Source organism: Cryptomeria japonica, chromosome 4 (assembly GCF_030272615.1).
Source record: "Cryptomeria japonica chromosome 4, Sugi_1.0, whole genome shotgun sequence".
In the NCBI taxonomy this organism is placed as follows: Eukaryota; Viridiplantae; Streptophyta; class Pinopsida; order Cupressales; family Cupressaceae; genus Cryptomeria; species Cryptomeria japonica.
In genome coordinates, this window is record NC_081408.1 from 315,594,953 (window position 1) to 315,667,041 (window position 72,089).

The window sequence follows — 72,089 nt, forward strand, 5'->3', positions numbered from 1 at the left end:
CCACCCAACCACATGGCCAAAAAAGGACCACCCCTCCGTGCTAGGAGACAATAATAAGGCCCTCAAGGAAACTGTAATAAAGCATCACATGGTCTAACATGTACACCGGGTAATCACACAAGGCATAAGCATACAAATATGACTCCCACAAGAGTGCTCCAAGTAAAACCAACTCAAGACTACACACTAGTGAACATAAGGGAAGAGTGTCATTGCATAGCTAGTATAGATTATCCTGGTAGGCCTCCATAGGCCCCGACCCCCATCCTGGGTTATCTCGGTAGCCTTTGCTGAACCCCCAACCCCCATCCATGACTCATGCGGACCCAAAAAACTTTTCATGAAGAAAAGGTAGTTGGTTTTCCATTCCAGGCCTTCCCACTTTGAGTCTATACTAGCACTCAACCATGAGCAGGGCACAATTAATCTTGATTAATGTTTTAAAACCCAACCCTAGTTTATTAATTAGTTTATCACTTATTACTCAAACTTCCAAGGGGTTATCCTTGCAGCCACTTTGAGCCCCAACCCCCACTTAGAAGCCACTCTTCCTTATGATGCTACACAATCTCCAAAGAACTGCAAGGCAAAACACAAAAGCCAATCGACACAGGATTTCAAAACAAAACTTAAGAGACAACTTGGTTATATACAAACCTTCTACCAAAGTTAAACCAACTGGAGGTATGAAACAAACAACTGGTCTATTCAAAAGTCAAGACCACAACCATAATAAACACTTAACCAATTATCTTGTACGACAAAATCTCATTCAACAACATACCAACATGAATCACGAAAATGACTCTTTCCAGATCAAACACCAAAATCATCCAATCAGAGTAAATACCTAAAAGGGTTCACTATCACACTATACATATCCACATTAAGGAATGATTAAGACAATTCAAAAATATATTTTAAAGCTATTGTTATCTAATTGTATCTTTTTCAATAAATTGATTCATTCATGATAAGAAAATATACAATAGAGAAATACACATAAAAAGGGTCTAAGCCAACATACACCCAAAATGACTTCCATAATGCCTTGAATTAAATATAAATTTTATTTTCCCAAAGTAAATTAGAGTTATATCCAATCAATATTTAACATTTAATTCATATTGTTAATTCCAAAATACATATTATATATATACACATATATTCATATATATATATATATAAATACATATATATATATATTTATTTATTTTGTTCCAAATCTGATAATCATTGTCAAATACAAAATTTCACTGATTAATCATTTTTAAAAAAATCAAAATTCCACTAATTGACTTATATATATATAATTAAAATATACCAAAATCCTTGTTGGCTACCTGGGAACATTAATTTTTTTAACAAGATATGAAAAAGGATTGCCACTAATATGTCGTGTGGTATAATTCCTCATAGCGTGGAGGAGAGGGGGCTTCCATGACTATGAAAAGACCCCCCCATGGAGTGGGGTGACAAGCCTCCATAGCTGTGGAAATCTCCCCCCCCCCCATAGTTGTTGGAAGGAGGCCCACAATAGTGGTAGCCTCTCCCCACAAATGTGGATAGAGAGACGCCCACGACTGTGGGTGGTCTTTCCCCACAACATGGGGTTTGGCTCTATGCGCCCCCCCCTACAAACAATTTTTTTTATTAATTAAAAAAAAATTTAAAACAAAATTTCAACAATGAAATTTCCCAGCAACAACCAAAATCAGTCCTTTGCCCAAAAGCATGGTATGAATATTTGGAAAATAAATTGAATGATGAAACATTCAAAATATTCATTTAACAATCTTAATCAAAGATTCAGATACAAAATTTTAAAGATATTTCCAATTCATCCATATTTCATAGTCAAATTCTTTCTTCCCATGAAAAATTGAAAAATCTGAAAACCCCGTTAGCCAATTTCACCCAAAAGGGGAAGGAATGAACTAATTCTAATTTCACTAAATTTAGATTGAAAATCCAATTAAAAGAGAATTCTCAACAGCAAATTCTTTCAACCAGACAAAGGAAGAAACAAAATAGTTACACAATCTCAGAAAATTTAAAAAGAAGAACAAAGCAAAAGAATCAAGCATCCAACCTGCAAATGCTTTCTTGTAAGAAATTTGAGGAAGAACCAACCAATTCCTTCCAAAAGTCAGAATTTTTCAAATAGAGTTAGTTTTTCCCCAAAAATGAAAAGACTCTCCTCTCTAGCAAAATTCCCGGAATCTTTACCCAAAATATCTATTAGGTCAAATTCTTTACCTTAAAAATTTCACTTTTCCAAAATACAAAATTCAAAAATACTTTTCTACAAAGTTGAATACTTTTAAATTTTAAATAAATCTAATTTCCTCACATACAAAAATTTAATAGAAGATATTTTATTTTCACAAATTTAATTACCTTTTTGTAAAAACCACATAACACCAAATTAAATCACCATATATATATATATATATATATATATATATATATATATATATATATATATATATATATATATATATATATATATATATATATATTGATAGTTAATTTAATTGGGTAACTTGGTGAAATTGATTTATTTGTTTCAATTTTATAGGGGTCCTTTTTCAATTTATCCCTAATTTAATTTATTCATGATAATACACTTTAACCCAAAATTAACCTATGGTAAAACAATTATTTTCTCATATAACACACTAGAAGGATATAAAAAATCATAAAATGAAAAAACACACAAACTCCACTAAACAAAATAAAGACATGACCCACATGCCAATGTCGCAAAGGTGACCTACTTGGTGCTATGACAAGGTTGACAAATGACTGACAACGCTCACAATCGAGCAAGGCTAGGGATGACATTAGGGCCTTAAAACCATCTCCTCCACTTCCATCGGGTTAACTAGGCATGCTCAGACCTGTGGAGGCAGGTGGAGTCAGTACCTTGTACCTGCAATTCTTGTATCACCGAACCACACATACATATATATACAAACATGGTAAACACACTGGTGAAGGAGAATCGTGACTTTTCGTGTCTCACCAAAGTGAGTGACGGGAAATCATCTCCCCGCACCCCATACACTTTCCACACCTACATGATGACATATACATAGTGCAACTCGCACATGAAGTAAATCTGTTAGTCCATCGTTAGTAACACATAAATAAATTTAACATTTCATCATTTATTAAATACAATGCATAAGCAAAGTTAACATCTACTTATTCAAAGAAATAGTGCCTAATCAACATATACTCCTCAATAAGCATTAATGCATAATCATATTCACCAAATCACACTCCAAAGCATAATACTTGGATAAAAACATCACAATCATAATGTGTCAACCATCCACATAAGCCTTTGAAAAGTCAATCATGGTCAATGAGGTCAAAAAGAGTCTGATTAGGGTAGGGGGTATTACATCCTCCCCCCTAGAATTTGACTTACTCCTCGAATTCACAAGGCTAGGATGGGACAACAAGGATACCTAAGTCATCACACTCACATAACATAACCCAAAATCTTAACTTGTCTTAAGGAGAATGAAATCCACAAAATCAATATACCAATGTATAGAAATCAACATCCAAGTCAACTATCTTAACATAAACCTTTTTTTTTGTTTAAATCAAATAATTTAACATTGAACAATCTTTCTTTTACGTTCCTCAATTATGAAAATGAATGCGCTAAAAGAGTTACAACAAGATGCATCATCTTTTATTACCTAGGTTAGCCACTACATACTTTCAGATCTAACTCTAAAATTCAGTCGTAACTAATTTTTCATACTACCTCTAAGGTACATAATGCATACACATTGAATGAATAAAGGTTCATGGTGCAAAATCACGTCAACAACAATACCAAAACATCACTCCTAAGGAAAAATACAGCCTCACTTGAATGAAGAAATGAATATAATTACCTACATCCAATCATCTAATGTCCATTTAATTTAATTAGAACTCATGTAGGATTTTCAAACACTTGATGAAACAATAAGTCTACATATCATCAATATTTATCTAAAGCTTATCACACAATTAAATAGATCTAGTTCACACTTCTTCCTACTACATCTTATGATTCAGATGATTACAAACCAATTTCATCAAAGAAAATACACCTATTTCCTTAACTGATCCCATTCCTATTCAAGGTTACCTCATTATGCCTAGAACCACTCTATGCGGTGTTCTCCCTTAACACACTATCAGAGGTTCAAGTGAACATGATAGATGTTGTTGGCACTTGGCTCATCCAGTCAAATTGATTTTGGACAAAGAAATATTGAGTAACTGAGCAATTTTGAATTAATGTATCTTGCAGCTCAGAAGTTAAGGAAGGAACAAAAGACAAGCAAGTCACTGAGCAATCCATTCTGGTTCTACAAAAGCTAGTTCCAGGATACATCAGCCTGGTAGGTAGGTCCTCTAGTAAGCTTAAGATTTTGACTGAACACATTGCAAAAGAGTTTCAAACTCTTCAACATATATCAAAATGATAGTCAATAGAGAGGTACAATGCAACTAGGAAGGTCACCTGTGACAATATGATCACATTAGACAAGGTCAAAATGATAGAGCAACTAACAAAGATTGATGAGGCTCTTAATTAGTGCAGTTGTATATATAGGTCTTGTACTAACACCGGAAAACTTATGGCTAACCTAGAGGTAAAAATAAAAGTAGCAAAGGCCTAGTTGGAACATCTAGATAACAATTGTTATGGTACTTAGTCATTGACCAATGCTATTGATGGTCAAATTTTGGTTACAAAATCTGAGATATCAACCTTAAAGAAAGATATGGACAGTTTAGTCTGACATGCAAGGGAATTGAGAGGATTGGGTAGTCCCCGGTTGAACACTTTGTTACTTCATAAGTGGGAAAGTATAAAATTGATGAATAAACCCACACTGGGAAACCTAACTGAAGAAGAACTTCATGCATACATTCTTAATGGGTTTGTGTCTATTTTGGGGACATTGAAAACCAGTTGGGATACTTAGGATTTTTGAAGGGTGCTTACCCAGATATATTCGAGCATATCTAGATCCCGTGAACACATTTTGATTTTATTCTTTCATTCATTTTCCCTAGCCTTTGTTATTTATGTCAAATGGGGAGTGGTTGTTGTGAAAAATTTTAACGGACATGAGAAGTAATGTATATCTTAGGGGGAGTAGGATCAGTTTTGGGAGGAACCGAGATAGCAATTCAAGAATCCAACTTTTCACATGAGTGTTCCCATCAATTCCAAAGGGGGAGATTTTTGGCAATTGACACTCATCCAACAGAGTAGATGCATTCTTTGAGATCATAATTTTGTTTGTAAACCAATATTTGGTGTTTGTATTCAATGAGGCTCCTTTGGTGATGAACAGTGCACTCTAGGGGTTGGCCTTCTTGCATGTGCAGGCCCCTATTGTAATATTTATTCATTTGGCCAGTGGATAGATATTGTGGGTCACTAATCCCATTGTGGTTTTTCCTCTTTGAGGTTTTCCATGTATAAATCTCTATGTTATGGTGTATGTTCTTGTGGTTGCATCATTTCTACTTACTGTTATATTCTTTTATGGCTACTGATTACTGAAATACTTTCTTAATATGGTTAAAATTGATCTCACCGATAGAACACTGATTCACCCCCCCCCCTCCTCTCATTGTTATTGGATTCCAATAGATGTAACACTTAATACATAGCTAGGACTAGCTAATACAAACAATCAAAATGACCACTAGAAATCTCAAAAGAAAGTCATCCAAAATGATGATCGCCAAAGATGATGATAATTAAATAAAGATGCCGACAATTTAGAAAAACAACAAAATTAAAAACATGACAAGTGCCAAATTTAAATAAAAGAAACAAGAATTTAGTTGTTATTTCACCATAAGAAATCTCAAAAGAAAATTCTAGCCCCATAGCCACAAACCACTAGTAAAAAGACAGTCAAAACACTCTCTCAATAAAAAATCAAAACAGAGTGACCATTTTCAGCCATACCATAGGGAGTAACCACTACACAAGACCCAAGATCACATGTCCTGAGTGCATTAGAGAATGCATAATAGACACTAAGGCTATTAGACTAACTAGTTTACTTTAATGCCATGCAATTTTTTTTTTATACACGTGAACATTCATATAATTATTCTTATGTAAGAAGTCATATACAAGTAGGGTACAAATACAACATTTCACACATAAAGGATATACACTCCAAGCATAACTCTCATTCTACACAATATCTCTACTACAAGTATCACCTTCCAACCATTATCATTTATCCATATTACTAGAATTCTCAAATTGAATAATTTAAGGAAGTAACACCATTTCCAAATTTTTAGTGACCAAACACAACATTCTTATAGTTCCTAACAATTACACAAAAGTTTTTTGAAAAACTCGATGTTTCAACAACTCCTACTTTGTGATGGTGCTTAGGGTAGGGTTTCAAGCGGTTCAGGGGAGGGTTTCAAGTGATGATTCTGTGATCCCTGGTAGACACCTTCTTGGTTGAAAGGGAGCTCACTCAAGATTCCTAAGATATGCTGGCTCTAAAGACAACTAGGGTGATGCAGATTCTAAAGACGGTGGGGACCCAAAAATGGGTTTTTAGGTGGACCCAGGGGATAGGTCATGGGCTTCTTGGGGTCCTGTCATAGGGGCAATGGAGCGGGATTTTTTTACCAGAGCCATGACTAATCATTGGGCTGCATTATTTCGGGTTAATTTGACTAGAAAGTCCCTTTTCCACCTATTTCAAATACTTGTGATAAGGCTAGTTGAAAGGTTGCTTTGTCTATCCCAAACTAGGTGATTGATCACAATGGTGTTGTTATGACACTCACCCTTGTTGGAAAGTTCACTGGACCTAGACCCTACATAGACTCGGTTAGGGTCTTTGTTAGTCGAAGGTGGAATATTAAAGGGTAAGTTGAGGTTTTGGCTCTCCCTCAAAGTTTTTTCTCCTTTGCATTCTCATGTGTTGAGGATATCATGACTATTCTTTGTGGTGGTCCATGGATTATGGGGAGGTCCTCCTTAACCCTTAAGAAGTGGAGTTTGAATATGGATATGTCTGATACCTTTTTTGAAACCATTCTTGTATGGGTTGAGCAGCCAAGGATTCCACTAGAATACTGGCATGAAGATATTGTTAAGGGTATTGCTAGAGTGTTTGGTGAACTTCTATCCATTGACCCTATGACGGTGACTAGGAAAAGAATGGTCTATGCTAAGATTTGTGTGGGGGTGTCAAGATCTAAGGATCTTCCTTCGTCGGTTGATCTGGTGTCAAAGCTAGGAGCACTAGTTCAAACTATTGAGTTTGAATCATTACCTTTTGTTTGCTTCTTGTGTAAAAAGGTGGGGCATTGGGTAAAGAAATGTCCTTAGAACCCTAAGATAGATCCTAATAAAGGAACTAATGTCTGGGAACCCAAAACTGTAGAAGAAGATACCTAGATTAAGATGGGTGCTTTTGTGCACTAGAAAGGGCTTGATGGAAGCCATGAAACCAATAAGAAAAATATTGTTCAACATGGCCAGAATGATGAGGTGAAAGTAATAGGCCAAGATGAATATAACAGAGAAAGTATTCATGGTGATCAAAACAATGAGGCCACTGACATAGATCTGATGATCACATCTGAGGAGGGTCCTGATTAGGTTGAAGAGGAGAGAGCTAAGGAGAATGTGATTGTTGAAAAGGTAGAATAATAGGTTCTGGTGGAAGATTTGGAGGGAGAACTTTATTTGAACCCCAACAGATCCAAGGATATGGAAGAATTCTCCTTCAAAGATCGACAATCTTCTTTGGTTATTCGATCATCATTTGGAACTCTTGAGTTCAATGAGCTAAAGAAGACTCTGGAGGATGACTCTTTATCACAACACTCTACTTGTAACCTCCCTAACTTTGATCTAAATATTTTTATTTTGGATAATCCGTAGTCCCTAAAGATTGGCAGTTCTACGGGCTTAGAAGGAATTGACTCTGATGAAGAAAAGAGCTATAGTTAGGTGGTGTCAAAAAAGAAAAAAGTCTCAGAAGAAGCTTGGAATTACAACTCATAATAGAGTGAAGGCAGATTGTTCCATGAAGGTAGACTATGGTGGGCCACCTCTAAGTGCAGGGAGAAAATCTAACAGATGGGAATGAGAGTAGGAGAGCATACAAAACTTAGCGGACGGATCACAGAAAATGATCCATGATAGTCTATTCAATTCCTTTGGTAAGAAATGAAGATCTTATCTTGGAATATTAGAGGTCTTAATAGTAGTCATGAAAAGGAAATTGTTCGTAATATTATTAGGGATCATAGACAAGATATTTTACTTATTCAATAAACTAAAATGACTAAAGATAAGGGGGAGAAAATTAAGCTCTCTAAATTTTGTGATTCTTATGGGAGAAACTTTGATGGGGCTTCTCGAGGGGTTTAAACCCTTTGGAATACCAAGTAAATTCATGGTACTCCTATCTACCATGATAGTAACCATGTTGCTACTTTGTTTAAACATTCAAGGGATGGTTTTTTTTGGGTTCCATCCAATATGTATGCTCCTAGTAATAAAGTTCGCAGGAGGAAATTCTTGTTAAAGCTCTCTTATTTTCATAGTTGTTATCCCAACACTCCCTAGATTATTATGGGGGATTTTAATACCCCTCTTACGGATGCTAAGAAATTTGGGGGATCCTAGATACAGTTTGACAATAAATTGGACTTAGCTGACTTCATCAATGGTTAAGGTCTGGTTGATTTAGATTTATCTAGAGCTTCCTTTGGTCCAATCATCAAATTGGTACTCGCCTGATTCAAGTTAGGCTTGATAGGGCCTTTCTTTCTATTGATTGGATCCAACATTATATCTTCTCTTTGAATTCTATGCTTAGAATTGGATCTGACCATCTTCCTATATGTCTGATGGTTGAACCTAAAAATGGTTTGAGAAGGAGGTTTTCATTCAAATTTGAGAAAATGCAGTTGTCCCACCCAAACCTCTCCAGCAGTGTGAAGGATTGGTGAAATGTACATGTGGATGGCTCTACTATGTTCCAGGTGGCTAGAAAGTTGAGGCATGTCAAGGATAGGGTTAAAAAGTGGAATAGAGAAGCCTTTGGGGACATCTTTATTCAGAAATCTACTATTTAGGAGGAGTTGGCCCTGGTCTAGGGTAAAGTTCACGATGAGGGATATGTGAATGATAATTTTGCTAAGGAGAGTGTGTTAGTATTTAACCAGTAACTAAGAGGGGGGGTGAATCAGTTAAAGCAATTTATTCATAATTCAACCAATCAAAATAACCGATCTGCAACTATCCTTTGCATTGTGTTAAACATTATGTAAATCATGAAAGCAAATAAAATCATAGAAAAGAGATTTGCATGCACACATAAATATCGCATAGCACAGGTAATTATACATTGAAACCCTCAGTTAGAGGGAGAAAACCACGGTGGGGATAACCCACATTCTCTCTTACTGCAATGAAATAGAGTGCCCTATTAAGAGCATACAATACGTTCTTTCTAAGAACATCGCCCCATTAGGAGTGACTAGTATCTGGTTAAGAATACCTTAGAAGCTATTAAAGTTCACCTTGCTAGAGGATTTTACAACTTCATATTTGAAGTGACTCTATTAAGAGATTTTACATGAAGAACCGGTTAAGGTTCACCCTGTTAAGGGATTTACAATGTTGCAATTCTTAGAAGGTAACAAAGATGAAAGATCTCTCTAATGACACCACCTCTATCTCATAGATCCACTTTGCATGCTCTATTCAACTGATCGGTGTCGGCTTCACCAATTCATACATGTATTTGCTATACTCTGTTCTGCTCCCCCTGTGTTCACTTTCACTGATCTCTTTTCACGTGAACAACAACCTTCTTAAAATGAATTGTATGATTATATTAACCTTTGGTTCTGATGCCAACTTTCCCTCAAAACATCAGATTCAAAATTTTGCTACTGCACCATAAATCACTCTCCAAAAATCATTCCAGGAATATCGATCAAGATAGTCGTTCATGCCGATAAGTCTTTCGATTGACTGGAGAAGATTCTCAATTTAACTAGATGTCAACTAGACATTTCCTGGTCTATTGGTTGAGACTCATATTACACTAGAGTATTGATAAAATTATGCGTAATTGGTTACCTCCTATATACGAGTCTATTATCTACTTAGTCGATTATCCTCTTGTGTACTGATTTGTTCACTACTTAGCCGATTTACCTTCTGTGTGTCGGTCTACTCACTTCTTAGTCGGTCTACACTCTTCTTACCCTATCTACACATTGCTTAGCCGGTCTATATGCTACTAAGTGAGTTAACCTCTATAATCTGGTCTACTCACTGTCGATAGAAATAAGAACACTTGTTCTTTACCGGTTACACTTTAATTCTTTTTCGATGGACTATGAAGACTTAGAAGATGATGTTTCCAACAATGACAACCATTTCATTCACTAGTCATAAAAAATGCACCAAAATGCCAACATACTTCCCCTTTGGGATTGGTGGCAAACAATACAAAAATGTGTCGGTTTTGGCCCTTATTTTTGACCCCTGTTACTCATAATGTACAAATCTCTAAAACTCCCCCTTTTGGCATCAATGAAAAAGACTATACAAAATAATGTATCATAGTAAAGCAAAAATTTCTTTGAAGTTTTCTTGAGCTGCTGTAAAAGAGGATTCCCGTGAAGGCTTTACCTGTTTCATGGTGGTGAAGTGTCCATGCAAAACTGCAACAAAATTCTCCATATCATTAATTATTTTGTAGTCAAGTTCATTTATGAGACCTTCTACTTCTTTAACATTCCTTTGCATGAAATCAATAATTGGTTCCAGATAGCACTGTAGCTCTAACAAACTAAAACCTTGTTTGTCCTCTTCTTCTTTTAACCTTTTGATTTCATGATTGAGTTGTTTTACATTGCCACTAAAAATTGTTGTTGAGTTGTTAAGAGGATCAAAAGAACCTATCAGATCTTGAATTTCTCTCTGAGTATGAGTTCTTTTATCTTTTATATCTCTGAATAAATCAATAAAACTTGAAGATTTGGCCAATAATTGGCAAACTTCCTCTAATATATCTTTCACCTCTTTTGTGCAGTTGGAGAGGGCAACTTTTCCAACTGATATTTATTCCATTAGTTTTTCTCCTCTCTTTGATTCATATTGTCTTATTGCAACCTTTTCTAGATCGGTTGCCTCTGAACCAATTGTTGTTACAAGAGTTCCCAACTGATCAATGAAGGGTGCATTGTCATCAACAATAATGTCAGGAATTAAGTTAGGTATAATTGTCTTGGTAGAATTGAGAATTCTTGCCTTCTTTTTCTTTGCTCTCAATTTAGCCTTTTCAACTTGAATTTTTCAGTTTTTTTGAGACTTTCATCAATTGCTTGGGAGTCATTTTGTTTATATCAATGACCGATTCTTCCTCTTCTTCCTCCTCTATTTCATCTTTCTTTTCTACAATCTCAACCTCAGAACTGGCTATAGTGGTGAGCTTTACTTTCTTCTTTTCACTTTCCTTTTCTAATTCTAACTTCCTCTTTGTCGGAGGAGTATCCATCACTGCTTTCGTATCTTCCACTTTCTTCTCTTCCTCTTTGCATTTTTCTGACATAATAGGATTTGGTGTCACTAAAGTATGTGGGGTTTATCTTCAAAAGGAATGTCTTCAATTGTCACTTCATCTTTACCAGGATGCTCAGTTTGATCAGCTTCCTTCACCAGCGTAGTATGAACCGGTTTCTCGACATCCTTTGTCAGATTGGGAATGTCTAATACAAAATTTCCTATGATGTCCTCAACTAAGAAAACATCAAAACCTTCAATAGAGTCTTTTTCCTTACCTTTCCCTTTGTCAAGGGCAGCTACACCTTAGTCCTATTTTTTTCCCTTTGCTATTTCTTCTTGAACTTCCTTTTGTTGATTCATGATTATTTTCCACAAGGCAACACTTTCTTCATGTACTGCTTCAAATTCATCTATAACCACTCTCCTTCTTCTATTTCTAATCTTAAAATGTTGAATGCATGCTTCAGCTACTAGTGAAGCTTGATCAAGATCTAAATCATGTTGCACTTCCTTGAGTGCTTTTATAATGTTCTCTTTCTCAATGGCTAGAGTTGTTTTCCATCTCCCTTCAATTTGATCTTGCAAATCAGACAGAATTATTCCATATAATTCATTGGGAGTTCTACAAAACTTGTGCAAGTTTCAGATGAGTGCTTCCTCAATTCTTCTTTTTTCTTTTTCATGATAGAGGGTATATGTTTTCCCAACACCAGATAGAACTCCAAATTCTTTGATCCCATAGACCAATTCATCAACTGTTGGAGCTATGTTTCTTCCACTTCTTTTGACCTCTTTAATCTCTACATCTGATTGAGTGTCAGTGTGATCACCCTCTTTTTCATCCTTTTTGGGCTTCTTTTCAGCCTTTGTATCAACCTTTCCTTCACTCTTCTTCTTTCTGGTATAAGTTACTCCTACCGGTCTATCTTTACTTGGGGAAGATACAAGAGTACCTATGTCCTTTTCTTTTGTATATGTTGCTGACTTGGTAGTTGTAGTCCCCTTGGGTTTTTCCTTTGACACGTTTACACTATATTAGTTGGTATTCTTTCCCTTTTGTGCATCCTGATTTAAAATTCCTTAAAATATCCTCACATTGTTTCACCAACCCTATCTCCTAGCTCCCTAGTCATTTCACCTATCTGATCCACGATATTTTTTTCTTCAGACCATACTATATTACCTGTACTGGGAAAGAAGTTTTGCACATAGAAAAATATACATACTAGTTGTGAGCCATATTTGAAAGATTGCTTCTTGTCCTTCTTGATTCTCTCCATGTTTACCAGAAATTGGCTTCTGATCATCTCACAAATATCATATGTAGCATCCTCTTTGATGATTTGATATCCAACATGTATGGCATTGCTCAACACACTATTCATTCGGCTTGATTGATAGACCCTATAACCTAGCACTACAGAAGAAAATCTTACTTCAGCATCCTCAATATGAGCGATTTTCATTTCTCTGCTATCACATCAAGATTTGGTTAACTGAGTGACTTCAGTTGATGAAATTGTTCTTAGGATTAGTGCTTCACCAGTTGTGCTAAGCCTTGTCACTCTTTGAATCTCATCTTTTGTAATATTGGTCGATGCTTGAGCTTCTAGCCACAAAAATTGATCATGTACTCTATTTAATACATACCTAACCCAGTCGGCATGAAATTGATTAGGAAAATCAACAACATTTGACAAACCCTTGGTCTTCAAAGGCAAATATTCTGCCTTCTACAGATCATTAACACAAAACCCTTTCAATTTATTTTGAATGAATTTTTCTCCAATTTATTCAAGCTTGCAATGGATGTAGGAGCGAATATATTCAACCAATAATACACTAGAGGGCATATATGATAAGGCACCAGTCATGTTGATCTCACCAGCTTTCATTGGATGCATCTTGAATTGGGGTTGTGATTCTTTAATAGCTTCAACCAACACAAGAGTCGATATAGGTGCTGCCATGATGACCTTCAAACATTTTTTTCTCAAATGGGGTTTGAATACCTTCTCCTCAAAAATACCAAACACCACTATCACTCTGATTGAACTTTTCGCACAAATATCACTAGCAAGACTTCAGTCACCTTTGGTTGCACAAGAGCTTGAGAAAGTTCACAAGAAATCAGGGTAAGTGAAATGTATTGACATTTCCTTATTTATCCATTCATATTTATTGGTGTTATGATACAATAGTTAGTATTGAAACTTACAACTTAAAGTACACTGATTTGCCTTTTACCGGTTGTTTTTTACTGATATTGATACACAAACAATTAACTCACAAGACATTTCTCAAACAAGAACTTTAGGATAAATTTTATGCATCTCAACTATGCAGTTAGACATAACCTTATATTGGTTAAGGGGATTCAAAAATAACCTTACCATATGTGCTCCCCCTGGACATCGATATGCCTAGTTTTAAAAGGAAATGTCATCACCGATGGATGATGAGTTGGTTTCAGAATGACTTTCTCCTTCTTTTATTTCTTCCTTCTTAATCCATGTCTTTTTCATTTCATTTCTCACTTCTTTAATTGTCTTCTTTCCTTTCAGGTCATTTTTCCCTTTCTTCTTTCCAAACCGGTTCTTGTCTTTAGACCGGTTATAGGATCAGTTCCTACACACTCTGGCTAGGTGATCGATCTTATGGAAATTGAAGCATGCCATACCACTTATCTTCCATGACCTTGAATTATTTCTCTGACCCATTCTTATTCTGCAATTTCCTTCAACATGACCAAAATTACCACAAGTGGATTAGGTGGCATTGAACTGATTACTCCTATTATTAGGACTAACCGGTTTGAATGGTGATCTTGATACATTTGACTTCAACATGCATTCTTCATATTTGTGTCTAAATTTATTGCATGTAAAACAATATCCATTAAATATTCTTCTATTTGACATTCTACTAGATTGAGATCTACACTCATAAGTAGTGTGACCATACTTGTGACAATTATGGCAGTAACCATCAAAGGTGAAAATATTCTTTTGACTAACCGGTTTATTTCTACAAACATCAGACTTATGACCCAGTTTACCATAATGATTACAAGAAGATTTAGAAAACTTCATACCTTTCACTTCTAAATGCTTCCTTTTATCATCCTTCATCTTTTTGGATATAATTATTGTCCAGTTTCAATTGGATCTATATCAGAGTAACCAAGACCGGTTGTTTCCTTTGTTCTTCTCTGAGCTTTCAATTGTTCATCTATCTTCTTAGAGATTTCATTGAATTTCCTCAACTTCTCATTTCTCTCATTTGCAGCTTTCAACTCACTCTTGAGTTGTTCAATCTCTTTCATCATCTTCTCCTTTTCCTCTATGTTGTCATGCAGATGCTTATGTATGTATTCATTCTCCTGAGTGAGAATTCAGATTTCTTCATCTTTTTCAATCATGATTGCATCATTTTCTCTTAGGGAATCTACAACAAGCCTCTTGTCTCTTTTAGATTTTGACAAAGCTTCTTCTATATCTCTTTTTTTTTCATCAACACTTTTACTGGCTTCTAGTATCTTAGTCATTCTCAAGGCCCGACTTTCATGTTCTCTTTTGAGATGTGTGATTTCTTCAGTCAACTTCTTGTTCTTTTCCATGAGTTCTAAGACTGCTTCTTCTGCTTCTTCAGATCCACTCTATTCAGAGAGTTGATCTATGATATCCTGACTCTCATTTAGTTGTTGAGCTAGTTCCTTTCTTTTAGAAAGAGATTTTCTCAGTCTCTCTTTTAGCTGAGCAATAATTTCATTTTCTCCATCAATCTGCTTTTGATACCAACATTCTTTCATGTTATTTTTCCTCAAGCTGTTAAGCTTTACTTTCGAGGACCAGAGCTCTGATACCAATTGTTAGTATTTAACTAGTGACTGAGAGGGGGGGTGAATCAGTTAAAGAAATTTATTCATAATTTAACCAATCAAAATAATCGGTCTGCAACTATCCTTTGCATTATCTTAAACATTGTGTAAATCATTAAAGCAAATAACATCATAGAAAAGAGATTTGCATGCACACATAAATATCACATAACATAGGTAATTATACATAGAAACCCTCGGTTAGAGGGAGAAAACCATGGTGGGGATAACCCACATTCTCTCTTGCTGCAATGAAAAAAAGTGCCATGTTAAGAGCATACAATTTATTCTTTTTGAGAACATCACCCTGTTAGGAGTGACTGGTATCCGGTTAAGAATACCTTAGAACCTATTAAAGTTCACCTTGATAGAGGATTTTACAGCTTCATATTTGAAGTGACTCTATTAAGAGATTTTACATGAAGAACCAGTAAAGGTTCACCCTGTTAAGGGATTTACAATGCTGTAATTGTTAGAAGGCAACAAAGATGAAATATCTCTCTAATGACACTACCTCTAACTCAAAAATCTAATTTGCATGCTCTGTTCAACTAATTTGTGACGGCTTTACCGATTCATATATGTATCTTCTATACTTTGTTATGCTCCCCCTGTGTTCACTTTCACTGCCCTTTTCACATGAACAACAACCTTCTTAAAATGAATTGTGTTAATATTAACCTTTGGTTTTGATGCCAACTTTCCCTCCAAAACATCAGATTGAAAATTCTATTACCGCACTATAGATCACTCTCCAGAAATTATTCCAGGAATATCGGTCAAGACAGTTGTTCATGCCAATAAGTCTGTCGGTTGACTAGAGAATATTGCCAATTTAATTGGATGTCAACTGGATGTTTCCTGGTCTATTGCCCGAGACTCCTATTATGCAAGAGTATCGATCAAATTCTGCATAACCAGTTACCTCCTATGTACCGATCTATTATCTACTTAGCTGATTATCCTCCTGTGTACCGATCTGTTCACTGCTTAGTCGATTGACCTCATGTGAGCCTATCTACTCACTTCTTAGTCGGTCTATACTCTGTTTAACCTATCTACACATTGCTTAGCCGGTCTATACTCTGCTTAGCCAGTTAACCTCTATATACTGGTCTACTCACTACTGATAGAAATAAGAACTCTTGTTCTTTACTAGTTATCCTTTACTTCTTTGTTGATGGACTATGAAGACTTAGAAGATGATGTTGCCAACAATGACAACCATTTCATTTACCGGTCATACATAATGCACCAAAATGCCAATAGAGTGAGGTTTTGTCTAGATACCACAATATAATAGCTCAGGAAGAGACCTTTTGGAGGTAGAGATCTCGAGCCTTATGGCTCAAGGATGGTGATAAAAATTCTATATTCTTCCACATCTCTACCCTCAAACATAGGGATGCTAATAGAATTTACCACCTGATGAAGAAACAAAGAAGAACTAATAATGAGGATGAAATTAGTAGATCTATTATTGAGTGTTTTGCTGATCTTCTGAAGAAAGATATGTTGTTGGACCTAGAGGCTCAGAATATGTTGGTTGATACTATACCCAAAATCCTATATGAGAGAAAAAATTATAATCTTGCTGCCATTCCTTCTAAGGAGGAGATTAGGAGTGTTGTCTTTTCTATTGATGGTAGTAAAGCTCTAGGCCCTGATGGCTTTCCTACGTTTTTCTTTTAGCACTTTTGGGATTTAGTAGGGGAAGATGTCTCCAATGTTGTTAAAGAATATTTTCGACCTAGATCTATGTTGAAGGAATTGAATGCTACCTTCATTGTCCTTATTCCTAAGAAGCAAGGGGTCGATTCTTTGGATGCTTTTAGGCCTATCAGCTTGTGCAATTCTTTCTACAAAATTATTTCTGAGGTCCCTACGTCAAGATTGCTGGGTGTTCTTCCTCTTCTAATCTCCCCTCAACAAAATGGCTTTGTGCCAAGAAGATAGATTCTTGACTCTATCATCACAATTCATGAAAACATTCATTCTCTTTTGGAGGTGAAGTCTCAAGGCTTTCTTCTAAAATTGGACATTGCTAAATCTTACGATGGGGTGGATTGGTGATTTTTAAAAAAAAGTTCTCCAAGCATTTGGTTTCTTCGACAAGGTGATTAGTTTGATTTGACAACTCATTTCTACTACCTCTTCTACTGTTATTGTCAATGGTTCGCCATCCCACTTCTTCAAAACTTTGAGGGGTCTTGGGTGGGGTGACTCCATCTCACCTATTCTTTTCACAATAATGGCAGAAATTTTGAGAAGATACATTCATAAAATAGTTGTTGATGGTTCCTTGAAAGGTCCCAAACTGTCCTCTGCCAATTTCATTTTCTCTCATCAACAATTTGTTGATGATACCTTCTTAATGGGTAGCTCCTATTTTAGAGAAGCCAAAGTCATCAAATAAATTCTCATCATCTATGAAAAAGCCTCTAGATAGATGGTTAATAGAACTAAAAGTTCTATCTATTTTATCAACACTCCTGAGTAGCGCCAAATAAAGATTGCTAACATTCTTGGTTGCCTAATTGGTAAGCTCCCCTCTACTTACCTAGGCCTCCCTCTAGGATCTAAACCTTTTGAGTTCTTTTGGAAATCTTTAATTGATCGATTTAATAGGAAGTTAGTTGGATGGGAAGGTAACCTTTTGAGTCAGGCTAGTAAAATTTAGCCGCTGAAAGCTACTCTTGAGGAACTTCCTAGTGTATGCTCTCAGTTTGTTAAAAAATCCCTCTAAATTAGCTGATATTATTGACAAAATTCAAAAAAATTTCCTTTGGTCAGGAGTTGAGGAAAAGAGAAGAATCCCTATGGTTTCCTAGGAGAATGTCTGCAACCCAAGGAGAGTCAGTGGATTGGGTATTAGAAGCATCAAAACCTTTAATAATGCTCTGCTGGCTAAATAGGTTTGGAGGTCTTATGACTGTAGAAGGGAATGGAACACCTTATGGCATAATAAATATCTTTCTAATGTTCATTCTTTGCAGGTTTTTTTGAGTTCTTCTCAGATCCCCACTGGTTCTCATCTCTGGAATAGTATTCTTAAGGCTAGGGATGTGGCTAGCTGGGGAGCCTATTGGAAGCTTGAGAATGGTAAAAAAAACCGGTTTTGGGATCATTTTTGTATTGGGCATCACTCACTGGCTCCAAATCCTACTTTGTGATCTTTAAAAGATCTTTGTGTGGCTTCACATGGCCCCATGGTGGGTGACTATTGGAAGGAGGGTAAGTGGGTTAATCTTCTTGCTATTAATCCTTCTTTTACCCAATTGCAAATTTCCCTAAATTCTTTTGGTTTGGAAGAAAGTGTGGAAGATGAACTAATCTAGAAATTCAATCCCAATGGGAATTTTTTTGTGGCTTTTGTAGATGTCTATAAGGAACCTTAAGTGTCCTAGTGTTCTAAAGTTTGAATTAATAACCTTTCTCCTAAGGTCAATATGTTTTTATGGCTCCTCTTTCTTAATAAAATCTTATCTACTGACAATCTTGTTAAGAGGGGCTTTTCTATCCCAAACAAATGTTACTTGTGCTTATAGGAATCTGAATCTGTGGACCATTTTTTCTTACATTGCTCTTACACCTCTGAGATGTGGAGTCTGGTGCTTCATAAATGGGATGTTTGATGGACTTTACTAGGAACTATTAAGGAGTTTGTCCACCAATGGAATCCGCCCTCTAGAAATCCCTTCATAAAGAAGATATGGTATTTTGTGTTTCCTCATATGGCATGGAGTTTATGGAAAGAATGTAACAATCACATCTTCAGGAACATCCATCTCCCTTCTGATATTGTTTTCCAAAAAATTTCTAGAGCCATCTCTGATAACCTCTTGGTTGTTAGCCCCAATGTTCTCGCTCATAGTGGCATCCTTAAGGAGTATGAAGTCAATATTATCAAGGGATGGAATCTTGGTCATCATATGGTAACACCTAGGTCAACCTCAGGGACAAAATTGGTTGGAACTTTCCTCCCCAAGGTTGGGTCAAAATCAATTTTGATGATGCAGCTAAAAGGAACCTGGGTCAAGCTAGTTGTGGTGGAGTGATACGGGATCACAATGACAACTTCATTTCTGCTATTGCTATCCATCTTGGTAAATAGACTAATAATGTTGCCGAAGCCATAGGGGCATATCACAGTCTAAAACTTGCAAAACAGAACAACTGTAAGCTTGTTTGGGTCGAGGGGGATTCTAAGAACATTATCAAGTACCTTAAAGGAAATTCTACTCCGACTTGGAATGTTGATATTTGGATGAAAAAGAAAAAGACATTATTAAAACCTTTGATAAATTATGTTTGCTCATGTTTATAGACAAGCCAATGTGATTGTTGACTTCCTTGCCAATAGGGGAGTGACGTGTAAAGTCCAGCTTTGTTGGACCCATGGTGACAGGTTGGACTCTGAACTTACAATGTATCTACTCCATGAGCAAAGTCAAGGGAGTAAAGTTAATGATTATTAGTGCTATTATGACTTTGCATATTTTTAGAACTGTTAATACCTTCAGTTCCGAGACAGGTGGCCAGAGAGGACATAAGAATCGATGCGAATTTATTTTGCATGCTTTGTGGGTAATTTCATACATTTTTCTGGAGGATTACCTTAACTTTAGAAATTTGTTGAAGAGAGAATTATAGAGAGCCTAAGAAAATTGGTAGTGCAAGAAAGAGATTTGAGCCACCTAGTTGTGTGCAGCTTAAGAATTAAAAGAAGATTTGGTGCATTCCAAAGAAAGGTGGGTTTACTAATTGAATTGAAAGGCTTCAAGGGCAAAATCAAGTTGTTACTAGGTATTTTTCTAAAAATTGGAAGGATGGCTCGATTATTCTTCATGATCAGATGGTTTTGGTAGATGAAGCCCTTATTGCTCAGGTCACTGGGTTATCTATGGATCACATAAAGTATTACAAAGATAGGGTTTACACAAAGAAAGTTGTGCAAAGTTTTCATAAAGAGGAGGAGGAGCGGGCTAAAATTGTCAAGAAGATGACTAGCTACTATAATATTTTGTCATCAAACCTTTCTGGCAGAAGCTTCTCAAGGTAATTATGAGTTATCTCACTTTGGATGGTTGGTATACTAGGGTGTATGGTCACCATTTTTATATTTTGAATAATTTCTGCCATGGAGTGAAAATGTCCTTCCCATTCTACCTCGTGACTTCTCTTAGGGATAATTTCAGTGACCAACATAAGAACCCTGCCAAGTTTTCCATTATGCATGAAGGCTTGCTAGTTTTTATTGATTCCCATTTTTGTGCTCTTCCTCCCCCTAAGGATTTTGTCAATATTTCTTTTGAGAATGATGAGACTAGTGCAGGGGAGTCTGAGAATGATACCTCTAGGTCTGGGTCTGAAGAGACTAGCCCTCCCCTAAAAAAAGATAAAGTGGAAACTCCTTCAAGCTCTAAACCCAAAACACAGAAGGGTTCCATAAGTCATAACAACATTGTTATTTCCTCCTCCTCTACTTTGGCTGAGATTGGCTCCTCCTCTTCTTCTGAGAAGGTAGATGATGATAAGAACCTTGATAACCCTTATGTCCCGACCTCTCCTCTTTCCTTTAAGGAGACTGGTAATATGGGTGTGGCTAGTATTGCTCACCTTAATCCTAAAAGTGATGAGCTAAATAATAAGAGGGATGATTATAAAAATGTGTTGGGTTTGGCTCGTGATCATGCAATCGACACCTCCAGTTTGTTCAAGTGGCTATTTCATAAACTTAAAGAGATCTGGATTAACCAAAGAGCTTTGGGTAGCAAAATGGATTCTCTCCCTTTTGTTTCTTCTCTTGGTCTGCACAATGAAGGGAATTGGACTAAGGCTGAGAAGAATTCAGCCATGAACTGTATCAAGAAAATAGGGTAAGGGATTGACCAGCTTAAGAAAAAAATGGAGGAACACATCACCTGGGTTGAGGATGATTACAAAAAAATCCAAGATACCCTCAAGGCCATTATGGTTAGCAATCATAAAAAATTTAAATAGTCTGCAATGGTTATGAATACCATGGTGAAATGTATAGACCAACCGGATAAGGCTATTGTTGTTATTGGTGAGGAAGATGAGGTGGCTCAAAGTGGTGAAGGACCTTGCAAAAGGACTCGAGGGAATATGATGAAGAAGGTGGCCTTTCATAACTTGGATCATAACCCTATGCAGGCTATTGCTGATACCATGAATTCCCTAGAGGATGAGGTCACTGAGACCCTCAGAAGCCTAATGTAATTGGGTTGTTTTCTGTTGCTAGTTCTTTCTGTGTCTAGGCTTGGTCTTTCTACTGTCTTTTTGTGCCTAACTAGGCTTTTGCTATCTCTTTGGCTACTGCTTTCTATGCCTATACTTGCAACCCATTTTGTTTGGGATGTTTCTTTCTGATTCTAATCCTCTTAGAATCATTTTGTAAAGGGTTTTGGGGCCCCTTCAAAACCTATTTTTGCTTTAATCCAAAACAATTACACAAAAGTTTTGTGAAGCTAAGAATTCTATTTTTCAAAATAAAACAAAACCACAAAAGATCAAATTCCTATTCTCCATACACATTCTACATGTAGTGATGAGATTATCTTTATCAATACTTTTTCCTCATCATGATCTATCAAACATCTAAACCATATGGACTACCTAGAGAGTATTTTTAACAAGTATTTCATTTACTTACTTACTTGACATGATGCACTAATAGACAAAATAAAACACTTTGGTCTTGAATGCAGAATGAAACAGACATTCCTTAATTTATGCCTCATAATATTCGTTAATCAAACAATTAAATATTTCTATTTAATTCCAATTTACATCCTTTTAGAGAAAATATATGAATCTTCATAACTAGATAGAGAGAAGAGGGAGAGAATTTCAATAATCAACCAATTCACACTTATGCACATAAACCAACAAGATCACACAAGTATGATTTATATTTCTCCTTATATTCCTAACATCTTTATTGTACTATTTTTTTTCATTTAACTGTCGATATAAAAGAATGCAAATTGGCTTATCATGATATTTCCTTATATTAAATATTGCACTAATCTCCTAATTTCCCAACGATATTAATACAAACAACCTTTTCTAACATACTAACCTTCTAGAAAATACTCACTATTCCTCATTGATAAAAATACATCAATACTGTGACCATTCATTGAATGTCAAAATATGATGAGAACGAGGAAAATGAAACTACCCTATAACTAATATATGGTTATGCATGCACATCAAACACATTCTTCGTTTACACATCCTATTTATACAAAGACAATTTGATATGCCAACTACAATTACATTATTGTACTGTTCATATAGGCCATTATTTGAGTTGGTCATATAAAACACACAATGAAATCTTTAATGAAACACATCCAATTCCCTCCAATACCACAATAACATGATCCTTTAACACATCCAAGATATTTTCCAACATTCAAGTACACACTAACCTCTCCAAGACTCACATAAGGGTTTTAGGAAGACACAACCTTCATTCAAAACAAGAAGACATACCCAATCATAAGTACACAAGATACACATATTTTAATTTCTAGAGAAAAGGAGGAAAGAAGAAATATATTCAATTCACTATGAATATGCACTCAACATTTTCTATTCAGGTTCTCAAAATTACAATACTGAGTCCAATTACATATATAACCCAAGCGCAAAATCATACTTTCATACTTAAGGTAATGCATTATCCAACCTAATAAGTTAGTCTAATGAGTACAATGCCAGTTAAAAAGGTACATCCAATTATCTCTAAAAATAAGAGTAATTGTAGACCTAAACATCTTACAAGAAAACAATGCACATATAATCATGTAGCAAGCACTAATCATCAATAAGAAAGAGAAACAATTGAATACACATGTTACACTCATTTAGGGTTTTCAGATATGGTAAGAAAAAGGGAACAAACCACGAAACATCTAAGATCTTCACTAGACTATGCATTAATCACAAGAATACATTAGAAGGACAAGTATGCAATGAAAAGGATATATACTACACACCAAACTAAGCACACAAGTTACACAAGAGATCCTAGTATTTTCAAACCTTGGATCTGATATCGATTGTAATGCCCCTCCAAGAAACCCTAAAGGATTCAACTACAAACACTCGAAAAGAGTGTAAATTCTTTTTTTTAACAATACCAAATGCATAAATGTAAAAGATAAACATTGAAATAGAAGTTACACAAGCAGGAGACTTAAAATTAACTCCTAAAGGGTTTCTCAACGTGAATTACTTAATTAAACTAATTCTTACTTAAGGTCAGTTAATCCACTTAAGATATATATTTATCCATTAGGAACTTAATCACACTAAACAATGATTGTTTCATTCTTTGCATGAGATAAAACTAACATTTCTATGCTTCATTTATGATAATACATTCAATTGCATTACAACAATGATTCTAAGTAGAGATATAAATCATATCATCTAAATCCCATCATAATACATTGTTTTTACATTGCAAGGATAACTTAATATTACAATTGTACTTAATACAACAAGTCTCATAAAAATACATAATGATTACATCAATTTACAACTGCCATGATGCATACATATAAATATTTGATACAACCGGCCACCAAAGGTCCAAGAGATAAAAAATATGATCCAAGAAGAACAAAGAGGATCCAACCGGTACAATGGAATGAACTGAATCCAAGAGAAACATCTAGTGCACCTGTGAATCTAATCCCTCGCAAGAAGACATGAACAAAATACCCGATGGAAAGTGGCACTACCACCCAACCATGTGGCCCAAAAAGGACCACACCTCTATGATAGGAGACAATAATAAGGCCCTCAAGAAAACCACAATAATGCTGATAATATGATGAAACTATAAGGATCTGGTCAACTACTGAGAGGGGGGGTAAATCGGTAGATATAAAATAAACTAAACTTTCACCAAACAAACTTTCAACTCAGAATCAAATCAGTAAACTTAATTGGTTTAGTTTCTAAATCAAAAACTGTAACTGGACTGTCAAACTTTACCAGTTGACCAAAACATCAAACCACTTCACTTAATACCAATAATAACTCATTTCAAATCTTTTTCGATCATCTAAATATATCTAAGTAGATTTACTAGTCATTCATATCAACAATATCAAAAACACATCCACAAAATCATTCACCACTTGGCACAATGAGTTTTCATGTGGAAACCCAAATGGGAAAAACCATGGTGGGGATGAATACCCACAAGTATTCAGAACTCTTCTGAAGTTCACCCTGTTAGGAGCCAAGCCTTGTTAGAAGCTTATACAATAATGTCTTATTAAGAACAAATCCGGTTAAGGAACACCCAGTTAAGGGATTGACTACAATACCATGTTAAAGGTAATACCATGTTAAAGGTAACCTCAGAGGAGGATTTCAAATCCAAGATAATGGATCAATTTGTTAGAGGATTTAAACAACACCAAGCCTCTTAAAGCTTACCCGATTAGGGGATTTAACTCTTGTAATGGCTAGAGAACAAAAGGTTCTTTGGTGATCTAGAAATAGCACTATTTTTCTTATTCAAATCCTTTATCACTGATATCTACCTTCACAACATTCTCCAGACACACCTTCTGGTTTGGCAACAATCACACTTAACTAAATTTTCCAACAAAATTACAAAACAAATCATCAACCCTATAAGAAAATACAATAGGTCAGTAACATAACACAAACCTACAGATCTCATAGAGCTTACAAACATGTTGGTTCAATCTTGACTATTAGATTATATATAAATCAACTACACATTGTTCTAGACAACTTCAATTGCTCCTGGATCACCACACATTGGATCCTGTAGCTCATCACACATTTTTTACTTCATGCTATGCATTTGATCTTTCCCAAGATAAACGGTTATCTCTATGCACCAAATCTAATTTTAAACTCATCACGTGCAACATGCATATGTGGCATCTTCATCTCTAATCACCATTCAGTCATAGATCATCACAATTGATTCTCCAAACTTTATCAGTTAGGGTCTACTTCTCAATAGGTTAGGGTTACCGGTTGAGCTCAGCTTCAATAATTATATTGGTTTCCTTTACCGCTTCACTACCGGTTGCTTTACTACATCATTACTGGTTCACAATACATTTTCAATAATGGTTGTAATTGACATCAATGACAACACTATACTTCATCAATGCAATCTTCATACAATCCCAACATTCTGCCCCTTTGGCATTGATGGTAATACAAATATCAACACCAATTAATTGTCATAATTGAGAGTAAAGCACATACATAGGTATAGGAATCCTAGTTTACATTTTCCAATCATATTCTTTCCTTCAACTGTATCTTCATATCTTCAGGTGGTAACTGGCTATTAATCATATATAGTTCTCCCCATTTGAAAATAATGCCAAAGTGAAGGTAAAACCATTTTGGTTCTCATCCATGCTTCACCGATCTGCAATTAGTTGCTCCCCCTATGGAGTATCTCCACTCTACACCTATCCTTCTTCAATATTTTCACTAGGCTTCGGGACTGATGTCTTCCACATCTGCTTAATTGACTTCATATAGGGGTATGACCCCTAACTTACCTCTAAGATATTCAAATATAGCCTTAGGTAAAGGTTTAGTAAAGATATCTACTAGTTGTTCTTTAGTAGATACATGCTCGAGTGACACATCATTTCTTTGCACTTTTTCTTTCATGAAATGATACTGCAGCTCAATATGCTTTTTTTTAGCATGCATCACCAAGTTCTTAGAAATGTTTATAGCACTTGTGTTATCACAAAAATTTCTTACTAGTTATGATATCTTCCACTTGAAACCTTCCAAAATGTGTTTCATCTAAATTGCTTGGGTACAATTCATGTAAGCCACAACATATTCAACTTTTATTGTTGATTGAGAGATACAACTTTGTTTCTTGCTACTCCAAGACACTAGTCTACCTCTAAGAAAAAATGCTCCTCCAATTGTACTCTTCCTATCATCAACATTGCCTGCCCAGTCTACATCTCTATAGACTTTTAAATCAATTTTTTCTGCATATGGATACCATAATCCTTAATCAATTGTACCTTTCAGATACCTAAAAATTCTTTTCATTGCAACCATCTATGTTTCCTTCAAAATTTTCTGAAATCTGGCAACCAATCCTACTACATGAGAAATGTCCGGTCTACTATGGACAACATAATGTAGTTTACCTATCATGGATCTATACTCTTTTTCATCAATTGGTGCAGAATCATCCTCCTTGGAAAATTTACAACCTATAACCATTGGTGTTCCAACTGATTTACAGTCTCCCATTCCAAAAGTTCTTAACACTTCCTTCACATACTTGGACTATGTGATGAAAATACCTACCTTCATCTGTTGGATTTACAAACCTATGAAATTTTTTATGTCACCTACCAGTGACATCTCAAACTCATTCTTCATTTCATTAGTAAAATCATGACACATGTCATCATGACCTCTAAAAATGGTATCATCCACAAATACCTCACATACCTATATATTATCTCCTTCTATCTTGAGATATATGTTATTGTCTTCACTAGTTCTTTGAAAACCTATCTTCACTAAGTGAGAGTGCAATCTTTCGTACCATGCTCTAGGTTCTTGCTTCAATCCATATAATTCCTTATGTAATTTTCACACCATATCCTTTTCTCTAGTTAAAGCATAAACATTTGGTTGCTCTATGCAGACTTCCTCTTCCAATATTCCATTTAGGAATGCTGACTTAACATCCATCTGATACACCTTGAATCCTCTATATTCTGCAAATGCAAGTAGAGTCCTTACTAATGGTGCAAATGTCTCACCATAGTCTTCACCTTCATCCTATGCATATCCTTTGCATAACAGTCTGGCTTTATTTCTAACAACTACTCCATCTTCATTCATTTTATTTCTGAATACCCATTTTGTACCTATTACATTCTTGTTCTCTAGTTTTGGTACCAATGACCAGGTATTGTTCTTCTCTATCTGGTCAAGTTCATCCTCCATTGCCTTGATCCAGTGTTCATCTCCAAAGGCTTCTTTTGTTGTTCTAGGCTCAATCATGGAAATCATACAATATTTTTCTCTTATCCCTCTTCTAGTTAACACACCTGCATACTTGTCCCCAATAATCTGACTGGGGCTATGATTGAGTCTAACATACCTTGGAATAACATGATCTTGGTCTTTAGGTTCTTCTTCTTCTTAACTTTCTTCATCTTTTGCTGGACCTTCTTGTTTCAATTGAACTGGGGTTTCTCTATTCAGCTCACCAACTTATGGCTTTACCGGTTCGGGTTCCAAAAATAGTGTGTAAGGTTCTTCTTCTTCCTTCTTCTCACTGGTTTCTTCTGATTTCACAGGAAATTCATCAACTCAGACATTGACACTTTCAATGATCTTCTTAGTCCAGTTGTTGTTACACTTGTAAGCTTTCCTCTTGGTGGAGTAACCAAGAAATATGCCTTCACCACTCTTGATATCAAACTTACCAATAAAATTAGCTCTTTTGATAAAACATCTGGTACATTTTTTTTTAAAGTAATTGACATTAGGGGATCTACCATACCAATATTCATAGGGTATTTTGTCCTTACCTCTTTTAACCAGTATCGGATTCATTGTATAAATAGTTGTGCTATCATCCTCTCTCCAGAATATCTTAGCTACACCTCCTTGAATTAGCATAGTCCTAGGAGCTTCAACAACTAACAGATTGTTTCTTTTTGCAATACCATTCTGTTGTGGTGTCCCAGGTTTAGAAAGTTGCCTCTTAATTCCATTGTTTTCATAGTATCTAGTGAATTCCTCTGAAGTAAATTCACCACCTTGATCAGTTCTTAAGCACTTAAGATTTCTTCCACTTTCATTTTCAACCAAGGCTCTGAATGCCTTAAACCTGCTAAATGCTTATGGCTTGTCTTTCAAGAATGTGACCCACATCATCCTTGAGCAATCATTAGTAAAAAGCATGAAGTACCGATCACCTTTAATACTCCTAGTCCTCATTGGTCCACATAGGTCAGTATGAACCAAATCTAACAAATGTTGAGTTGAAAAAGATTTTCTCTTGAAGGTTAAGGATGTCATTTTTCCTATCTGGCATTCCTTGCACAAAGCATTCACTAGTTTGTCCAACTCTTACAAACCTCTTACTGATTTTGACTTACTGACTCTTACAATGTTATCAAAATTTATATGACAAAATCTTTGAAGCCAAAGCCAACAATCTTCAACTTTTACAATAATAAAACTATTGACTTTAGAATTTAGGTGAGACAAGTTACCTTTTGTTTGTTTGCTTGTTGCAATCAGTTCACCTTTTCTTCCATAAATCTTGCACACTCCATTCTTGAATTTTAGTGGGTAACCTTTGTTATTGAGTTGAGAAACACTCAAAAGATTATTTTTCAGACCTTCAACCCAGTAGACATCATCTGCACTACTCTTACCATTCAAAGAGATGGATCCTTTCCCTTTCACCATGAAGGGTGATTCATTCCCAAATCTCACAACACTTCCATCAAATTCATTCAAAGTAAGAAACTTACTCCGATCATTGGTCATGTGGTGTGAGCAACCACTGTCTATAATCTAGTCATTTGAGTTGTCTAAGTGAGAGACCAATGCCTTCTGATCTGATATATCTTCTTTGATAGAAACAAAGACAATGTCCTCATTTGTATCTTCCTTAGATTCTTCATCTGTAATTCCTCCATCCACTGTAATGAGACAATTTCTTTTACCTTTGCCTTTATACTTCCTATACTTCTCTGGTTTCTCCTTATTATCTCCATTTGGATAGTTAGCAGCAATATGTCCAATCAAGTTACATGCAAAACATTTCAATGGTAGTTTACCTCTGTACTTACTAATACCTCTGGGTAACCTCTTGGCCAATAATTCTTCAGGCTCTATCAGAATATCTTCGTCATCTACCTCTCTATTGGATCTAGACTCATGACTATAGGTCAGTTCTCTTCTTTTCCTTACCGATGGGTTGAGACTGAGGCTTTAAATGCAGATTATGATCTCTGAACACTTCCATCAAAACCATTTAATTCAAAAGAAGTCAATTTACCAACGATAGAGTCAAGAGTTACCTTAGTCTTATCAATAAATTTGAGTTCCTAAATGGCTGCAACTCAGATAGTGTAGACCGGTAGAAGGGTTCTCAACATCTTGCTAACCATTGTGGTATCTTCCACTGTACCTCTAACACTTTTGATTTCTTCAACTATCTCCTTGATCCTCTGACCATACTATTGAATGTTTTCTCCTTTAGCCATCTGCATATCATCAAATTTACCTCTAAGACTATCTTCCTTGGAAATCTTAACATGCTCATCACCGCTATAGATATCTTCCAGTTTCTTCCAAAATTCATATGCAGTCTCCAATCCTTGAACATCTACATACTTTGAATCGGACAAGAAACTAATGATGGCCTCCAATGCTTGATTTTTCTCTTGTTGATCCTTCTTTTGATCATCTGACCAAATCCCACTAGGCAAGTTATATTTAGTAACAACATGTTCGCAATATTGACTTCCCAAGCTCTTGATATAGATCTTCATCCTATCATGCCAAATTTTTTAATTTTCTCTATTAAACTTCGAACCTTCTTTCTTCATCATCTTCTCCTAGATCTCTTCCTCAAGCTATTAATCTTAAACTCAAGAGGATCTAGATAGCTCTGATACCAATTGATAATATGATGAAACTATAAGGATCTGGTAAACTACTAAGAGGGGGGGGGGTGAATTAGTAGATAGAAAATAAACTAAACTTTCAACTCATAATCAAATCATTAATCTTAACTGGTTTAGTCTCTAAATCAAAAACTGCAACTGCACTGTTAAACTTTATCAGTTGACCAAAACATCAAACCACTTCCCTTAATACCAATAATAACTCATTTCATATATTTTCTAGTCATCTAAATATATCTAAGTAGATTTACCAATCATTCATATCAACCATATCAAAAACACATCCACAAAATCATTCTCCACTTGACACAATATTTTTTTGATGTGGAAGCCCAAATGGGGAAAACCATGGTGGGGATGAATATCCACAAGTATTCTGAACTCTTATGAAGTTCACCCTATTAGGAGCCAAGCCTTGTTAGAAGCTTATACAATAATGTCTTGTTAAGAATAGATCTAGTTAAGGACCACCCGGTTAAGGGATTGACCACAATACACTATTAAAGGTAATACCTTGTTAAAGATTACCTCAGAGGAGGATTTCAAATCCAAGATAATGGACTGCCTTGTTAGAGGATTTCAACAACACCAAGCCTGTTAAAGCTTACTTGGTTATGGGATTTAACTGTTGTAATGGTTAGAGAACAATAGGGTCTTTGCTAATCTACAAATAACACTATCTTTATTAATCAGATCCTTTATCGCTCCTATCTACCTTCACAATATTCTATAGACACACCTTCTGGTTTGGCAACAATCACACTTAACCAAATTTTCCAACACAATTACAAAACAACTTATCAACCTTATAAGAAAATACAATAGGTCGGTAACACAACACAAACCTACAGATCTCATATAGATTACAAACATGTTAGTTCAATCTTGACCATTAGATTGCATAGCAATCAGCTACACATTCTTCTAGACAACTTCAACCACTTCTGGATCACTGCACATTGGATCTTGTAGCTCATCATGGGGTACTCCCACATTAATGGTTCCCACTTTCGCCAATGAAGGAAATTGGCGAAAGTGGCAAAATTTGTTTTTGGGGGGTTCGAACAAAATATGGTGGTTTGTTCAAACTACCCCTCAGGGTTCAAGCGAACCTATCATCGTTCATGGGTTTGCTCAAACTGTGGGTGGATTTTGATGAATACTAAGAGGGGGGCTGAATTAGTATACCAAAAATTATTGTACTCAAACACTTTATCACTCTAGCGGTAAACCAGTATAAGAGTTTAATTAACAAACTAGTTAACACAAATGCAAACCAAACAACAAGTAAGGCATTCACCCACAGAAGCACAATCACCATAACACAAGAGATTTTGATGTGGAAACCCAAATTTGAAAAACCACGGTGAGATGAAACTCACAAGTAACTATCTGCAAAATAGTAACCAGACCGGCTAAGGTCATACAATGTTCTTTACCAAAATAGATCCTGTTAGTAATCTCAATCTCTGTTAGGAGATAAGTCCGATTAAAGACTACCTTGTGAGAGGATTTTAGATCCACAGATGTGAATTACCTTGTTAGAGGATTTACAAAGGCTTTTTTGGGCCTACCCTGTTAAGGGTTTCTAACTTGTCAAAGATGTGAGTAATCAACAAGTGAATGATCTAGAAAATAGCACAGTCTACTTGGTTAGATCCATGATAGCTTATTGCTAATTCATTTCAACATTACTTCAGTCTTTAGTAAATCCACACTCTGTTACAGTACACAGACTTGATCTTTACTATTAAGATCACATATTCAAGAACTCATCAACCAGTTCAAACCCTAACAGCTACACACACATTTAAACCCTAGACATGATGTCCTTAAAAGGAATCTGATTTCTTGTCAGTCCAATAGGATTACATTGCAAGTTCCTAGGTTCATTGTATCTAGACACATTTGGTAACATGACACAAAATCACTGTCAAAGTGTCGGTGGATGGTAACTCATCACAAAGATATACTGGTTGGTAACTCATCACAGAGTATTACCGGTTTATACAACTTTACCAATTGTCAGTTGGTAACTTAGAGTAATACTGGTTTAACATATTACCGATTGACAGAAATGAAGACTAGGAAAATGATAACTGTCGCTTCTAGTTCCTTTTCTCCATTCCGCTTGATATCCTCAAACTGCTTGAGGTCCTCATGCCGCTTGAGATCGGTAGACACTTTCTGCAAGACACCGATAGTCTAAAGACTATAACATAATACCGGTTTCAAACAAATACGGGTTGAGCATAACTCATACATACAAAAAGTGATCTCATAGAAAGTGTGTGTCCATCAATGACAATCACAACATAATCATTAAAAATGCCAACAATCTCCCCCTTTGGCATTGATGGCAACACTTAGGAACATTTTGATGTCTAAGTGTTTTTACAAAAAAAATATGCCATAATAAAAAATACTCCCCCTAAGCATATACACTATCCCTTTGTAGAAAAGAAAATGTATACTACTTCCTTACAGAGATAAACATGAGTATACATAGCATGCATCAAAATTTTAAATACCAGAATACTTCTTCCCCTTTGCCAACAATGACAAAATACAACTGAATAACCCCTGTTTCTATTAGCTGAATAAATGTTTATGACAATAAAGAGTGAAACTTGTCAAAAACTGATTTAAAGTCTGATATATATTGCTTCATGGATAAGGACCATGACTCAAGTAATGAAGTAGCAACCTCATTCTTCATTTGCATCTGGGATACCTATTCCTCCATGGCATCCAAAGTACTCATCTTTTGAGTAACTGTCAAGGCATCCAAATTGAGATAGCACTTCTAAAGTATTTGCAGTCTTGGTAGTAGAACAAGTTGTAGTTCCTACAAATCCTTGGTCTGGTTGCTGATCTCCAAATTAATTCTTGCGGCCTGAAGTTGAAACCAGTGAACGATTTGCCCATAAGCGGTAAAGGAGTCATATGGGGTCTTGAAGGTGCTTATGAAAGTTTGCAAATCAGTTTGTAGTTTGTCTTTCTGGGCAAGCACATCATCACAGGATAGATGGGGTAGACATATCTTACTGAGCAACAATTTACCCTCATCCATTGCATCTCTGATGTCCTTCTGTGCCTTTTGCAGATCGGACTGGAGCTTATGTAACTTTTTCACCAAGGCAGTGTTTAAGGCCTTTTCATGCTCCTTCTTGGCATGTGCTTCAGCAACCTCTTCCAGGCTTTGTACCTAGTCCTCCACAACTGTGTATAAAAGTTTCAGTTGGGCCAGAGAGGAATCGGTACTGGGGAGGTTGGTACTGGGTATCAAACCAGTAAGAGTGTCCACTGTAGCTTGGATCAGGTCTTGCTCCTTCTTCCTCCTTATCACCTCTAGGTATTCTTGAGCAAGCTTAATGCTTTGTAGCAGCTTTGATTCATTAGCAGATTGGAGGTCAATGGGACTGGTAATGTCAGCCAATTTGGCTTGACTACCAGTTGCCTTTGGGATCTCCACCTATGTGCTCTGTGCTGCTTCCTCCTTCTCTTTGGATCTTAACTTAGCTTCTTCTGCCTTCTTTTGCTCCTCTGCTTCTTGCTTTCTTTTCTCTTCTTCCTTCTTCTTCTCTTCTTCTTTCCGCTCCTTTTCTTCTTCATCCTTCTTCTTCTTCTCCTCTTCTGACTTCCTCTTCTCTTCTGCCTTTATCTTTTCCTCTTCCTACTTCCTCTTCTCCTCTTCTTTTTTCTTTTCTTCCTCTTTTCTCTTTTTTTCTTCTTCTGCCTATTTCTTCTTTTCAACTTCCTGTTGCTTCTTCTCTTTTTCCGCTTGCTCCTTGGCAGGCTTTTCTTTGTCTTGTTTTTCCTATCCTGCTGCTTCTGATGGTGTACTCGGAGTGACATTTTCACCATTCAAGGCATCAACATCAATAGGATCCATTTGATCAGTGACCTATTCTCCTTCACTATCATATACCTCATCCAATTTATTGGTTGTCGGTTCTTGCTCAGCTTTCCTGCTGGCTTCAGCCACTTGATGCAACCTTAAAGTGGCTTGGGCATGAGAGTGGGTATCTTTTACCACTACAGGAACTTTTCATTCTAGCAACAAGAGTCTCCTTCTTATCATGAAGAAGAGGCCTTTATATCTTTCCACTACTTCATAAAGTTCAGTTTTAGGCACATTAGGAAAGTATTGTGCAAATACTTCCTCTCTTATTTCCTGTTCCTTCTCTATGGCAATGCACCACTTGTTATCTAAAGAATTATACAAAGAATCAGGTGTCTCAGATTTAATTGCTGATGGCCACCAATCATTAATACATAAATAATTGATAACTTCCTATTCAACTTCCTTCTTTTCATCATCATTAAAATCATCAAAGCACTCTTTCAAATCACCAAGTACTTTTCTTCTAATATTTTTAATAATTCTTTGACAATGTGTCAAAGGTTTGTAGGAGGAAATATCAATATTTACCAGTGCAGATGATGCCGGTTTATTCTTTGTCTTTTTCCTCATTTGCCTAGTCTTCTTAGGTTGTTCTTCAGAAAAAGTGTCCTCTGAGTCTGGTGTGGTGTCTTTTGTCTTCCGCTTTCTCTCAAAGACTTTGGTGGGTGTAGCTTCTAGTTTCTTCTTTGCTGGTGACCGCCTAGTCACTTTGGGACTTACTATGGTAACCGGTGTTGATACTGAAGGCACTGCCTTTCCCTTCTTTACTGATGGTTCTTCAACCGGTGTAACCCTTTCCAAATAGGTGTTGGTTCTCTTTTCTTTTGGATCAAGGGGCGAGGTGATTAGGGTAGAGGCATACCCATCTAGAATGTCATACATTACCTCATATACCATCGGTTTCACTTCTTCCTATCTAGGCTTAACCACCTCCATTATGCACTCATCAACTCTGATGGTGAAGTATATGTCATCTTCATTTTGCGTCTGAACTCATCAAAGTATTTGTTCAAAACTTCTGGATAACCTGTTCCAACCACTTGAAGGCTTTCCTTGATTTGCTTTGTAACCGGTTGGTCGGCAGACCACTAAATATCTCCGACTCTTGCGAAGTAACCTTGCAAGTAGAAGAAAAACCCAACCAATAGTTGTCCAAACTTATATCTCAAGGCATTGTCCTATTTAATCGAGTTTAGGTTCAGCAGAAGTTGCCTTTGCATACAGGTGCATAAGTCAAATGATGCATCTTCCATGATCATCCAGTAGGCAACATTTACCACTATAGCAGAGATAGAGTTGATTCTGCTGGCATGGAACGTCCGGTATCCTATCACCATACACACATATTTAACTAGATCCTCCTTGATGGAATTGATAGTCATTCCCCATGAGTCACTCACAGATCCAGTGAGCTTGGTCATTTCTATCTTGTTGATCTTCCTTAGGGTTGGCACTTCACTGATGTTACAGAAACCAGTGACGGCATGAATTGCTTCCAGTGTGATGTCATGCATCTGTTCTAAGTACATTTTATCACCATGCACTCTGCTCAAAATGATGCGGATGTGATCATATGAAAACTCTTCAAGGAAATAGACTGCATTGTGAAGCTTCTTCTTTTCCAGGATGCAAAATTCTGGTTTAATCTTCTTGTCCTTCCCGCAGAACAAACTCAACTGGTAATGGATTACAAGAGATCCTAAGTCTTCGATCTTGCAGTCAATGTAATTAGAAATTCCTTCCTCCACTATAAAACTAGTGGGTATTTGAGATAGGGCATTGTATTTTACCTTATGTTGAATGAAGTCTACTTGATCAATGGGTGCACTAGGGCTAGAGTGTGATACGAAAGCCATGATAAACAGAGAGATTTTGAGAAATACCTTTGTAAATCAAAATTTAGGGCTCGCAAATTATACTTCACCACACACTCCTTCTATTTCTGAAATACCGCTTTGTGGTCTACACTTGACCGATTGATATTCGCTTTTGATTCTTCTTCAAGATTTTGAGAATTCTTCGAGTCGCAATCCAAATCGCTTTTCATCGCTCAGTGCTTAAAAAAACTTCTTCACTCGAGAACTGATAAGTGAAAAATGACTTGAAAAATCCTTTTAAATAGTTTCTCCACCTACCATAATAAATGCTCCACTATTAGGGCGTAAACCCTAATTTGCCTCTTACCATTTCCAGTCTTTTGCTAGTTGATAGGTATCACTTACTAGTTGAGGTCTTTTATCGGTTTAAATTGGGGGTTCGAGATATTTCATCATTTGCTCCCCCTAAGCTTTTTTGATGCTTAGTTTGTCGGTTTAGTGACTTCCACAATAGGTGCAGAAACTGGTTCTTCTTGAATCACTTATTCTAGCTTCTTCTTCCAAGTTTTATTCATATCCATTTAAATGGTTTCAACATCTATCTTTCCTTCCGGAGTTACAGGTATATCATCTGATATATTCTTTCTCATTTTGCAGAATCTTGTTGTATGACTCGGTTTGTTGCAATGATAGCAAATCATTCCAGGTGCTCTCCAAGGTCCATTGTTCATGTTTCCATTCTTCTTTCTGCATGTTGCAGTAGTGTGACCATTTCCATGATAGATCAAATAGGTTGCTCTCCATCCAGTTGCTGCTTGATAGCCGTTTCTTCCTGACTGATAATTATAGGTATTAAACCGGTTTGGGTTTTGATTCCCAAAGGGATCAAAAAAAGCTCCTTTACTCCTTTGAGGATATCTTCCGGTGTTGTGCATGACAAACCTGCATTCAAATGCTCTATGCCCAAACTTGTTGCATGCATAATAATTAACATTGAATCTATTGGATCTAGGCTTATTGTTTAGAAAATAAGGAAAGTTATTGTAAGTCTTACTTCTACATACATTAGCAGTGTGTCCTTCCTTGAGACAATTAAAGCAAACAGGTTTGAACTTTTTCTTACCTTTATCCTTTGGTGCCGGTTGTTTCTTTGATGCTCCATCTTTTGTTCCAGAGGTCTCACCTTCCTCATATTTAGAGAAACCAAGTCCTTTGGTATTCTTTATCGGTTTAGCTGACTCAAGCTTCTGCTCTAGCTTGAGAGTGCTCTTATTGAATTTGGCAAGTATTTCCTTTGACTCAGTAAGTGCTTTGGTAATAGCAGCATTGGATTCATTCAAGGTTGCATTCTCATAAACAACCATGTGTAGTTCACCTTGCATTTCTTCCTTTTCCATTTTATTTTCATGAAGATGAGTAGTAAGTGTCGTGATCTCTTGCTTCAACTTGGAGATCTCATGATCTTTTTCTTTTACCAGATCTTCAGCTTTCCTCCAGTTCTCAAGCTCTCGACACATTCTCATAGTTAGTCCTTCAAGTTCCCTTCTTAGGTTGGCATTGGACTCATTCAGTTTTTCAACTTCTTGAACTAGGGCTTCCATGTCCACTTCATCAGAAGAACTATTTTCAGTTAGCTCCATCAATTTTTCAGCATGCTCTCTTCTTTTCACTTGAGAGGCCTTATATTTGACTTTAAGTTCATCATAGGCTTGCTCAGTTTGAGTGAGCCGATGAATAAGTTCCCTCACAGTGTATTCTCCCATATCTCTTTCCAAGTGGTTAGACTTATAGAAAGGTTGGCTCTAATACCAAGTGATGAATACTAAGAGGGGGGGTGAATTAGTATACCAAAAATTACTGTACTCAAACACTTTATCAGTCTAGCGGTAAACCGATATAACAGTTTAATTAACAAATCGGTTAACACAAATGCAAACCAAACATCAAGTAAGGCATTCACCCACAGAAGTACAATCACCATAACATAAGAGATTTTGACGTGGAAACCAAAATGGGAAAAACCACGGTGAGATGAAACTCACAAGTAACTATCTTTAGAATAGTAACCAGGGCGGTTAAGGTCATACAATGATCTTTACCAGAATAGATCCTGCTAGGAATCTCAATCTCTATTAGAAGATAAGTCCGATTAAAAACTACCTTGTGAGAGGATTTTAGATCCATAGATGTGAATCACCTTGTTAGAGGATTTACAAAGGCTTTTCTGGGCCTACCCCGTTAAGGGTTTCTAACTTCTCAAAGATGTGAGTAATCAACAAGTGAATGATCTAGAAAATAGTACAGTTTGCTTGGTTAGATCCATGATAGCTTATTGCTAATGCATTTCAGCATTACTTCAGTCTTCAGTAAATCCACACTCTATTACAGTACACAGACTTGATCTTTACTGTTAAGAATGCATATTCAAGAACTCATCAACCACTTCAAACCCTAATAGCTACACACACATTAAAACCCTATACATGATGTCCTTATAAGGAATTTGATTTCATGTCAGTCCAATAGGATTACATTGCAAGTTCCTAGGTTCATTGTATCTAGACACACATGGTAACACGACACAAAATCACCATCAAAGTGTTGGTGGATGGTAACTCTTCACAAAGATATACTGGTTGGTAACTCATCACAGAGTATTACCAGTTTATACAACTTTAACGATTGCCAGTTGGTAACTCAGAGTAATACCGGTTTAACAGATTACCGGTTGACAGAAATGAAAACTAGGAAAATGATAACTGTCACTTCTAGTTCCTTTGCTCTATTCCACTTGAGATCCTCGAACCGCTTGAGATCGGTAGACACTTTCTGCAAGACACCGATAGTCTAAAGACTATAACATAATACCGGTTGAGCATAACTCATACATACAAAAAGTGATCTCATAGAAAGTGTGTGTCCATCAATGACAATCACAACATAATAATAAAAAATGCCAACAGATTTTGGGTTCGTTCGAACCACTTAAAATATTAATATTTTAATGGGTTCGAGTGAACCCCCCCTTCACTCAAACCCAGTTTCAATTAGGTTTTTGGAAACTTTTATAAATACTAATTTTGACAGTTAAACTATCATTATCGAAGTTGTCTTTTTCTGTCTAGTGGGTGTTAGATCGAACCATTCATCAACATCACGTCACTGTGGTTTGTCTGATGCAGCTAGCGTGTCTCACATTTCAGTTTTCGACCTACATTATTTCAGGTGCACAAAATAACCCTTTTTTTGGTTTAATAATGTCCTTTTTTATTAAATTAATAAATAATTTGTTTGTTAATTTACTTTTTTAATTAAATAATTGTATAGTTATTGTTTTTCAACATTTTAGAAAAATGTTTGATAATTTAATGTTTTGATTGAAATGTGTCAATTTGTTTTAAAATTACATAACTGTATATATGTATTTTTTTTCAACATTTTAAAAAATTGTTATGAAAAACATAGAAAACTAAGGTAGTAAATTAGAACTTAGAAAAACATTAACAAAAAATGAAAATTACAAAAATGTCACAAACCTAAATATAATAAATTAAACGTTAGAAAAATTAATAAATTTTAATTTAAAAAAACATTAAAAATTTAGATAACAAATTTAAACAAATTAGACAAAATAAATCCTCTACAATGTGGCCCATTTTCACATCCTATTACACGCACAACATGACCCCTTAAGACCGCATATGCCCCTAACGACACTATACATTCCCTTAGGACCATAAAGGATCGCATAGTGGACCCTAAGGGGTCACGCATGCTCCTAATGGGTCACGCATGTGTTAACACATGCGTGACCCTTAGGACCGCATGTGACCCCTTATAAAATCCTAGTGTGTGTGACATACCCCTTAGTCCATTACATAGTGTCCTAAGAGGTCATATGTGGTCCTAAGGGGTCACGCACATGTGTGACCCCTTAGGACCATATATGACCCCTTATAACATTGTAGTGTACATATGACCTTCCCTTTAGGATCACATAGTGTCTTAAGGGATCATATTTAGTCCATGTGTGACCCCTTAGAACTGCATATGACACCTTATAAAATCCTAATGTGAATGACATATCTCTTAGTTCATCACATAGTGTCCTAAGGGGTCACACATGTGTTAACACATGCATGACCCCTTAGGACCACATATGACCCCTTATAACATCCTAGTGAACATACAACATTCCCCTTAGGATCACATATATGTGGTCCTAAGGGGTCACGCATGTGTTCTAACACACATGTGTGACCCCTTAGAACCGCATTTGATCCCTTAGTCCATCACATAGTGTCCTAAGGGGTCACACATGCATTAACACATGTGTGACCCCTTAGGACCACATATGACCCCTTATAAAATCATAGCAAACATATGGCATTCCCCTTAGGATCACATATATGTAGTCCTAAGGGGTCACACATGTGTTCTAACACACATGCATGACCCCAGGTTAGAACTTTATATGACCCCTTAGTCCATCACATAGTGTCCTAAGGGGTCATATGTGGTCCTAAGGGGTCACGCATGCATGAACACATGTGCGACCCCTTAGGAGGTCACATATGACCCCTTATAATATCCTAGCATACATATGACACTCCCCTTAGGATCACATAGTGTCCTATGGGGTCATATGTGGTCCTCAGGGGTCACACATGTGTTATAACACATGCATGACCCCTTAGAACTGCATATGAACCCTTATTAAATTCTAGTGTGAATGACATACCCCTTAGTCCATCACATAGAGTCCTAAGGGATCATATGTGGTCCTAAGGGGTTACGCATGTGTTAACACATGTGTGACCCCTTAGGAGGTCACATATGACCACTTATAACATCCTAGTGTACATATGGCATTCCCCTTAAGATCACATATTACAGATTTAATAATTTTATAATCATATAAGCCCATTACAAAAATACAACGACCCCTTATAACATCCTAGTGTACATATGACATTCCCCCTAAGATCACATATTACAGATTTAATAATTTTATAATCATATGGCCCATTACAAAAATACAATGACCTCTATTTTTTTGAGATATGGAGTTCAATAACAAAAAAATTGTCAAAAAATTTAGAGACTTGTTGCATTCCATGTTATATATCATGTTCTCGATTTTTTTATGTATTTAAAATATATAAATATACACATGTTAGATCTCTCTATCTCTCTGAAATATATGTTATCTCTCTCTCTCTCTCTGAAATATTTGAGTTTTTGATGTATTCTTTAAGATTTAAATTTTTGAAAATGAAAATGATCTCTCTCTCTCTCATGAAGATTTATATGTATAATCTCTCTCTCTCTCTCATGAAAATGATCTCTCTCTCTCTGCAATTTAACTAATTTTAATTTTTAATGTTTTAAAATGAATGCACTTCATGTGTGTGTGTGCTTACGTATTTATTTTATCTTTATGACATGTACCTAGATAGATGGCATCCTAGGATATACCTTCATAGGCTCCTGATCAGGATCCACTTGCACAGGCTCCTGATCAGGAGCCACACATTGATGATGTTGATCCTCCACACTAGGATCCCCCCTTGCCCGACATTGATACTATTTTCCAGTAGAGTGATCGTGAGATGCATAGGTTGAGGGTCATATTAGATGACCCCCGTACTGATGGCATGCACAAGATTACATGCACATCCATTTTTGATAGTTTGCCGACATTGAGGGACCACTTAGTTTCTCACACTTCATTCTCACATGAGGTTATAGAGGATATTTCTAGATAGTTGAGGAGTGAGGTGAGGGGTCCTCATTATTTTGTTGATGTGGTGAGGGTGGTCTCGAAGGAGACCATCAAGGAGAGATGCTTTCCATAGTATCAGGAGAAGAGTAAGGTGAGAGAATATTAGGTCACAAGATGTATCGACCCACAGGTTGCATCATTGATTTACCCACACTTCTTAGCTGCCCATGGTCATTATCCTAATAACGACTAGATACCATTATACTTTGCATAGCAGGTATTTGCTGAGGTTCATTGTAAGATGAAACCAAACTACCTTGATATTCCAACATATTATGGATAGGGGAGGGGCAAGATTGTTGATAGAGATGCATATCGTAGTCATGATAGAGCTCCGCCTAGACACAGGGACCTTGTTGGCCAAAGATTTCCTGTAGTAGTCCTAGCCATGGCCCCCATAGCAGATCACGTTGTGATTTCTTCTCAGAGAAAAGCAATTGATAGGATTAGACAGATTGCATTAGCAGCAACCACCATATCATCTGACAGGTTGGGCAGATATATCATGAGTCAACCACGTTCGTGATCATCCATAGATCATGCATCTTCTAGTCGTGGGGGGGGGGTTCAGATTTAGATGATCGGTATATTAGTGTTGGCATCCCCTCCCCAGATGAGGTAGCAGCTATAGTTAGAGGTAGTAGACATGTAAAAATGTCACAGTATTTAGCCAAGGACCTACTACATGCTTACCATTTTATTTCATCTCGACTTGGGATACCATTGGCTAATGTTAGAGAGGATATTCTCAAAGATGGGAAGGCTACCACTACATCGATGCATACCCTGAGGTAGTCACATGCATGAATATATTATTAAAAATTTAGAGTTATTAAAAATTTAGAGTTATTTAAATAAATTCTACTTTTGCAGGGGTCTATTGGACATCTAGACTCTCACCAGGACTCTCCCTCAGATGGTCACTCAGTTCATGGCCAACATGATCCCTATTGATTTGCTCCAGACCTTATAGCTCATTTAAATTTATCTTTTTATAGACTTTCATATTATATATATATTCATGCATGTACATGAAGTTTAGACTAGATTATACTTTATACCTCATTTGTGTTTGATCAGATTATATATATTTCATGCATGTATGGAGTTTAGACTAGATTATACTTTATACCTTGTTTGTGTTTGATTAGATTATATATATTTTTTGCATGTATGTGTTGGAAAATGCACACTCCAATGAGAAATTGTAGGTGATTGAAGGTATTGTCATTGATGGCAACCTTACAATCCTACGATACCAGTAGGAACTGACACCAGCAGTCTCAACATCGGCACACAGATCACCGATATCGAAAAGATTGATCACTGACACCATGGTCGATAGGAATTTTGTTTAAATGTATTTTGTATTTAATTGTAAAATCTTTTGTAAGCCGACTTGGTGGATTGTAATATGACTCATATAAGTATGAGATCATTGTAGACAATTTAGATATAGAAGATGGAAGGATTAATGCAGACCTAATATGTGAATTGTAAGGCACTTATTGGATAAGGGTTTATGTATATTGCAGAGCTTAAACCGATACTGAATGTAGCATAGTGGATGTTGATCTAAAACAGTACAAGACATTGGATTTGTATAATCCATTTTTGTAAGTCAGTGAGACTTCTTTTGTAACTGGGAAATGAGCTCTAGGCACTTGGCCTTCCTGCATGTGCATGCCCCTATTGTAAATAGTAGTATTCCCTTATTGGCCAGTAAGCGAATATTGTGGGTCACAAATCCCACCGAGTTTTTTCTCACACTGGGTTTCCTAGTTAAAAATACTGTGTTATGGTGTGTCTCTTATGTTGTAGCTATTGCTCTTATTTACTATATTATTTTTGTTTTACCAGTACATAGTTTTGATATGCTTTTCATGTTATAATTCAATTAAATTCTTATACCGGTTAGATACTGATTCATCCCCCCCTCTCAGTATCTTTGGGAATCCTAAGAAATGGTATCAGAGCCTGGTCCTCTATTTTTAAAAGCCTAACAGCTTGAGGAAGATCTTCACACTGGTAGAGATGGAAAACTTGAGAAAGCAATTGGAAACAACTCTTTCAGACTATGATGCAAAACAGTGAAGAATATCAAACTTGAAGATGATATGAAGGTTGCACAGGATATTATTCGAGGACTTCCGGAAAATTTCACTATAGCAAGGAATAAGAGAAGAGAACTTTGTGAAAAGATGTAGAATGATGAAGATGAAAAAGAAACTCTTAATGATCTGGTAAACAAATTGAGACAAGAAAACAGTACAGTGAAGAATGAGATGCAAGATATGACTATGAGATTTTGTAAAGAAACTGAAAATCGGAAGAAGAATGAAGAGGACTTGGTTAGAAGACTGAATGATGCTGGAAATGAAAACACAAGACTTAGTCATGAAAATGATATGTTAAAGGCAGATTTGATGCATACACAAAATGATAGAACTAAACTCATGAGACAGAAAGGAATCTTGGAGAGTGAACTGGCTGCTGCAAATCAACACAAGGAAAAATTCAAGAAAAGTTTAGAAGAACTTGATGACATGCTGAAGAATCAGAAGCCAAATGGTGATGCAAATGGCCTTGGCTTTGAAGTTGTTGAAAGCTCCGGTACTGCAAACAAACATGATCATAGCAAACCACTAAGACAACCTAATGCTTACAAATTTAATGAGAAATGATTTAACTATAACAAGTATGGTCATAGAGAAAATCAGTGCAGATCTAGAAATTATCAAACCACTAATACACCCACCAGTCAATGTTCTAAATGCAACAAAGTTGGTCACAATTCAAAAAATTGCAGAATGAATGTAAGATGTTATGTTTGTGGAAGATTTGGACATCTATCTAATCAATGCAGAACACAAACTGGAATAGGATATGAGAAAGCTATTCAGAAAAACAATGTGACTTGTTATGCTTGTAACAAAATTGGACATATTGGAAAATTTTGTAGAAGCAAGACATCACCGACAAATAACAAAGGACCCAGCTTGAAAGGTAAAGAAAAGGTTGAAGAGGTAAAGGAAGAATTCTCAAAACAATGGATTAGAAAGTCAGATCATAATGTTGATGGGAATACTCCTCCACTGGCAGAATAGAGTAACACTCCACTGGTAGGAGACTCTTCATCTAACTGAAGGAAAATCCTTTGAGGGTTGAGCAACAAACTGAAAAACATGCTAATATACCCTCAGTTGATGGTGAGAAGTTGAATTACTTCTTTACCAGAAGATGAGTTAAGTTGTGACTTAACCGACAAGCATTAAATGTGGTAGTTAGAGAAAATACCAGTATAAAGTAAGTGTTTTGGCTCCTTTTTCATTCACTGAGCATTGAAATCTTTGAGAGCACGAAAATTCCCGAGCGAAGGCATCATTGGTGAAAAAGTGAAGAAGTTCATCCAAGCACTCATCCTTAAGGCAGATTGAGGTATTTATAACTATGGCTTCCTCATCCACACCTGAATTTATTGCAAACCCTACTGTGATTGAAATTATCAAGCGTCCTAGACCTGTATTCAAACTTGTTCCTGAAATAGTGAAGAAAGATGATACCCTAGGTGCATTCTCTCAAATTCCTAAAGGAGTAGTTTATGCAAAGGATCCTAGGATATACATACATTGTCATATAGAGGAATTAGGAGATGATGAAATCAAGAATATGTATCAGACTATTTTATGTGATGAATATGGAAATATCAAACCTAAACATAAGATAGTGGAAACCCTAGGTTTTACTAAAATCCTTAGTGTCTCGGATTTTCCCAAGGATGTTATAAGGATTGTTCTAAGTAGAGTTCATGGAGAATTATTTTGGTTGGATTCAATTCATAAGATCACAAAAGAAATAGTTAGGGCAATAACAGGCTTACCTTCCACTGGTAGCAGGCCTAACAGAACTAAAAATGTCTCTAATGACATAGTAATGGACCTAACTAGTGCAACATTTGACAAGAGATCACTTAGAGTCAATGATTTAAAGGAAATAAATGTTAGATTTGTCAGTATGATCCTTGGCTATAAAGCCACACATGCAAGTAGGTTAAACTCAGCCTCTAGCTTGTGTATTAAAAGTGCTTATGACTTAGTGAACAACAATGCTAAGATTGACATCTGTGAATGGCTTAACGATGAATTGATAGACAATCTGAAGAAAATCAAAGGAGACAAGAAAGGAACTTCAAGATTTCAAAATTTTCTTGTATGTTTGATGTTGTACATTACTAAGGAAGTACCAAGTATTGGTAGAAAAGAGTTTGGCTTTGATATACTGGTAGAAAAGCAACTATTGGATACATTAAACAACATGGGAGAAAACAAAGAGAAAAATATAAATGAACATTTTCAAGCACTGAAGGCTCAAATGAAGACAAGAATTAGGTTGTCTCAGGCAATTGTAGATAAATATCAAAAGGAAATATGTTTTGTAAATAAGAAAGATGAAATCTAGATGGAGGCAGTTGTCCCTAGAACTATCTGGGTAACTGAAATGGGATATGAAACAGATGATAACATCATTGAAACTTATGCAAAAGCCCTCCTTGAAGCACCAAAGGAACCATTTGAGAAAGTCTTTAGCAATGCAGAAACAATTGAGAGTGGCATTCGGTCTAAGAAAAGAGCTAAAAAGTTGAACAAACAGTAAGGAAAGGCACTAGACAAGCTAAAGCAATTAAGGAAGATGTATTGAAACAAACTGGCATCAAGGAAAGTGAGTTGGAAGGACTTCAACCAGAAGCTCATCTTTCACTGATTGCAACTTCTTCTGACCGTGAGATACCGACGGTATTCAAAAGGGTAGAAAGGAAAAGAAAACCCTCACTGGCACCCTCACCTACACCCAGGAGAACAAGACAAAAATAACAGGCAGTTAGGCCTCCAGTTAAGAAGTTAAATCCAAAGAAGAAGAAGGTAAAACAAGATACTGCTCCACTAGACAAACTATTAAGTGAAATAATAGAGGATGGAAAGTTGAAAAACATTAACAACCTGTATAACACACTTTCCATTGATGATAAATAGAAAATAGTGTAATTTTACACTTGGACATATACAAGAAATTTTTGATGGAAATTGTTGATGAAATACCCACTGATCTATACAGAAGACTAGAAACTAGAAGGGTAGCTATTGTTGATTTAGATAAAAAGATAAAAATTGAAAAATTACTTGCAGTGCACCGAGTAAACTCACTTGAAGAAATAGATCAATTAATCAGTGAAGCCAACTGGACAGTATTTTCAACCGGTCATCGACATTTAGCACTTATGGCAAGAAGAATGAATGAAATTTTTGAAGAGACTATGGATAAATGGGATATATTCTTTGTTGAAAAGGAGAAACAGGAAGAACTTAAAAGACCTAAGACTATCAGAGTCTATCAAAAGGACAGGGAAAAGGGGAAAGGTAAGGAAGGTGGACCTCTGAACCTAAAAAATAACTGATAACTTACCTCCACCTCTTTCTGATACTCCACTGGTAGAAACCGTTGACAATCAACTGACTACAGAGAGTATGGAGACTCCTTAAGAGGATACAAATCCTGAGTCTGAAATTTTGTACACTATGAATATTGATACCCAAGTGGTAAACATTGTGGTGGACAAAGAAACCATTGAGGATAAGAAGAAAGATCTGGCTACTAAGTCACCAGCTCCAGATGTTGAGATGGAGTTAGTGATATTGTAAATATAAGCACACAAAAACCTACTCAAATAGAGAAACCAGTAGAGGACACCACTGGGAAACCATCAGAACCATAGGTAGATAAAACTGAGAAACAATCAGAGAAACCAACAATGGACAGTGCAAAGGTGAATACAGAGAAACCAACAGTGCATACTGAGACTTCATCAGAAAAACCGGCAGTAGAGAGCACAGAGAAACCCTCTGAGGCATAGGTTGAGAAACAAGAACAGAAACAAGCTGAAGTATAGGTTCAGACTGATACAGTGCCCCCAACAACAGCTAAAAAGCCTAAACCTTTGCTAGTAGAAATACAAACACAAACTGACCTACCTGAGGTCGAAACAAGCAAAGTTATTACTACAACCGATAGCATGGAGATTGTGAAAACAATTGGACAGACATCTGGTACTTCAATGACAGAATTCAGACCAACAAATGTAACAAAAGTCTTATTAGATTCTATTAAGAAGATCACTGAGTGTAATGCACAAGCCTATAAGGCTATTGATGACACAATTCCTATTCTTAAATTGATAGCACCCAAGTGCATTGTAGGAAGTAAAGATTCTTTAGGTCAACTAGACACATTGTCTAAATACATCACTGGTAACATTTTGACAGTTGATCAGATAAATGAGGACACATTCAAAGAGAGAATGAATAAGGAGAAAGAAAAATTCTTTGAGGAAATAGTGATGAAGAATAAGGAGAAAATAGAAACCTTATTACCGACACTAGGAGAAACAATTTTGGATTTCAAGAAACTGTACATAGATACCTATAAAACTAATATTTTGATAGAGAACATACATTCAGAGATCAGCAAAGCTCAAGAAGAAATTAACAATATTGCTAACAATTTAATAGGAACATCAAATTCATTTTTGGAAATTGAAAAGAACATTGCAGATCTTGAAGAGAAAATTGAGAAGTTAGAAAAAGATAAAGAAAAGATAAAGGTTAAAGAAAAGAATTTAAAATGTGAACTAGGTCCTAAACTAGATTACCTCATTTCTTTGAGAAAAGAAATTTCTGAGGCTCTGGTTCCCAGACTTAAGACACCAAAAGAGAAAATGCACATACTAACCGGTACAGTTCAGAGAACAGAAGTGGCATTACAGGATAGCAAAAGATTCAGCGACAGTCAGAATTTGGTATTGGCAGATCTTTTTTAGATTGCAACCCACCGGTTATAAGGATCTAGGCAGGAACCACACTCCAGTGACAGTTAATGACAACCTTTATCATTGATGTCAAAGGGGGGATAGTGGAAATGAGAAAAATGATTAGAACAAAGACATCATCAGCTTAGGCGGAGCATACATTTTTTACAACACAGTTTTGGTAAGATATTTTGGCAAATTCTTTTTGGACACTTTTGGATTTTTCTCATGAGTGTTACCATCAGTGCCAAAGAGGGAGATTGTTGGAAAATGTACACTCCAATGACAAATTGTAGGTGATTGAAGGTATTGTCATTGATGGCAACCTTACAATGCTATGATACTAGCAAGCACCAGCACCAGCAGACTCAACACTGGCACACAGATCACCGACACCAAAAAGACTGATCATTGGCACCATGGCCGACAAGAATTTTGTTTAAATGTATTTTGTATTTAATTGTAAAATCTTTTTTAAGCCGACTTGGTGGATTGTAATATTACTCATATAAGTATGAGATCATTGTAGACAATTTAGATATAGAAGATGGAAGGATTAATGTAGACCTAATATGTGAATTGTAAGGCAGATATTGGATAAGGGATTATGTATATTGCAGAGCTTAAACCGATACTGAATCTAGCATAGTAGATGCTGATCTAAAGCAGTACAAGACATTGGATTTGTATAATCCATTTTTGTAAGTCAGTGAGACTTCTTTTGTAACTGAGCAGTGAGCTCTAGGCACTTGGCCTTCCTACATGTGTAGGCCATATTCCCTTATTGGCCAGTAAGTGAATATTGTGGGTCACAAATCCCACCAAGGTTTTTCCCACACCGAGTTTCCTCGTTATAAATATTGTGTTATGGTGTGTGTCTTATGCTGTGGTTATTGCTCTTATTTACTGCATTATTTTTGGTTTACTGGTACACAGTTTTGATATGCTTTTCATGTTATAATTCAACTAAATTCTTATACCGGTCAGATACTGATTCACCCGGCCCTCTCAGTATCTTTTGGAATCCTAACAGTGTGTAGTTTAGACTAGATTATACTTTATACCTTGTTTGTGTTTGATCAAATTATATATATTTCATGCATGTATGGAGTTTAGACTAGATTATACTGTATACCTTGTTCGTGTTTGATCAGATTATATATATTTCATGCATGTACATGTAGTTTAGACTAGATTATACTTTATACTTGGTTTGTGTTTGATCATATTATATATTTCATGCATCATGTATGAAGTTTAGACTAGATTATATTCTTTACGCCTTGTTTACATGTTTGATCAGATTGTATATTTCATGCATGTATGAAGTTTAGACTAGATTATACTTTATACCTGGTTGTGTTTGATCAAATTATATATATTTCATGCATCATGTATGAAGTTTAGACTATATTATATATTTCATGCACATGTACATGTTATATTATATATTCCATGTGCACATGTACATACATGTTAGATTATATATATACTTTATGTATGATGGACTGGATTATATATATATCATGTGCATTTATGGTTAGATTAAATACTTTATATATACATGTACACTTTAAATATATATGATCAAGAATGCACATGTTCTTTAAAACTTTTAAATTTATATATATATGATCAAGAATGCACATGTTCTCTAAAACTTTAAATTTTATGACATGTAATGTATGTACATACAATAGATATGCATAAAAATTTAAAAGAACATGTTCAAAAAAAAGAGTATATCCACTCCAATGAACAATACAAAAATCACACTTGAACTAATTAATATCAAATGAACAAACTAAACTTAATACCATGTACTAAATAGTTCACATGGTATGTGCTTCTAGGTATGTATACAAGTTAAATAGTTCACAACATGTACATGTCCTAATTACGCATTTCCTAATTCCATATATCAATTTTACACATGTACATATTACATTCTAATTTAAATATGCATTTTTAATTAAATTATTTCAACTAGTGGTCCTTACAAATTACATACATTTAGAATTAGATACAGTACTATATACATACAAATCATTTTTTTATATTTTGAATTTATTATGTTCTTATTTTTTTAATTTTATGGAATATTGGTTTTTCACTGAACATGAACTTCTTTGGTCAACGCATTGGGAAAAATAGGAAACTAATTCAAAAAAAATTTGAAAAATATCTAAGCCCCAGGTATTGATGTCTTCTTTCTAACAAAACAAAATAAAATTGAATTTCGATATATATAGAATAAGTTATGTGTTCAAACTTAAACCTATGTCTGAATTATGACTAGTCAGACTTCAAAACTTTATAAAATGAAAAATATTGAACATATCACAATCAAACCAATTGCAAGCCCTCGATATTGATGTTACAAACCAAAATAAGAAAGAATTGAGTTTTAATCATTTAGAGAAAAAAATTTATGCATTTAGGGAGGTACATCACTCTTAAAAAATGTAGTTTGTTGTAAAAAACTACTTTTCGAGGGAGATGGAAAATTAAAAAAAAATCCTTCAAAAAAATTTGAAAAAAATGTATATAGAATCTACAAACAAAATTCTACAAATCGCTAATTTACATCATCTTCAAATTTTTAATAGTTTAAAAGTTATAGTTCTCGGAAGTTGAAGATTATTTTAAAAATGTTCATCTCAGTGTCAAAAGTGGCAAAAAAGTGGGAACCATTATTGTGAGTTCACCCCATGCATTTTTCAATTCATGATATGTATTTTATCTTTCCCAAGATAAATAGTTATCTTTACATGCCAAATCCACGTTGAAACTCATCATGTGCAACATGCATACATGGCATCTTCATCTTTGATCACCATTCAGTCATAGATCACCACAACCGATTCTCCAAACTTCATCGGTTAGGGTCTTCTTCTCAACGGGTTAGGGTTACCGGTTGAGCTCAACTTCAATAATAATACTGGTTTCCTTCACTGCTTCACTGTCGGGTGCTTTATTGCATCATTACCAATTCACAATACATCTTCAATACTGGTTGCAAATGACATCAATGACAACACTATACTTCATCAATCCAATCTTCATGCAATGCCAACAAAAGCATCACATGGTCTAACATGTACATCGGGTACACACATAAGGCATAAGTATACAAATATGATTCCCTCAAGAGTGCTTCAAGTAAAGGCAACATAAGACAACACACTAGTAAACACAAGGGAAGAGTGTCATCGCATAGCTCCTATGGGTTATCCTAGTAGGCCTCCATAGGCCCCGACCCCCATCCTGTGTAATCCTGGTAGCCTCTCCTGAACCCCTGGCCCCCATCCATGACTCATACAGACCCAACAAACCTTTTTTGAAGACAAGGTAGTTGGTTTGCCATTCCAGGCCTTCCCACTACATCATGAGTCTGTACTGGCACTCAACCATGAGAGGGGCACAATTAATCTTGATTAATGTTTTAAAACCCAACCCCAGTTTATTAATTAAGTTATCACTTATTACTCAAACTTCCAAGGGGTCATCCTAGCAGCCACTTTGGGCCTTGGCCCCCACATATAAGCCACTCTTCCTTATGACACTACACAATCTCCAAAGAACTCCAAGGCAAAACACAAAAGCCAATCGACACAGGCAGTTCCAAATTAAACTAAAGAAACAACTTGGTTATACAAACTTTCTACCAAGGTTAAAGCAACTGGAGGTGTGAAGCGGACAACTGTTTTATTCGCAAGTCTAGACCACAACCAGAATAAAGCAAGTATAGCCACAATCATCACTTAACCAATTATCTTGCATGACAAACTCACATTTAACAACATACCAACATGAATCACGAAAATGGATCTTTCCAAATAAAACACCAAAATCCTCCAATCAGAGTAAATACCCAAAAGGGTTCACTAGCACACCATACATATCCACATTAAGGAATGATTAAGACAATTCAAAAATATAATTTAAAGCTATTGTTTTCTAATTGTAGATTTTTTAATAAATTGATTCCTTCATGATAAGAAAATCTACAATAGAGAAATACGCATATAAAGGGTCTAAGTCAACATACACCCAAAATGACTTCCACAATGCCTTGATTTAAAAAGAAAACCACACCCCCACACACAAGAAAAGATCTAATTCCACATATACCAATCAATTTGCACAATGACCTATCTACGAAGCTAAACAAATCAACACCATTAATTATTTCAAAATAAAGATTTATTTTCCTTTCTAATAAATGGCTAAACACAGGTTTCACTTGCAATAAAAATGTCTAGCAATGTTTTACGAAATAAAAGCAAATTACTGTCTAAAGAGACCATTATTTAATCCAAATAAAGATCTTTTCAATTGAAGCCATATTGGCTAAATACAAGTTTAATTCACATTCAAATTTCTAATTAATGAAAATAACAAACAAAATATATATTTGAAAACTAAAATCATTATTTAAGTCAAAATAGATCTTTTCAATTAAAAATCATATTGACTAAATTTAATTGATGACTATCAATATACAATTTATTTTCCCAAAGTAAATTATAGTTATATCCAATCAATCTTTAACATTTAATTCATATTGCTAATTCCAAAATACACACACACACACACACACACATATATATATATATATATATATATATATATATATATATATATATATATATATATATATATATATATATATATATATATATATATATATATATATATTTAATTTATTCCAAATCTGATAATCATTGTCAAATATAGAATTTCACTAATTAATCATTTAAAACAAAATCAAAATTTCACTAATCGACTTATTCACATTAAAAAATATATATATAATTCAAATATACAAAAACCCACGTTGGCTGCCTAGGAACATTAATTTTTTTAACAGTATATGAAAATGAACTACAACATATATGTTTCCTGGTATGATTCCTCACAGCGTGGAGGATAGGGGGATTCCACGATTGTGGAAATATCCCCCATGGAGTGGGGTGAGGAGCCTCCAAGGTTGTGGGAAGGGGATGCCCACAACAATGGTAGCCTCTGCCCACAACTTTGTGTAGAGAGGCACCCACAGCTATGGGTGGTCTCTCCCCACAACATGGGGTTTGGCTCTATGCACCCCTCCCCCCCCACAAACATATTTAAAGATTTTTTTTTATTAATTTAAAAGAAAAATAAAAATTTAAACAATTAAATTTGCGAGCAAAACCCAAAATCAGTCCTCTGCCCAAAAATAGGGTATGAATATTTGGTGAACAAGTTGAATAATAAAACATTCAAAATATTAATTTAACAATCTGAATCAAAGATTCAGATACAAAATTTTAAAGATGTCTCTAGTTAATCCATATTTCATAGTCAAATTCTTTCTTCCCAAGAAAAATTGAAAAATCTGAAAACCCCATGAACCAATTTCACCCAAAAAGAGAAGGAATGAACTACTTCTGATTTCACTAAATTTAGATTGAAAATCCATCTAAAAGAGAATTTTCAGTAACAAATTCTTTCAACCAGACAAAGGAAGAACAAAACAGTCACACAATCTCATAAAAGTTAAAAAGAAGAACAAAGCAAAAGAATTAAGCATCCAACCTGCAAATTCTTTCCTCGAAGAAATTTGAGGAAGAGCCAACCAATTCCTTCCAAAAGTAAGAATTTTTCAAAGAGAGCCAATTTTTCCCCAAAAAAGAAAAAAATCCCCTCTCTGGACAAAGTCCCAAAATTTTTACTCAAAATATCTATTAGGTCAAAGTCTTTTCCTCAAAAATTTCACTTTTACAAAATGCAAAATTCAAAAATAATTTTCTACAAAGTTGAATACTTTTAAATTTTAAATTAATCTAATTTCCTCTCATACAAAAAGTCAATAGAAGATATTTTATTTTCACAAATTTAATTACATTTTTCTAAAAATCACATAACATCAAATTAAATCACCATATGATATATATATATATATATATATATATATATATATATATATATATATTGATAGTTAATTTAATTGGCTAACTTGGTGAAATTGATTTATTTGTTTCAATTCTATAGGGATCCTTTTCCAATTTATTCCTAATTTAATTTATTCACGATAATACACTTTAGCCCAAAATTACCCTAAGGTAAAATAATTAATTTCTCATATAACACACTAGAAGGATATAACAAATAACAAAATGAAAAACACATAAACTCCACTAAACAAAATAATGACATGACCCACATACCAACGTCGGAAAGGTGGCCTACTTGGTGATCCAACAGGGTTGACAATGACTGACAACACTCACAATAAAGGAAGGCTAGGGATTACATTAGGACCTTAAAACCATCTCCTCCACTTCCATCGGGTTAATTAGGTATGCTCAAACCCGTGGATCCACGTGGAGTTGGTACCTTGTACCTACAATTCCTGTATCACTGAACCACACATACATATATATATATACAAACACGTTAAACACACCGGTGAAGGAGAATCATGACTTTTCGTGTGTAACTAAAGTGTGTGATGAGAAATCCTCTCCTCGCACCCCATACACTTTCCACACCTACATGACGACATATACATAGTGCAACTCACACATGAAGTAAACGTGTTAGTCCATCGCTAGTAACACATAAATAAAATTAACATTTCATCATTTATAAAATACAATGCATAAGCAGAGTTAACATCTTCTTATTCAAAGAAATAGTGCCTACTCAACATCTACTCCTCAATAAGCAATAATGCATAATCATATTCTCCAAATCACACTCCAAAGCATAATGCCTAGATAAAAATATCACAATCATAATGTGTCAACCATCCATGTAAGCCATTGAAAAGTCAACCATGGTCAATGAGGTCAAAAAAGAGTTTGATTAGGGTAGGGGTATTACACACCCATTCACCAAGTTATTACACAAGAATGTACAATATTAGTGGGATGACGCATGTGAAAAATCTTTTGATGAGATCAAGAAACACATAGGAAATCCACTCATCTTGATGTCGCCTATCAAAGGAAAGCTACTGTTACTCTATGTCTCAACAACAAAAATATCTTTGGGAGATTTTTTCTCATAGAAAGATCAAGTTGGGAAAGAACAAGGAATATACTACATCAACAGAACATTGGTTAGCTATGAGTTGAATTATACAACAATAGAAAAAGCATACCTAGCAGTTGTCTTTGCGTCACAAAAGCTAAGGCACTACATGCTTAGTCATTCAACCAAGCTCATAGCAAACATAGATCCAATAAAGTACCTCCTTAGCAGGGAAAAATTGACAGGAAGGCTTTCCAATTGGTTCATCATTTTGAGCGAGTTTGACATAGAATATTTGGACAAAGAGGTCATAAAAGGTTAGATTATAGCTCATCAACTCGCAAAAGCACCTCTACAAGATGAGGAACCAATGCACATCAAATTTCCAAATGCAGTTGTCCTACATACTGAACACTCAATAGGAAAGCTCTATTTTAATAGCTCATATACTCAACATAGATCGGGGGCAGGAATTCTATTTGTTATGCCTAATGGCAATACTATCTCAAAAGCCTACAAATTAATGTTTCCATGCACAAACAATATTGCAAAGTATGAAGCACTAGTAAATGACTTAAATATGACATCAAAATTAAAAATCAAAGACTTATATGTCTATGGAGACTCATAGCTCGTAATTTTCCAAAAAAAAAATGATTATTAGACAAAGGATGAGAAGTTGTTTCCATACAAGACAACGGTGGAGGATTTGGAATAAAACTTCTAGTTTCTATTGTTTACACAAATCCCAAGAGAAAAAAATAATGCAGCAGATTCTCTAGCCACCTTGGCCTCATTACTACAAGCACCTGAACAACAAGCTCCTTACGAGCTCCTTGTGGAAAGCCTACTATCTCCCACATATGATAATCCTGATTCCCATATCATATGTCAAATTGAGTCCTGACTCACCCCGCTATGGACTTATGTATACCTACCTTAAAGAGAACATGCTTCCCCCAAGCCTATCCAAAAATCGAAAGCACAACTTTATATGACAAACTGCTCGCTATACCCTTATGATTGATAACCTTTATCGAAGAGGTCTTTATGGTACTTTACCTAGATGTCTAGAGCATGATGAATCCGAAAAGGCTTTACAAGAAGTCCATGAATGGATTTGTGGAGCTCAATCAAATGGTCTAGCCTTGACAAAGAAACTCATACAAATTGGGTATTACTGGCCCATGATGGAAAAGGACTTCTTCCAGTTTGTCAAGCAGTGCAAATAGTGCCAAATCCACAAGAACCTAATACATGCACTTGCTAAATAACTTTAGTCTATTACCACTCCATGGCCCTTCTGCTAGTGGGGACTTGATCTAGTTAGATAGATACACCCATTCTCCTAAAATGGACATAAATTCATCACCACAACAACAAAATACTTCACTAAATGGGTCCAGGCTATACCTCTCATCACCACAATAGGAAAGAACATATCTATGTTCATCTTAAACTACATCATTTGCAAATACGAGTTCCCCATGGCCATTGTGACAGACAATGGGAAGCAATTAAAAAACAAGACAATATTGAAGATCCTGAAGAAAACAGTAAGTGATGTTGGTAGAGACTGGCAGATCCAATTAAACCTTGCTTTGTAAGCCTATCACACCAACATCTGCACACTAGTAGGAGCAACTCTATGCTCCCTTATTTATGGGTCAAAAGTGGTACTACCTATTGAGGCTGAATTTCCTTCTCTTAGGATATCACTGAAGGGATTAGTATCAGATGAACAATACAACATATGTAGATTGCAAGAACTAGAGCTACTAGATGAGCACTGACAACAAGCACGGTATCATCTAAGGGTCTATCAACAAACAATGTCCAAGAGCTATAACAACAAAGTCAAGCAAAGAGAATTCCAAGTGGGTGATCTCATCTTGAGAGATAACCCTTGCAACCAGCAAGATCGATTCAAGAAAGGAAAATTTGAAACAAATTGGTTGGGGCCCTTCATCATTGTAGCTACCTATTGACTAGGGGCATATCAACTCTCAAATCTAGAAGAAGACATGCTTGAAGAACCTATCAACACCCAAAATCTCAAAAAAAATCATGCATAAGCATTTCCAAAAATCAGCAAACTCCAAAAAACCTGAAAAATCAGCAAAATCCAAAAAAAGTGAAAAATCAGCAAAATCCAAAAAAAAGTGAAAAATCAGCAAAAATCTAGAAAAGAGAAAAAGTGAAAAAAAAAAATTCACTATGGTGAAAACTTGGCAAACAGGCACCTTAAGATACAAACAAAAGAAGAAAAAAGAAGAAAAAATTACAATAAACACAAGTGGTGAAAACTTGGAAACAGACGTTATTTGACTTAGATCAGTTTCTCCATCTATCAAGCATATTGGCACCCATTTCCATGCATGTCCATACCTACATACATCTCATATGTTCATACTAGCCATCAATAGCTTATCTCTATCAACAAGAAGCTTTAACGAAAGACCATTTTTCAGACACACTTAGCATAGTCACTATCCTTAATTGTCCAAATGACTTTGTAATCAGTATGCCACCATGGCTTAGTGATCAGTGTACACATCCATAATAATCAGTGTGTTTCATAGCTGGGGGAAAAATCTTGACTCCTGTCATTTTATATCAGGCATATAAAAACAAGCAACAAAGAAAAATAGATAACTTAACATCAACACAAGAATCAAATCTAGAACAATGTGAACATCCAATCAACACAACATCGAAGTCATATGACCTAAAAAGATCAAACCAAAACAAGGTAGGTTACAAAGCAATGACTAGATGATCTTTTTTGAATGGTGATCTCATCAACACACTTGTTCATTGGTAGTATTTTGATTTATGCAGTCATGTCTCTTAGTGACTCAAAGATGTCATCAACTAGAGGAGCAAGGATAGAGACGTGATCTTTTCTTTGTCTATTGTTTGTGAGTTAATTTCTAGAGATTTGTGGAATTGTAAAGGATATGATCAATCAAAAGATCAAGGAAGACATTTTGGATTCACATATGAACAAAATTAACTCTTGCCTATTTTTACGCAAGTGGTACTCAAGTCTTCTCAGTCTTCATACCTCGATGCTTGTAAAACTTGAAATATCAAAGTGCATGCAAAATGTACTTAGGTCATCATGGTTCAATCTAAAATTGGTGTTTGTACTATCTTGCAACATTTTAAATGCTCAATGATGAAAAAAATCCCTATCAAAATATTCTAAGGATGACATTATTAGGATGCATTTCATCTGGGTTGCATTCTAGTTTAGATGACATTATTAGACTACATCTATGGACTTTCCAAGACTAGAATATCTTCTCTGATTGAGTACATCGGACACTGATAAAAAACAATAATATCCTTCATCAAGTGGCATGTTCATATCATTTAGGTTCATTTTCATGTTCATATCATTTAGTATCATGTCATTTAGGTTCATTGTCTACTTTCATATCATATCATTTAGGCTCATTATCCATTATCATTTTCATGTCATTTAGGTTCATTATCCATTATCGTTTCCACATCACTTATGTACATTGTCATATCATTTAGATCCCTTTCATATTCATTTAGAGCTTGTGTAATTATCCATTTTAATATCCATTAGAATTTGCATCATGCATTCCATTGAGATTCATATCATTTAGGTTCATTTTCATGTTCATATCATTTAGTATCATGTCATTTAGGTTCATTGTCTACTTTCATATCATATCATTTAGGCTCATTATCCATTATCATTTTCATGTCATTTAGGTTCATTATCCATTATCGTTTCCACATCACTTATGTACATTGTCATATCATTTAGATCCCTTTCATATTCATTTAGAGCTTGTGTAATTATCCATTTTAATATCCATTAGAATTTGCATCATGCATTCCATTGAGATTACATTTACCGATATCATACAACAACATTGCATACACAAAGATTATTCCATCCACATATATCTATATGCATCACATCCATAAGCATCATAGTCAAGCATTATCATATCATCACATTAGCATTAACCATCACATTTTCAAATAAGTTTTTTATAACATCAAAATCATTTTAATTCATACATTCCATCATTTCATTTGCATTAATCGGATATATTTCATCAAAAACCATCCGCTAAGAATGTCCCATCTCACATATCCATATCATCTCACATAGTAGAATTTACATGTATAAGCATATTAAGTACATCATTATGCACCACATCATCATAAGTAATCCATGAAGCAACATTAAAACACATTACAAGCATCCATATACATCGGCATCATCATACATTCATCATCATATGTCAACATAAGATTAAATGCATGAATCATCATAGGAGCATGATCATCATATATCACTTTCGAAACATATAGATCACATTGCATATAAATCACACCTCACACTAATATCATGCATATAAAATCAAATAAACATCCATAACATGCAAATCAAGGCATCTCATGTAAACATTGCATCCATCATCATCATGCATATAGTCCTGTAAATATTGCATCAAACATATAGAATGAATCCATAGAACCATCATCACATGTCATATCATAAAAAATAATAATCAATATCCATGTAAAATAATATCAATAACAACAAGGTGGTAATAATCAAGGATAAATATCAAAATACATTAGTACAAGAGGGATGAGGGGAAAAATCTATGAGTGACTCCCTCCAGAATTTGTAGGCCTCACTACTATACCAGACGGACTTGCACCTGTTCCATCACCACCTAGGTCTCTTCATGAACCTATAACTCCTCATCTCTCTGTCTCCCACTAAGACCCACCACACTTAGAGATTTGGGAAAATGACTATGCTCACCTCTCTGAGGGCACCACCTAAAAATACAAGGTGCTATAATAATCAGCCCTACCAATCTAGTATACTAGCTCCCCACAGTATCTTTGCCTAGCCCCTGGCCCATACCCTGTTCTAAAGTCTGGAAAGTGTCTTTTTCGTACCATATCTCTCTATGGCCATGTCCCACTCAATGGTAAACTACTTCACTTGTCCTTGTAGTTGAGTAATCTGCCCTTGGGCCTGCGTTAGTTGTGTCCTCAGTTGATCAATGACACCCTATATCCATGGTGGTTGTCCCTATGATCGCATCTATGGCCGAATCTATGGGCACATCTATGGGAAAAATTGTGGCTATGGCCCTCTTTGACCTAATCCTTATGGTCGATCTTTTCCTTGACTCTATGGCTATGGTTGTCTTGGCTTTCACTTTGTTGGTTATGATGGTGGTAATTGCAGATCCCCAGGTTCTATCAGTACCACAGGTGGAGCTAAGGCATATGGTGGAGGTCTCCTCTGCACCTATCCTCCTCTCCCATCTTCCCCATATCCACCCCCTCTATCTCTGTCACCTCTCCCTCTTCCTTGTCCACCATCCCCTTTTCCTCTGCCTCTCCCCATCACCTCATCTCCCTCACCTCCTCATCCCTCCTCCTCCTCCTCCCTCGAGCTAGCTATGGCTTATCGTCCTCAAATAATGGGGTCAGTGCAAGAAGATGAGTCCACTTTTTGGCCAAAAAGTGGAAATGTTTTCCCTGTTTTTCAGATTTTGTCTCACTTGTGCTTAAATTTTCAAACACTTAGAGATTGAATCTTGGAAAAAGTCAGTAATATAAAAGATATCTCTCTGAGTGTACTTTTCAAATATATAATTTATTTTAATACCCACATAATAAAAGATAACTTTTTGAATGGAGTTCTAAAAACTATGTTTTAAAAATGCCTGTTTCAGGACCATACCATGCATGTGTACGACCCACACTTTTTGACACAATTAAAATTATTTTCTCAAACCGTTTTGGGAAATGGTTTGTAACACACTGAAGATTGATGAGCATATTTTTCTGTATTTTTTTTTCAAATATTTTTTTTTTAATTAATTTTTAAATGGCCGTAATTATCTTTTTAAAAATTTGACGTGTACGACCCACATAATTTGACGTAAACTTAGCATTTTTTGAATTTTTTTTTTTAAAAATTGAAAAGAATTTTGTGTAGATTGATGACATATAATTTTTTTTTCAAAATTCATTAAAATAAAAAAGTTATTAAATTAAGAAAATTAGTTAATATTTCAAATTTATGAACCTGATTTAGTATAAATTAAATGAAAAATAGTTAAAATAATCAATTTTTAAATTAATTTACATATTTAGAATCTAGACAGTATAATCTGAAATGGGTTTCAATTTCGTATAAAAAATCTCTGATTAGAGGCACATAAACTATTTCATTTCATCATATTTGTGTTTTTATTCATGGAGCTTTGAATTTGCAGGTTCATGTCTTAGGTGTGGCCATTCCAGGCCTATCCCGGGCCTAATCCTGAGGCAAGAGGAGGGTTGTGAATTCAAATTTTGCATAATGGGCCCCCGTTTTATAAACGGGGGCCCATTTCATTTTTTGCCTATTGGATTTAACAACGGGCCCCCGTTTCTAAATAACCGTTACTGTAAAAAAAAGGATAGATTGCATCGATTTACCACACTATCATTGAAATCCGTACTGACAAAGATTTTTTACATCATTTGGCAGTACTTTTTAATATTTTTTACACGATTTTTTGAAGAACTCAGTAAAAAGATATTATTTTTTGAAGACGAGTTTGTAAAAATGGGTTCTAAGCAACGTCAAAAGAAAAAAAAGAGGACAATGACAGTGGATGAAATTCAAGCACAAAGAGAGAAGGAGGAAAAATGCCAAAGAGATCGAAGATCACAACAACGACAATTGAATAACACTTCTGAAGCATCTAGTTCAGTGCCCGTTGTAGATGAGACCATTGAAGACATCATGATGGATGCAAGAAATGTAGAACCACACACGGGTATGACTGTTGATGCAAATGTTGATGTGGATGCGAATCCTGGTATGTTTTTAAATCCTGATGACTATGATGCCAATCAAATTGCTGATTTAAATGAAGCTGGATATAAATTTCATACACCAATACGAAAAGAAATAAAAATTGAAAATATTACACCACCCTCTCTAAAAGAAAATGAATGTAATTTGTTTACTATTGATAGCAATGTGCTAGATAATCTTAATGGGTTAGTTTCTTGGAGACAAATCAGAACACATGCAAACAGATTATATAAACAATTTTTCTATAATAAAAAGTTAGGATTCCAATGTCAATTAATTCTACAATTAATAAAAATGTTAAAAATGCGTAAAGTCATGAAAAAAATAGGTATTTATGCAAAACCAAAAAGAAAAGATGAATCATATAAGCAAGTTGTATCTAATGTTGCCAGTGCCATCTATTCTATAGGAAAAAAAAGTCGATCTAAAGATAAGAATGCAGCATGTAGAGTTATAACGACTGCTATAGTTGACAAAATGATTGTTACTAAAAGAATGTTAAGTGATATAAGTGGCTATTTGAACTTACATCGTAGAACCTTGTCAAGAGCGGCCAAAAGAAGAGACACAATTGAAATTGATCCACTAAACCATTGTTGGAGTTTTAGTGGTAGACTTCAAAGGTCGGACATGAAATTAAATGATAAAACTAAACAATTAATTGCAAAATTTTGGCATGATAACACTAGAGTTTCATCAAATGCTAGAGATGTTTTAAAGTTAAGGGTGGGATAAAAAATTCGTGATCCTCATCCAAAACATCTTCTTGACATGACTCAAACTGAATTCTTTAAAAAATTTAGTGATGAATCTGTGTTAATGAATTTACGAATTAGTCAAAGATCATTTGAAAAATGCAAACCCTGGTATGTTAAAATCAATAAACAAAGAATATCTTGTAGTTGTAAAACTCATGTCCAGTTTCGTTACTATTATGATGTTTTTCGATATATTCGTTGTATGTTGCAAGGTAATGATCTTGTGCAGGATTGTGGTGTTTATGTTCCACCTGAAACTATAAAATATTTTATTGGAAGTTTATTTTGTAAACCACCTAATGAACAATTATTTCTTTCTAGTTCATGCATTTATGGTCTTTGCAATTTATGTGGGAACTATTCTTCGATAGGTGAATGTTTGCATGAACATGTTTCATCTGAGTTTGGACAAAAAATGGTTGATGTTAGGAGATTTAAAAATATAGAATACCCTCTAAAGGATGGAAAGATGGGGAAATGTTTAGAATTGATTACAGAACAGAATAGTGTGAATGCATTTATTAGTGAGTTTAAAACTCATATTGTTCCAAAATATGTGAAACATTCCCAACATGCCCGATGGCTTGATGGACAGTTTCGCATATGCAAGAACACATTTCTAGTTGGAACAATAGTATCAGTTGTGGATTTTGCAGAAAATTATACTCTAAAACCACAAGAGGAAACTCAATCACAATACTACAACTCAGTGCGAGTGGCCATATTTGTGCACATTATATATAGACATGACCATGACAGTACAGAAGATAACAGAAAATTTTTTAGGGAGTATCATTTCTATGTTAGCGATAATCGATTACACTCTTCAAAGTTTGTCCAACATTGCTTTGAGGTATTTTATGATAATCTTAAGGAAAGAGAAATTGACATGAAACAACATATGATATGGTCAGATAACTGCATTGGACAATTCAAAAATGCAAGAATGTTTTATTGGCTATGCAAAGTTCACAAGATAACCAATGTCCAACATTTATGGAGTTTTTTTGAAGCGGGACATGGTAAGGGGGAACAGGATGGAGCCAGTGCCTGTATAAAAAGAGCTCTTGCTAGAGAACAATTGAAATTCAAGGATGAAGTGAAATTCAGAGATGCTCGTGCAGTTGTAGATTGGTGCAATTCAAAGTTGTCAAAAGGATCATCTAAAAACTCTGCAATTCGACGTTTCTTCTGGTTGATAGAGGAAGATAGTATTCCTATTCGGCATGATTGTAATACCATCATTGGATTAGCTAAATGGCATTCATTTAAGAGTTCTAATTCAAACAGATGGACTATATTCACAAGGCAACTTGCTTACTTTTGTCAATTTTGTGTTTCTGGAGATTGGGAATTTTGTGAGAATAAAGAATGGGTTGAAGAATGGCAACAAAGATCATTGACACCCATAGATACAAATGATCCGCATGAAAGAACTGATGAAGATATGGATCAAATGTTTGCATCAAATGACTATGATCGCATTTCAGATGTTATACAACAAGGTAAAATTATTTTTGAAATTTGTTTTGATTTATTAAATAGTACATAAATTTATGAAATCTTACAGTGTATATTTTTGTTTTTATTTCTCATTAAATATTAAAATAAAATTGTTTGTGCACAGGACATGTCTATGCTGTTGTTGCACTAGAGGACAATGAAGAGGGGACAGAGCATTGGTTGGCTAGATGTGTAGAGCCAAAAAATAAGCTAACTCCTCCTTGAGTAGATGATGATGGTTATGACTATCCAACAGGATCTGTGGTTGTTGCTGGCACTTGGCTACGCAAATATCTAACAAAAAAGAATGGATTGCCCGCATTTGAAGATTATGAATTAGAGAAGAAGATTATACATTACTCGCATTTGGTAGTGGCAACTAATATAAAATTGGATAGATATCGTGGCAGGCCTGCTAATAAACAATTATGGACTCTCTCTATGGAAGAGCATGAGACAATTATAGATGCTTTGCAAAAGAGAGAGGATGTAGATGGTATAATGGAATGAATCTAGTAAAATTTTGTTTCAGGTCTACCACAAGTAGAAGGCATCAATGAAAACAAAGTTATTTAAATAGACTGTTTATTTTATTTTAGATATGTCTTCTTGATTACATTTTGTGTACAATATACATAAATGAGAGACTATTGGTCAAATTTATGAATGAGATAATTATGTTTTAATCAAGTTCTATTCATTATATTTGTTAAATGATACTTTTTAATTTACAATATGTTATAATTATAAGATATGTTTCGATACTTAGTTCATGATGTATGCACATTTAGTTTATCTAATCACAAGAACTATTTAAATGAAATTCCAAAAATAAAATTACAAGTCCACATAATGCCTATAAAGTTGTTTAAGCACAACTTCCATAAATAAAATTTCAAGTCCACATAATATATAGAGTATGCACAAAATTTCAAGTCCACATAATTTCAAGTCAATATATATGATCTAATGTGCACATAATTTCAAGTCCACATAATATCTAATGGGCACAATACACATAAAGTATGCACATAATATATATGATCTAATCCTATTATGAAACTATCCATATATATAAAATATTTGTGTGCACGTGTAAACAAATATGTAAAGCCCGTGAAATAGTACATATCAAAGCCAAATAAACAGTAAAATTTCAAGTCCACATTATCCATATAATATCTAATCCATATATATGTCTAAATGGTAACATGATGTTCACTCCACATGATGTTCACTCCACATATTATTAAGTCAATGAACAAACTACAACTCAATGAAGCTAAAAAAGTGATGCAAGCCTATTTTTAAATATCCCAATTCCTTTCGCTGACCTAATACTTTTAGTGGCAACCATTTTAAAATTTCGTATTAATCAAAGAGAATATTTTAGGGAAAAAATGCAGTGTTGACACTTTTTGAAAATAAAGGTTTTTAAGACTCTAGAGACTTGTTCATCACAATATTTTATTGTTTAATATGCAAAATTTTGAAAGATTTTGATATGTACAGACAAATTAAATTTTTCATATAATTAAAGGTGAAATCAATTTTGAATTCTACCTCAATGATTGAGGGGATCTTACAATTTTGACTTTAAATATAGCTTCATTTATACTCTTTCATAAATAAACTAAAATAGAAGCTATAAAGAATTGCTAAATTCTAGCAATATATATGTATGCAAGCAAGCATAAAAAATCAATAAAGGACTTAAACTATGAATTTCAAACCATTATGCTATGCATAAGTACCACCTTTAGATCGAGTTAAAGGATAATGTATAAAAGATGAAAGACAATAGTATCTCAGAAAGAAAACTCTTGTTGTAGCTAAAGGTTGATGGCTTCAAGATGGATTTGTGACCAAGATAGGATGTAAGGTGCTTAAATTGGCAACATAACATTGCATTACAAGAGTTCTTGAAAATAGCTCATATAATGATTTATTTATAGTCATGAAGGATAGAGGATTAAAGACTAAGATTGTGTGCACTAGAAGCTTCCAAGTGGCAACTTATGTTGGTGCACATGAGGAGTTCATGATCCAAGAAATTTTTGAGGAAAAGGTCTTCTTAGGGGCGTATACACCAAGATGTTGTAAAAAAAGGTAGCCAAATGACCAAAAAAAGATAAACATGAGTGTGTTATTGGGAAATTCATTTAACGCATTTGAGGTCTTTTTTGTAGTGATTTTTTCTTACACTATCCTAGGCTTGTTTACACTATTGTAGGTTCATTAGGACTATCCTAGGTTCATTAGGATTGTCCCAAGTTCATTATGGCTTTCTTAGGCCCATTAGGACTTTCTTAGGTTCATTAAGACTGCCCTACATTCATTAGGATCATTTGAGGCTCATTGGGACTATCATATGTTCATTGTGATTGTCCTAGGTTCATTAATTTAATTTGTGTGTTCATTAGGACTATCTCACATTCTCAAATAGCTTCAACTAATATCTTAAATTAACTATTTTAAAAAAAAATAGCTCCTTAACAATTTAATATTATATACAATCGAATATGATTTCAACTTCAAACCTTGTGCACCTTTTAAAACCAAAAGATGTTGTTAAAACCATTCTTCTAATATTAGCTTAATCATAACATAATCTAATAAATCTTCCTCAAAATATCTATCAACTTCAAATCATATATCAAATCTTTTATAATATAAATTACATTCTAGATATACCAATATACTTCTAAAGATATTCAAAATACTTCTTGGGAATTATATTTTTCAAATCTTTTGGATGTATGTATAATTAGCACCCCATTTAGAAAACTCATTATCAATCAACATTATAAATCAAGAATATTTTTTATTTTGTATTAATGAATTATATATTTGGCACATTAGCTTCCTTTATGAACCTATGTAAACCAAACTCTAATTTTAGTAACTTATCTAGCTTTGCTCTAAAATTGTATCCATAATTGATCCTTTTATACCATCACATTACATAATAGGACCATAATAGGACCTTTATGCCATGACATGGCATAAACCTAAGCCTAAACTTTCATATCTAAAATTTGAAGAGTAATGTTAATTACTTTTAAGGTTATACTAATTTAGTGGTAAATTTTGTATTGCCTAATGAGGATTAAGAACAATTTAGGTACATATGTTCGGTTTTATTTCAATTTCATTTTTGAACATTTTTGTTTTTGTTTCCATTTCATTTTCGATTTTTTGTTTGTGTCGATTTTGTTTTGTTAATTATCTAGGTTTGGTTTTGGTTTCTAAATTTGTTGATTACGGTTTAGGGTTAACTGTTCAAAAATATTTTAGATCAAAATCAAGAATTTACAAATATAAAAAATAATTTATTTATATGCTACTATAAAAAAAAACTAAAATAATAAAAAAAAAACTAAATAATACACAAAAAAACAAGAAAAATATACAAGAAAATTATGAAATGTGAAAATAGATGACTGAATGTGTACCTGGGATAGTGGTGGAGGCTTGAAGTGGAAACCATAGCATGGGGGCCCATTTTTGATCTCTTCTTGTCAACTCACTGTCACGGTGAAAATGAAAAATTCTCCAAAAAAATGGTAAAAATAGAATTTCAAAACGGGGGCTCGTTTTTTAAAAACGGGCCCCCATTTTGTTTATAAACAGGGGCCCATTTTTTAATAAATGGGGCCCCATTTTGTGACAAAACGGGGGCCCATTTTATTTAGCTTCGGCACCCTGTGACCTTTCGGCTCAGGAGGCCGAACCATTAACGGGCCCCCGTTTTATTTAGCTTCGGCAAAACGAGCCCCCATTTTGTTTATAAACAGGGGCCCATTTTTTAATAAACGGGGGCCCATTTTGTGACAAAACGGGGGCCCGTTTTATTTAGCTTCGGCACCCCATGACCTTTCGGCTCAGGAGGCCAAACCATTAACGAGCCCCCATTTTATTTAGCTTCAGCACCCCGTGACCTTTCGGCTCAGGAGGCCGAACCATTAACGGGCCCCCATTTTTTGAAAACAGGGGCCCATTTTGCGGAGCGCATTTTCCAACACGCAGACTTCTACAAATTTGTGACTCATTAGCTTGCACATACCCAAGGGTATTGGCTCCTCTGAATCTGTGAGCCTCGAAAATGGGTGCTCTGCAAAATACTCTGCATACTAACATGTTATCCCCCCATCGAAAATATGTGGCAACATATCCCAAGCATGTCCCCCAGTGTTAGAATCTCCCCATAGGTTGTATCAAAATCCAAGGAAGGCCCCCACTTTGACCTATGCTTGTGTGCTCACGCATACTCAGTTGTACCCTATGAAATCCCCTATGCACAACCTTACCGCTTGTAAACCCGTGTGATAATAAAATACTCAATAATATACAACATCCTTCTAATCAGATATCTTGAGGTAAAGAAATAAGGGTTCTCCATCCAATCCTTTTCCCATTGCTCGTAATCAATGTAGGGTCACAACACAACTACTAACAAGTCATCAAGGACCCTCCTCCAATACTCTAGTTTTCCCATCCTACACTAGAAAATTATATTAGCATATGCATAAACATAGGGCCTTCTTGGTAGATATATCATGTTTGCAAGTGGTCGTGCTACTGGGATATGCTCCCAAGCCCAAATATGCAATAGGATGACCCCCAAAGACAATGAAGCTCCCTCATCATAGACAACCTTGTGTAAATTGTGATACAAGTGTGCCAACATGCATGCACCCCAAACATATATCATCTTCTCCTTGAGCATCTGACCCAGTATCCTGCTCCACCCCACAGAGCAACCATGGCCTCTTCTATCTAGGCACAAGAATCCCCCAATCAATCTTGCCAAAACTGAAGGAAGTGGCTCATAATAATCAACCATATGTTGCCATGTAATAGAGTAATCACCAATCTACGAATCATCAAAAATATGTCTCAAATCCTCCGTCCAACCCTGCTCCTCGACATTATATAAAACAAGCTCTCCCATCACTAGAATGTGAAGGATATGATATATGTCCTCTGAGGTGACCTTCATCTCTCTGGGCGGTAGGTGAAAGGTGTTGTGGTCACTATGCCACAACTCTGCCAATGTTGTCAACAAACCACGGTTCACCCGATACCATTGCATATCTAACAAAAATCCCAACCCACATGCATCAATAACTCCTCGGTCATCCTCCATCAACTGCAGGATCATACTAAAAGTGCCAAGATACTGTTGTCACATCTGAAGGACTCATAAATTAGTCTACCAAAAAACAACAACCCAAAGTCAACAACTAATCTAGTTTATTCACTCAATCAATCATCACTTATCAAACATCAAGTCACACATCAAACAATCATCAAATTCCCCTTTTCGAGTGCATCATTGTTCATTGTGAGGACATCATTTACTCATTGCGAGTGCATCAAATTTCTCCTTGTGAGTGCATCATTTTCTCATCACAAGCACATCAAATTGGTCCTTGTGAGTGCATCATTTGCTCATTGCAAGTGCATCAAATTGTTCCTTGTGAGCACATCATTTTCTCATTGCGAGTGCATTAAATTTCTCCTTGTGAGCACATCATTTTCTCATTGCAAGCACATCAATTGCTCCTTGTAAACACATCATTTGATTATTACAAGCACATCATTTTCTCATTGCAAGTGCATCAAATTGCTCCTTGTGAGCTCATCATTTCCTCATTGCGAGTACATCAAATTTCTCCTTGTGAGCTCATAATTTTCTCATTGCAAGCACATCAATTGTTCCTTGTGAGTGCATCATTTTCTCATTACGAGTGCATCATTTGCTCATTTAGAGCACATAAAAAAATTCCTAAATTGTTCTTCTCAGTGCATCTATCATCCTAATTCATGAATCATCGATCCTATCTATCAGACTAATCATCAAAAGTGTTCACTACATCAAATCAAGCTTTCAAAAAATAGAAAATCCTAAGCTTTGGACTAAATGCATTGTTTTACCCTCCAAATGCACTATAACAACCACATGCACAAAACTACACATCAAATATGCAAAATCAAGTGGATGCACTAAAAGTTTTACCATTTGTACAAAAATAAAGGTCGTATGTTTTCTATCATATGCACTAAAACTAATAATGAATACACTAAAATTATCATATGCGCAATTCTAAATTGAAAATGAGCAAAAAAGCCTAAAATTTGTGCCCTAGAATCCCTAGTTGGATGCGTGAAACTACGCATCAGATGCACTAGATTGCACATCATATGCGCTAAAAGGGGTCTTAAATGCACTAAAAACATGAAAATTTCTACAAAACTGATAAAAAAATTCATAAAAAGAAGGGTATCGGTGACTCACCAATGGTCGATACGTTGTTGGTCGATCATGGCGTTGAACCCGCTCAAAATGGTGCATGTGGTATGGGATTGACATGATGACAACTCGCAAGAAAGTCCACCTCAATAAGGAATCTGCAAATAGTGAATGAGAAAATGATAATTAACAAGACCCTTTTGACCTTTTATGCCTTTTTAAAAAGGTGTTTTTGGTGGGATTTTTTTCTTTCCCATCTAGCCCTAATTCCTTCAAATCAAACCATTTTCACATCAAACTAGGGCATATTTTTAGATATATGGAGTTCAATCATTAAAATTTCTCAAAATTGATCATTTTCGCAACATCTCAAATAAAATTTTTATCATCACAAAAAATATTAAAGCGCTCAATATTTTTGCAAATTTTCCCGATTCACCTTCCAAGGGGGCATACCTCATCAGTAAATATTCAAGGCATTAAAATCATCAAATTTTTCAAACATATAGGACATCACTAACAAATCAGTCACATGTCATACATTGCTTGGGCAATTTTTCTTTGAACCAACATGTTGCAAACATATTGCTTCAAAGAGGGGTAAAATGTATACACATAAATCTGGCTTGAATAATTATTTGCATGCAAAGGTTATTTTTTAAATATTCTTGTATTATATAGTTGAATCTCGCAATTTAATTATATTATTCACTTTTCCTTAATTCCTCTAAAAAAAATCCTATTCACCCTCACCCACTCGCATTTTCCTACAAATCCACATCCTCGTCCCCTTTTTCACCTCATCAAACATATTAGCATGTGACATGTGAAAATAGCTATTTTGCAAATTAAATTGGTAAAAAATTCTCACATCAAAGGTACTTGAGTCTTACACGGGTATTTGAACCTTCCTTGCTCATGCATCCAAAGTACTTAAGTCTTACACTTGGGTACTTGAACCTTCCTTTCTTGCATTCAAGTACTTGGCCCTTACATTTGGCTACTTGGACCCTACTTATGCCATGATTATTTACTCAAGATATCTTCTTGAACCCATACTTAG